We start from the raw sequence: 72,089 nt of genomic DNA, 5'->3' as shown, positions 1-72,089 counted from the left end.
TTTTAGAAGAGCAGTTACTGCCTCGTTGGAAGAACTTGTAACAATAATGTCATCAACATAAATGAGCACAAAGATAGTGATGTGTGACTTATTGTAAATAAACAAGGGAATATCAGACTTGGAGGGAACAAAACCAAGTGTTTGCAGCTTAGAGCTCAAACGAGAATACCAAGCTCGGGGTACCTGTTTCAATCCATACAGAGATTTGTCAAGCCTGCAAATATGGAATGGTTTATTGGGATCTGCAAATCCAGGATGTTGCTTCATATATACTTGCTCTTCCAGAACACCATGAAAAAACGCATTATGCACATCTAGCTGATGATGAAGACTCCATCCTCTGGATACAACAATGGAGAGAACAAGGCGAATGGTAGCAGCTTTAACAACAGGACTAAAGGTGTCCTCATAATCAAGTCCATACCTCTGTTTGAACCCTTTGGCAACAAGCCTTGCTTTGCAGCGATCAATGGTACCATCAGATCATTGCTTGATGCGGAAAACCCACTTGCAATCAATGACATTTGTACCTGGATGTGACAGAACAAGATGCCAAGTGTGATTTTTCTGAAGTGCACAAAATTCCTCATCCATAGCTTGTTTCCACATGGGATCAGCAAGGGCCTCCTACACAGTACGAGGCTCTCCTATAGAAGCAGCAGAAGAAACTAGAACATATTTAGTCTTGTAATTGGTAGGTTGAAGCGTGCCAGTTTGAATACGTGTACGAGGGAGCGAAGCAACGGGCACAGAAGTTCCAGCAGAAGTGCCAGAATCCAGAACAGGAGATCCCGAGGTGACGTGGTCGTCCTGACCCAGCTGACCCACGAGATCATTTGTGGTGAGAGGGCTCGCGGCGGGTGGTGAAGAAGGCGCAGACAATCCAGGCGAGGCAGGCGAAGCCGGCTCGACACACGCGCTAGCCCCTCCTGCCGCGGGAGTGGTGGAGCGCGGGGCCCTCCGGCTGTAGACGCAGGGGATGGACGCGTAGCGCTCGTTGGGGAGCCCCCCTCTGATTGATGCGCCATATCCACACGAGCGGGCTCGCTAGTAGGCCGCCGCGTGGCATGGATCGGGTTGTGCAGAGGCGAATCAGGTTGGCGAGCGCTGGCCGCCTGACGAGGCACAGATCCCGGTGCTGATGCAGTCGGGTCTGACACAACCTGGCGCAGCGATCCCGGAGAGGATTGCACCCGATCTCCCATGTTTGCATTGGCCCCTTCTGTAACATTATGTGCATCAAAAAACATATTGGTTTCACCACCATTTTGACCGCTGTTTCTGCCTGCACAATCAATCTCATGTAGAGCCTTAGGAGGGTCAGTCAAAATTGAGTCATCATAAGTATCATTGGACCCCACAAGATCAACACCGGTTAGATGAGAAGGAAGAAGGAGAATTTCTTTCCTGAGAAGTGCACCAGCATTGGGATGTAATTTGTAGAAAGGAAATTGTGTCTCATCAAAAACCACATCACGTGATATATAAACATGACCTGTAGCAACGTCAAGACATTTTACACCCTTGCGTTGAGCACTGTATCCAACAAAGACACACTGCTTTGAACGGAACATGAGTTTACGGGTATTGTAGGGACGAAGATTGGGCCAACATGCACAACCAAAAACACGAAGATCGGTGTAATCAGGTGTTACATGTAAGAGACGTTCAATGGGTGTTTCATTGGAGATGGTACGACTAGGCCACATGTTGATAAGATGAACGGCTGTGAGAAAGGCTTCATCCCAAAATTTTAGTGGGATGGAAGCAGAAGCTAGGATGGCTAGACCTACTTCAACAATATGTCTGTGTTTGCGTTCGGCAGAACCATTCTGTTGGTGAGCATGTGGACACGAGACATGGTGAGAAATACCAATCTTTTGGAAGAAAGAGTTTAGCTTCTCATACTCACCACCCCAATCAGATTTGATGGTAATGATTTTACTATCAAGTTTGCATTCAACAAGGGCTTGAAAGTTAAGAAAAACTTGAAACACATCAGAACATTTTTTAAAAAGGTAAATCCATGTGTATTTGCTCAAGTCATCAACACAGGTGGGTGCAGGACGCCAAACATCAGAAAAGATAAGTTGCAAAGGTTTTGTTGACACACTAGTGGATACAGGATATGGCAACTGATGACTTTTTGCTCTTTGACAAGAATCACAAATAGTTTCAACGTTTCTCTCACCAACAACGGGGAGATTATTTCTACTAAGAATTTGATGAACTGTAGCAAAAGACGGATGACCTAAGCGATTGTGCCACCTTTCAACAGAAAGCTTGATGGCACCATACACTTGTTTATTGTTTTGGCAATACTTCGGCATCATCGCATACAGTCCTTCAATACACACCCCTCTATGGTGAACTTTGTGTTGGAAATATGCCCTAGAGGCAATAATAAAATGGTTATTATTATATTTCCTTGTTCATGATAATTGTCTATTGTTCATGCTATAATTGTATTAACCGGAAACCGTAATACATGTGTGAATACATAGACCACAACATGTCCCTAGTGAGCCTCAAGTTGACTAGCTCGTTGATCAATAGATGGTTATGGTTTCCTGACCATGGACATTGGATGTCATTGATAACGGGATCACATCATTAGGAGAATGATGTGATGGACAAGACCCAATCCTAAGCATAGCACAAGATCGTGTAGTTCGTTTGCTAAGAGCTTTTCTAATGTCAAGTATCATTTCCTTAGACCATGAGATTGTGCAACTCCCGGATACCGTAGTAATGCTTTGGGTGTACCAAACGTCACAACGTAACTGGGTGGCTATAAACGTGCACTACAGGTATCTCTGAAAGTGTCTGTTGGGTTGGCACGAATCGAGACTGGAATTTGTCACTCCGTATGACGGAGAGGTATCTCTGGGCCCACTCGGTAATGCATCATCATAATGAGCTCAATGTGACTAATTAGTTAGGCATGGGATCATGCAATATGGAACGAGTAAAGTGACTTGCCGGTAATGAGATTGAACGAGGTATTGGGATACCGGCGATCGAATCTCGGGCAAGTAACGTACTGATTGACAAAGGGAATTGTATACGGGATTGCTTGAATCCTTGACATCGTGGTTCATCCGATGAGATCATCGTAGAACATGTGAGAGCCAACATGGGTATCCAGATCCTGCTGTTGGTTATTGGCCAGAGAGCTGTCTCGGTCATGTCTGCATGATTCCCGAACCCGTAGGGTCTACACACTTAAGGTTCGGTGACACTAGAGTTGTTATGGAAATTAGTGTGCAGTTACTGAATGTTGTTCAGAGTCCCGGATGAGATCCCGGACGTCACGAGGAGTTCTGGAATGGTCCGGAGGTAAAGATTTATATATGGGAAGTCCTACTTTGGCCACCGGAAAATGTTCGGGATTTTTCGGTATTGTACCGAGAAGGTTCCGGAGTGGGTACCACCTGCATGGGGGGACCCACATGAACGTGGGTAGTGGGGGCAAGGCCCCACACCCCTGGTCAAGGCGCACCAAGATCTCCCCTTAGAAGGAATAAGATCATATCCCGAAGGGATAAGATCAAGATCCCTAAAAAGGGGGATAACAATCGGTGGGGAAGGAAATGATGGGATTTCTTTCCTCCCACCTTTGCCAACGCCCCAATGGACTTGGAGGGCAAGAAACCAGACCCCTCCACCCCTATATATAGTGGGGAGGCGCATGGGAGCTTCACCCTTGCCCCTGGCGCAGCCCTCCCCCTCTCTAACTCCACCTCCTCCTCGGTAGTGCTTGGTGAAGCCCTGCCGGAGAACTGCAAGCTCCACCACCACGTCGTTGTGCTGCCGGAGCTCTCCCTCAACTTCTCCTCTCCCCTTGCTGGATTAAGAAGGAGGAGACATCCCCGGGCTGTACGTGTGTTGAACACGGAGGCGCCGTCCGTTCGGCGTTAGATCGGATCTTCCGCGATTTGAATCACCGCGAGTACGACTCCCTCATCCGTGTTCTTATAACGCTTCCGCATTGCGATCTTCAAGGGTATGAAGATGCACTCATCCTCTCCCTCTCTTGTTGCTAGAATCTCCATAGATTGATCTTGGTGATGCGTAGAAAATTTTGAATTTCTGCTACGTTCCCCAACAGTGGCATCATGAGCTAGGTCTATTGCGTAGATTATATGCACGAGTAGAACACAAGTAGTTGTGGGTGTTGGTTTGTTCAATATGCTTACCGTTACTAGTCTTATCTTGATTTGGCGGCATCGTGGGATGAAGCGGCCCAGACCGACCTTACACGTATGCTTGAGACAGGTTCCACCGACTGACATGCACTTGTTGCATAAAGGTGGCTAGCGGGTGCCAGTCTCTCCCACTTTAGTCGGATCGGATTCGATGAAAAGGGTCCTTATGAAGGGTAAATAGCAATTGGCATATCACCATTGTGGCTTTGCATAGGTAAGAAACGTTCTTGCTAGAAACCCGTAGCAGCCACGTAAAACATGCAACAACAATTATAGGACGTCTAACTTGTTTTTGCAGGGTATGCTATGTGATGTGATATGGCCCAAAAGAATGTGATGAATGATCTATGTGATGTATGAGATTGATCATGTTCTTGTAATAGGAATCACAACTTGCATGTCGATGAGTATGACAACCGGCAGGAGCCATAGGAGTTGTCTTAATTTATTGTATGACTTGCGTGTCATTGAATAACGCCATGTAATTACTTTACTTTATTGCTAAACTGTTAGCCATAGTAGTAGAAGTAATAGTTGGCGAGACAACTTCATGAAGACACGGTGATGGAGATCATGGTGTCATGCCGGTGACGAAGGTGATCATGTCGTGCCTCAAGATGGAGATCAAAGGCGCAAGATGATATTGGCCATATCATGTCACTCTATCATTTGCATGTGATGTTTGTCATGTCTACATCTTATTTGCTTAGAATGATGGTAGCATAAATAAGATGATCCCTCATTAAAATTTCAAGAAAGTGTTCCCCTAACTGTGCACCATTGCGAAAGTTTGTTGTTTCGAAGCACCACGTGATGATCGGGTGTGATAGATTCTAACATTCACATACAACGGGTGTAAGCCAGATTTACACACGCAAAACACTTAGGTTGACTTAATGAGCCTAGCATGTACAGACATGGCCTCGGAACACAAGAGACCGAAAGGTCGAACATGAGTCGTATAGTAGATACATCAACATGAAGATGTTCACCGATGATGACTAGTCCGTCTCACATGATGATCGGACACGGCCTAGTTGACTCGGATCATGTATCACTTAGATGACTAGAGGGATGTCTATCTAAGTGGGAGTTCATTAAATAATCAGATGAACTTAATTATCATGAACATAGTCAAAAGGTCTTTGCAAATTATGTCGTAGCTTACGCTTTAGTTCTACTGTTTAAGATATGTTCCTAGAGAAATTTTCGTTGAAAGTTGATAGTAGCAATTATGCGGACTGGGTCCGTAAACTGAGGATTATCCTCATTGCTGCGCAGAAGGCTTATGTCCTTAATGCACCGCTCGGTGTGCTGAACCTCGAGCGTCGTCTGTGGATGTTGCGAACATCTGACATACACGTTTTGATGACTACATGATAGTTCAGTACTGTTAAATGGTTTAGAATTGTGGCGCCAAAGACGTTTTTGAAACATCGCGGAACATATGAGATGTTCCAAGGGCTGAAATTGGGATTTCAGGCTCGTGCCCATGTCAAGAGGTATGAGACCACCGACAAGTTTCTTAGCCTACAAACTAAGGGAGAAAAGCTCAATCGTTGAGCATGTGCTCAGATTGTCTGAGTACTACAATCACTTGAATCGAGTGGGAGTTAAACTTCCAGATGAGATAGTGATGTTTCTCCAAAGTCATTGCAACCAAGCTACTAGAGCTTCGTGATGAACTATAACATATCAGGAAGAGATATGATGATCCTTGAGCTATTCGCGACGTTTGACACCGCGAAAGTAGAAATCAAGTAGGAGCATCAATTGTTGATGGTTAGTAAAACCACTAGTTTCAAGAAAGGGCAAGGGCAAGAAGGGATACTTCATGAAACGGCAAATCAGTTGCTGCTCTAGTGAAGAAACCCAGGCACTAGTAGAAAAGGGGCCAATGGTCTAGGCTGGTCCAGCCCATTAGTCCCGGTTCAATCCAGAACCGGGACCAATGGGGGCATTGGACCCGGTTCGTGAGCCCCAGGGGCCGTCCGGGCCACGTGGGCCATTGGTCCCGGTTCGTCTGGACCTATTGGTCCCGGTTGGTGGGACGAACCGGGACCAATGGCCCTCGCTCCTGGCCCACCACCATTGGTCCCGGTTGGTGGGCTGAACCGGGACCAAAGGACGACCATTAGTCCCGGTCCATTCCACCAACCAGGACTAAAGGGTTGGTCCTCGTTGCGGCCAAAGTTTAGTCCCACCTCGCAAACCGGAGGGGAATCAGACCGGTTTATAAGCCCCTCTCTCTCTGCCTTATTGAGCTCCTCTGAAAATGAAAATAGATGCCCTTATATAGGGAATTTAGGCTAAATTCATACGAATTTCTCTTGAAATTTGTTATGAATTTAATTTGAATTTCCTCTATAAGCGCATCTATGCTCATTTCTGAGTAGCTTTTTATATAGTTGTTTTTTCTTTTCTGCTATATTTATTTTTTTCTTTTTATTTCTGAGTTGTAATAAGTCATTAAAAATAAGCATCTATGCTCATTTTTTAGTAAAGTTAATCATAACTTTTTTTCTTCTATTTATTTTTGAATTGTAATAAGTCATTAAAAATAAGCATCTATGCTCATATTTTAGTAAAGTTAATCACAACTATTTTTTCTTCTTTTTATTTCTGAGTTGTAATAAGTCATTAAAAATAAGCATATATGCTCCTTTTTTAGTACAATTAATCACAACTATTTTTTGCTTCAATTCATTTCTGAGTATCATTTTATATAGTTTTTTCTCTTTTCTGCTATATTTATTTTTTTCTTTTTATTTCTGAGTTGTAATAAGTCATTAAAAATAAGCATCTAATGCTCCTTTTTTAGTACAGTTAATCAAACCTTTTTTTTGCTTCAATTCATTTCTGAGTATCTTTTTATATAGTTTTTTTTCTTTTCTGCTATATTTTTTTTTTTCTTTTTATTTCTGAGTTGTAATAAGTCATTAAAAATAAGCATCTATGCTCCTTTTTTAGTACAGTTAATCACAACTATTTTTTGCTTCAATTCATTTCTGAGTAGTTTTCTATATAGTTTTTTTTCTTTTTAGCTATATTTATTTTTTTTTCTTTTTATTTCTTAGTTGTAATAAGTCATTAAAAATAAGCATCTATGCTCATTTTTTAGTAAAGTTAATCACAACTATTTTTTCTTCTTTTTATTTCTGAGTTGTAATAAGTCATTAAAAATAAGCATCTATGCTCATATTTTAGTAAAGTTAATCACAACTATTTTCTTTTTTTTTATTTCTGAGTTGTAATAAGTCATTAAAAATAAGCATCTATGCTCCTTTTTTAGTACAGTTAATCACAACTATTTTTTGCTTCAATTCATTTCTGAGTAGTTTTCTATATAGTTTTTTTCTTTTCAGCTATATTTATTTTTTTTCTTTTTATTTCTCAGTTGTAATAAGTCATTAAAAATAAAAAAGAGGCGCAATGCTTGTTAATTTGCTTCAAGCCTTTCGGAATAGTGTCAACTGCACTGCACATAGCTCTGTGCAGTCTACCGTATTCCTCAAGGCTTGAAGCTAACCAACGTGCAGGAGCATTGAGCCTCTTCGTCATCGTCTCTGCACTCAGGGCTTATAAACAGCTGCAAGTGCCTCTCGCTTGGCGAGGTGGGACTAAAAAAACAGCTGCAGGAAGAATCAAAATAAAATAAATAAATAAAAAAAGTGCCACCTAAAGGGCTACCACGGCCTGAATACGACTAGAAACCCAACAATGGGCCAGGATTCAGGCCCGCAATAGGCCCAATAGGCCCACAGGCACATAGAGTGTGTTTAGGCCCGTAAGCCTGCATTTGAGAGGAGCTCGAGAGGGCAGCGGGACTGGGGCTTATAAACCACTCTCGAGCTCCCTCAGCTAGCGAGGTGGGACTAAACTTTCGTGCCGCGACGCGGGCAGCACATGGCCTTTAGTCCCGGTTGGTGGCACCAACCGGAACTAAAGGGGTGCATTGGTACCGGTTCGTGGCACCAACCGGTACCAATGCCCCCCCCCTTTAGTCCCGGTTGGAGCCACCAACCGGGACCAAAGGTCTTCGTTTCCCGCCCTTTGGGCTGCTGAAAAGAGGCCTTTGGTCCTGGTTGGAGCCACCAACCAGGACTAAAGAGGGCATTAGTCCCGGTTGGAGCCACCAACCGGGACCGATGCTCTTGCTATATATACAGGACTTAGCAGTTTTCGATCTCTCCTGCTCCACTCGATCCCGTCGCCGCGCGTCTCCCTGCCGCCACCTCGCCGTCGCCGCCCCACCCCGCCACGCCCCGACGCCGTCGCCGCCCCGCCAGCCCCGCCCCGCACCGTCGCCGCCCGCACGCCCCGCCCAGCCCGCCCGCGCCGCGCCCCGATCGACATCGCGCCGCCCGCCCGCGCCGCCCCGCTCCGCACGTCGCCATCGCCGTCGCCGCCCCGCTCCGCACGTCGGCGTCGCCTTCGCCGTCGCCGTCGCCGGCCGTACGTGAGCACCTCACCTCGCCTTCGCCGGCCGTCACCGTCATTTTTTTGTTAGATTTAATTAGATTTTTTTGTTAGGTTAAATGTGTAGTAATTTAGATATATGTAGTTCATAGATTTTGTTGTTAGATTAGATTTTTTTTGGTTAGATTAGATGTGTAGTAATTAATTTGTTTATATTATGTTAGATTAATTAGATTTTTTTAGATTAGATGTGTGTGGTAACTTAGATATGTAGTTCATAGATTTTTTTGTTAGATTAGATTTTTTTGGTTAGATTAGATGTGTAGTAATTAATTTGTTTATATTATGTTAGATTTTTTTGTTAGATTAATTAGATTTTTTTTGTTAGATTAGATGTGTGTAGTAATTTAGATATGTAGTTCATAGATTTTTTTTGTTAGATTAGATTTTTTTGGTTAGATTAGATGTGTAGTAATTAATTTATTTATATTATGTTAGATTTTTTTGTTAGATTAATTATAATTTTTTTTGTTAGATTAGATGTGTGTAGTAATTTAGATATGTAGTTCATAGTTTTTTTTGTTGGATTAGATTTAATAAACTAATTTATTTTACTATATATAGAAATAGTTTGTTTTTAATAAGTACTACTTATTTATTTATAGTAAGTGCTTAGTAGTTGAACTAGATAGTTGATTTAATTAATAAAACTACTTTTATTTAACTATATATAGAAGTAATTGCCGCATCGACGTCGGCGATGCCTATCCCACATCCTCGTCGTCGTTGACTCGGCGGTGGAGGTCTGCTTGATCAGGGCCATGTTCGGGACTGGGCTCCGCCGGGCTGGTATTGGTAGGTGCTACCTTCCGGGGGACGTAGGTTGGTGAGGAGGCAGCCGTTGTTGACCCGATCCTTGTTTGGTGGCGGTCGCGTGGGCCAGTGACGGTGGTGAGGCATCCGGACACCACGGAGGTGGTACGTCACCGTGTCAGCGAGGAGGACGAGCACGTCCGTCGCTACATGGTTGCATTGGAGGGCAGATTCGACAATACCTGGCAGGTTCTTCAGGGATCTCACTGGAGCTATGATCCTGTGATGGTTCCTTATCTTTGGGTGTCCACCGCTCGCGTCGATACCCGTCGGGCGCTACGGTTCTAGTTGTATTAGTGATAATATTCGACGATGTACGGACACCAAGAGATGATGTACTTTTGCTTATAATTATTGAATGCATGCTAATTTGAATACTATACTTTATTTTATGATTTGGTTTTGCTTATTTTATGATTTGGTTTTGCTTATTGAATGCTCATATTGGATAAGTTCTCCTTCATTCCCGTGTGCTAGACAATTTGATATAATAATGCATTCGGGAATGAAAGGAGGAGCTACGTACATCGATCATCGATAGTCAACCCGTGATTAATAATAATGATCTAGTTTAATATTTGAATTATGAACGTAGGCCGGAAATGTCGTACTCATCGGACGACGAAAACCGCCCGGGGGAGTGCGACTGGTGCCACGACGACCGAGGTATCTGCGACAGGTTCATTGTGCTGGACGAAGATCGTCGCTTCAGCATTAAGCTCGAGGAGACCTTCGATGTTCATACGGTACGCAACCGACGATAATAGTTTTTTTTCGTAATTACTCATGACTTCAACTATTTTAATCATGACAATATTTTTCATCTTTTCCAATTCGACTAGCTTATCCCATGCTTTGCAAGACGCTATGTCTTGGAGAGGATGGGTTTTGAAGACCATGAAAGTTTCGAAACCAAAAAAATTATCCTAAGTACCCATCATGGTGTGGATTTTCAAGTAAAGTTGTACAATGCTCAGAGTGTAACCCATTTTGGTTGCAAAAATTGGGAAGCACTTTGCAAGATGTATGGTTTTGATGAGGGTATGCTTGTTACCATGGATCTTGGTGATCCTACAATCGAGCAAGAGAGACCTACGATTTTCGTCCTTGTGGATACACCTCCAATTCTTCCCCCATGTGAGCTTAACATAGTTATTAAGTAATTTATATTGTTTATTTCAAAATAGTTGACAACTTATTCTCCATTGACAGCTTATTTTCATTCTTCAAAGAATGTGCGGAAGATGGTAGACAGAACCTACTACACCGAAGGCTCCGAACTAACTTATCAGGAGAAAAATCATCTGGTCGCATTTTGTACTGATCTTGAGAATTACAATGTCTACAATCAAACTCCTCAACATTATGGTCAATACGTGCCACTAGTGCACGTGTTGAACTACGGTAACTACCATGGAGATACCCTGGTAAGATTTTTGTACTATTACAACATTCGTGCATCTTTTTGCACACTTCTAAAACTAGTACATCATATCATTGCTAACTACGAAGTTATTACTATGTTTTTCAACAGATAATCCCGAATGATTGTGTGCCTCATCTGATGTATACACACGGTAGCCTTCATGTTTTGAACATACAACCAGGTCGTCCTACGAATCTCAACTGTCCATACCGGGTTTCTAAAATAAGTGGAGACATGAGAATCAAAGAATGGAAAAAATGTATGGACAGTCATAAGGAGCTTCTTGGAAGCAACATTCAGCAAAGGGCAAAAATTGAAGACAGGATGATCGCCATTCTTCATAATGGAGAGTCAGGGTCTATATTGTTTTATGCTATTTTACCTTAAGGGTGTTTAGGTCCTACCTGATACTGATGATCATGTGTTAAGAACAATTATGTAGGGTTGGGTTCGATGACTATGAGGATGATGATCGTATGACTTATTATTAATAACGAGTAGAAGTTGTATGATGATGCATGATTAGTAGGACGAGTACTTGTTATTATATATGCTGATGTATGCGAGCATGCATGAGTTATTATATCAGCGGGTAAAATGAACATATATAGCAGCAGCGTTGGTAAACCAAGGACGAAGATATAAGAGAGGACACTTCTCTCTATTAGCTAGCTAATATAACAACCTAAAAATAACCCCCAAAACCCCTAAAGCAGCCAATTTCCAAAAAAAAACATGGACTTTTGGTCCCGGTTGGTGCCACCAACCGGGACCAAAGGCCCCCTGACTGGGCTCGGCGCACAGAGCCACGTGGAGGCACATTAGTCCCGGTTCTAGTTTGAACTGGGACTAATGGGTGGAGGTATTAGTAACGGCCCATTAGTCCCGGTTCATGAACCAGGACTAAAGGCCCTCACGAACCGGGACTATTAGGTGTTTTTCTACTAGTGAGGGTTGAACCCAAACCTGAGACTAAGTGCTTCTGTAATGAGGGGAACGGTCACTGAAGCAGAACTACCCTAGATACTTGGTAGATAAGAAGGCTGGCAAGGTCGACAGAAGTATATTGGATATACATTATATTAATGTGTACTTTACTAGTACTCCTAGTAGCACCAGGGTATTAGATACCGGTTCGGTTGCTAAGTGTTAGTAACTCGAAATAAAAGCCGCGGAATAAACTGAGACTAGCTAAAGGTGAGATGACGATATGTGTTGGAAGTGTTTCCAAGGTTGATGTGATCAAGCATCGCATACTCCCTCTACCATCGAGATTGGTGTTAAACCTAAATAATTGTTATTTGCGTTGAGCATAGACATGATTGGATTATGTTTATCGCAATACAATTATTCATTTAAGGAGAATAATGGTTACTCTGTTTATTTGAATAATACCTTCAATGGTCTTGCACATAAAATGAATGGTTTATTGAATCTCGATCGTGGTGATACACATGTTTGTGCCAAAAGATATAAGATAGTAATGATAGTACCACATACTTGTGGCACTGCCACTTGAGTCATATTGGTATAAAATGCATGAAGAAGCTCCATATTGATGGATCTTTGGACTCACTCATTTTTTAAAAGATTGAGACATGCGAACCACGTCTATTGGTATATACGCATGAAGAAACTCCATGCAGATGGATCGTTTGGACTCACCTGATTTTGAATCACTTGAGACATGCAAATCGTACCACATGGGCAAGATGACTGAAAGGCCTCATTTTCAGTGAGATGGAACAAGAAAGCAACTTGTTGGAAGTAATACATTTTGATGCGTGCAGTCCAATGAGTGCTGAGGCACGCAGTGGATATCGTTATGTTCTTACTTCACATATGATTTGAGTAGATGCTAAGTATATTTACTTCATGAAACACAAGTCTGAATTATTGAAAGGTTCAAGTAATTTCAGAGTGAAGTTGAAGATCGTCGTGACAAGAGGATAAAATATCTATGATATGATCATGGAGATGAATATCTGAGTTACGAGTTTGGCACACAATTAAGACATTGTGGAAATTGTTTCACAACTAATACCGCCTGGAACACCATAGTGTGATGGTGTGTCCGAACATCATAACTGCACCCTATTGGATATGGTGCATACCATGATGTCTCTTATCGAATTAACACTATCGTTTATGGGTTAGGCATTAGATACAACCGCATTCACTTTAATAGCGCACCACACAATTCCATTGAGATGACACCGTATGAATTGTGGTTTAGAGAAACCTAAGCTGTCATTTTTTAAAAGGTTTGGGGCTGCGACGCTTATGTGAAAAAGGTATTAGCCTGATAAGCTCGAACCCAAAGCGGATAAATGCATTTTCATAGGACACCCAAAACAGTTGGGTATACCTCCTATTTCAGATCCGGAAGCAAAAGTGATTGTTTCTAAAAACGGGTCCTTTCTCGAGGAAAATTTTCTCTCGAAAGAATTGAGTGGGACGATGGTGGAGACTTGATGAGGTTATTAAACCGTCACTTCAAATAGTGTGTAGCAGGGCGCAGGAAGTTGTTCCTGTAGCGCCTACACCAATTGAAGTGGAAGCTGATGATATTGATCATTAAACTTCGGATCAAGTCACTACTAAAACTTGTAGGTCGACAAGGATACGTACTACTCCAAAGTGGTACGTAATCCTGTCTTGGAGGTCATGTTGCTAGACAACAATGAACCTACGAGCTATGGAGAAGCGATGGTGGGCCCGGATTCTGACGAATGGCTCGAGGCCATAAAATCCGAGAGAGGATCTATGTATGAAAACAAAGTATAGACTTTGGAAGAACTACTTGATGGTCGTAAGGCTGTGGGGTACAGATGGATTTTAAAAGGAAGACGGACAATGATGGTAAGTATCACCATTAAGAAAGCTCGACTTGTTGTTAAGAAGTTTTCTAACAAGTTCAAGGAGTTGACTGCGATGAGACTTTCTCATTCGTAGTGATGCTAAGAGTCTGTTGGAATTATATTAGCAGTTACTGCATTATTTATGAAATCTTGCAGATAGGATGTCAAAACATTGTTTCCTCGATGATTTTTGTGAGGAAAGGTTGTATGTGATACAACCAGAAGGTTTTGACAATCCTGAAAGATGCTAACAAGTATGCAAAGCTCCAGCAATCCTTCTAAGGACTCGAGTAAGCATCTTGGAGTTGGAATATATGCTTTATGAGATGATCAAAGATTTTGGGTTTATACAAAGTTTATGAGAAACATGTATTTCCAAAGAAGTGAGTGGGAGCACTATAGAATTTTTGATGAGTATATGTTGTTGACATATTGTTGATCAGAAATGATGTAGATTTTCTGGAAAGCATATAGGGTTATTTGAAAAGTGTTTTTCAATGGAAAACCTGGATTAAGATACTTGAACATTGAGCATCAAGATCTATAAGGATAGATCAAAATCACTTAATAGTACTTTCAAACGAACACATACCGTGACAAGATTTTGAAGGAGTTCAAAATAGATCAGCAAAGAAGGAGTTCTTGGCTGTGTTAGTATTGAGTAAGACTCAAGACCTGGCCACGGCAGAAGAGAGAGAAAGGACGAAGGTTGTCCCCAATGCTTTAGACGTAGGCTCTAAAGTATGCTATGCTGTGTACCGCACCTGAAGTGTGCCTTGCCATGAGTTAGTCAAGGGGTACAAGTGTGATCCAGGAATGGATCACATGACAGTGGTCAAACTTATCCTTAGTAACTAGTTGACTAAGGATTTTTCTCGATTATGGAGGTGATAAAAGAGTTCGTCGTAAAGGGTTACGTCGATGCAAACTTTGACACTAATCCGGATGACTCTGAGTAGTAAACCGGATTCGTATAGTAGAGCAGTTGTTTGGAATAGCTCCAAGTAGCGCGTGGAAGACTAATAAACCTCTCTCACAAGCGAGATATGATCAAACACCATGGGTGTTGGATTCATTACAATCACATAATGATGTGAACTAGATTATTGACTCAAGTGCAAGTGGGAGACTGTTGGAAATATGCCCTAGAGGCAATAATAAAATGGTTATTATTATATTTCCTTGTTCATGATAATTGTCTATTGTTCATGCTATAATTGTATTAATCGGAAACCGTAATACATGTGTGAATACATAGACCACAACATGTCCCTAGTGAGCCTCTAGTTGACTAGCTCGTTGATCAATAGATGGTTATGGTTTCCTGACGATGGACATTGGATGTCATTGATAACGGGATCACATCATTAGGAGAATGATGTGATGGACAAGACCCAGTCCTAAGCATAGCACAAGATCGTGTAGTTCGTTTGCTAAGAGCTTTTCTAATGTCAAGTATCATTTCCTTAGACCATGAGATTGTGAAACTCCTGGATACCGTAGTAATGCTTTGGGTGTACCAAACGTCACAACGTAACTGGGTGTCTATAAAGGTGCACTACAGGTATCTCCTAAAGTGTCTGTTGGGTTGGCACAAATCGAGACTGGGATTTGTCACTCCATATGACAGAGAGGTATCTCTGGGCCCACTCGGTAATGCATCATCATAATGAGCTCAATGTGACTAAGTAGTTAGTCACGGGATCATGCATTATGGAACGAGTAAAGTGACTTGCCGGTAACGAGATTGAACGAGGTATTGGGATACCGGCGATCGAATCTCGGGCAAGTAACGTACCGATTGACAAAGGGAATTGTATACGGGATTGCTTGAATCCTTGACATCGTGGTTCATCCGATGAGATCATCGTGGAACATGTGGGAGCCAACATGGGTATCCAGATCCCGTTGTTAGTTATTGGCCAGAGAGCTGTCTCGGTCATGTCTGCATGATTCCCGAATCCATAGGGTCTACACACTTAAGGTTCGGTGATGCTAGAGTTGTTATGGGAATTAGTGTGCAGTTACCGAATGTTGTTCGGAGTCCCGGATGAGATCCAGGACGTCATGAGGAGTTCCGGAATGGTCCTGAGGTAAAGATTTATATATGGGAAGTCCTATTTTCGCCACCGGAAAATGTTCGAGATTTTTCGGTATTGTACCGGGAAGGTTCTAGAAGGTTCTGGAGTGGGGCCCACCTGCATGGGGGGACCCACATGAATGTGGGTAGTGGGGGCATGGCCCCCCACCCCTGGTCAAGGCGCACCAAGATCCCCCCTTAGAAGGAATAAGCTCATATCCCGAAGGGATAAGATCAAGATCCCTAAAAAGGGGGATAACAATCGATGGGGAAGGAAATGATGGGATTTCTTTCCTCCCACCTTTGCCAATGCCCCAATGGACTTGGAGGGCAAGAAACCAGCCCCCTCCACCCCTATATATAGTGGGGAGGTGCATGGGAGCTTCACCCTTGCCCCTGGCGCAGCCCTCCCCCTCTCTAACTCCACCTCCTCCTCGGTAGTGCTTGGTGAAGCCCTGCCGGAGAATTGCAAGCTCCACCACCATGCCGTCGTGCAGCCGGAGCTCTCCCTCAACTTCTCCTCTCCCCTTTCTGGATCAAGAAGTAGGAGACATCCTCGGGCTGTACGTGTGTTGAACGCGGAGGCGCCGTCCGTTCGGCGTTAGATCGGATCTTCCGCGATTTGAATCACCGCGAGTACGACTCCCTCATCCGCGTTCTTGTAACGCTTCTGCATCGCGATCTTCAAGGGTATGAAGATGCACTCATCCTCTCCCTCTCTTGTTTCTAGAATCTCCATAGATTGATCTTGGTGACGCATAGAAAATTTTGAATTTCTGCTACGTTCCCCAACACTTTGTTCGTGGCCTGATCCTTGATCAAAAAGAAGAAAGGGTGAAATTCTAGGAAAACATTGTTGTCAGAGGCAATGTGATGAACAGACAATAATGTTTTAGATGCATTAGGCACATGTAAGATGTCATTGAGCTCAAGGTTTTTGTGTGGGGTTTTGATAAATGAGTGACTAATATGACTGATCTCCATACCTGCACCATTTGCTGCCATGTAGACTTGGTCATAGCCACGATATTTCTCGTGCATAGTTAGCTTCTCCAGCTCTCCGGTGATGTGGTTGGTGGCACATGTGTCCATATACCAATTGGTATCGACACCATATGATGCGTCGGCTGCAACTACAAGTTTCTTTTTTGGGGAATTGTCATCGGCATAACGCCAATCACAATCTTTTGCAATATGATTGGTTTTCTTACATATTTGGCACTTGCCTTCGTAGCCCTAATACCCCTGAAAATTGCGCCCCCTGTTGTTGTTGTTGGAGGGGGGTCGCCGCTAGTTGTTGCTGCCGCTGGAATTGGGGTGATGATAGCCGCCGCCACCACCACCCCCTTGGTATCCGCCACCATGATTCTGTTGGTAGCCGCCGCCACCAGCGCCGGTGTAGTCGCCGCCACCGCCTTGGTAGCCGCTGCCACAGGCACCGTTGTAGCCGCCGTTGTGAGCTCCGCCACCACCACCTTTCTGGTTTCGGTTGTAGCCGCCCTTGTTGCCTCCCTGCCGGCCTCTGGCAGCGGCGTTCGCCGACGACTTGAAGCCACCATTACCATTGCCATGGAACATCTCCACCCGCTAATCAAAATTGGCCACGAGGGAGAAGAGAAGATCAACTGTGATGGGGTCGGTGCGGACGTCCAGCGCGCTGATGATGGGCTGGTACTCCATATCGAGGCCAGCGATGATGAAGGAGATCAATTTTGGTTCGCCGATCGGCTTGCCCGCAGCCGCGAGCTGATCGGCGAATGACCTCATATGGCCAAAGTACACCGATGCTGATTGAGACCCATTCTGCACGTTGGTCAGGGCAGCCCTGATGTTGTTCGCATGGGACAGAAACACGGAGGAAAACATGTTTCCCAACGCGCTCCAGATCGCATGCGATTTCTCAAGCGACGCGACTTGGACGAGGACTTCCTTGGACAAGTTTCTGAGAAGATAAGCAACTATTTGTTGATCTTGAATCAACAATGGGACATAGGCAGGGTTTGCAACGACCTGATCCTTGCCATCCGTGGTCTTGGTGGTGATGGTTTTGGGGGTTTCTTCGACGGTCTGGTCGAGATATCCATACAGACCTGCACCATGATCTGTGATCGGGCTTGGGCACGCCATAGGATTTAGTTTGTGCGAGTGAGAGGCTCGGAGATATTGTTGTTGAGGCTGGAGTTGAGGGTGGAGGTGGAGGACGACGTGTTGCTGGCAATATTGATGGAGGGGGCGACAGATTGATGAGAGGGCGTGGAGGGTGGGTGGATGCGAGCTTGGGAAGACGATGGAGCGAGCTAGATGAATTGGAAGAGTCCTGCTCTAATTACCATGTCAAACTTGATGAAGCGTCTCAATCCCCTCACATGGGGACCCGCATAGATATATATTGACTGTGTCGTGAGATACAAGGAGCCTTGATTGCATAGCTAACCGAAGGAGAGAGGATTACATAGGTTGTTACAGATAGAGAGATAGAGAGAATAAACTAACTACCTAACAACCTATGCGTGTACATCAAGTTACCAGGGGGCCAATCTAGCTACGCTACATTGACCATAGATGGTTACAGGGGTGTTAGCATTCCTGGTTGGCTTCTGTATCTCCCTAATCTTTTGGGCTTACATTTGTTGAATTTGCCAAAGTGCAAAAAGCTACCACCACTTGGCCAACTACCAAACCTGCAACGGCTGAGTCTCAGCTATATGGACGGCTTGGAAGATTGGAACACAGAATACAGCAGTGGCGAGGAAGGTGCAAATGAGCTCATTTTTTTCAAAAAGGGGGGACTCCCCGGCCTCTGCACCAGGACGATGCATACGGTCACATTTATACATAAAATAGGTTCAACAAGGTCTTAAAGTCTGGAAACAAAAAGAAAGGCTAGCTCACAGAGAGCCTCAACGCCAAAGACAAAAAGGCCATAGAGCCACAACCGGCTGGCAAAACAAAGATAGGAAAACTAATCGTCTATCCTATTACATGACCGCCATCCAAACCGGTTGAAGATATCCCGCGCTACCATCTCCCACTGAACAGATCCAGTAACCAAACGCTCCCTAGCCTCTGTCGGAGTGAGTAAGGACCACATACGGATCAGCGCCGTAGCTCGGAATAAAACCTGCAAAAAATGAATAGTTGTTGTTCTGTTAAAAGCCAAATCATTTCTGCAGTTCCAAATTGCCCATAACAATGCACATACTCCTACACGAATGTGTCTAGCTGTATCGGACTCTATCCCAACAAGCCATGTTCCAAATAACGTACCGACCGAATTCGGAGGAGTAATGTTAAAGGAAATTTGCATGGTGCGCCACAAAACTCTCGCCAGCAGGAACTCAAAGAAGAGGTGCTTAATGGTCTCGTCCCGATCACAGAAACCACACCTAGTAGATCATGTCCAATTGCGCTTAACCAAGTTGTCCTTTGTTAAAATGACTTGTTTATGTACAAACCACATAAACACTTTAATCTTCAAAGGAACTTTTACTTTCCAAACATGTTTGAAACTAGGAATAACACTAGAGTTAATGACATCGATATACATCGACTTAACCGTAAATTCTCCAGACCTAGTAAGTTTCCAACACAACTAATCGGGCTGATGAGCTAGCTGAACCTCCATCAGTCTACTCACCAAATGAAGCCATGCTTCCCACCTATCCCCAACAAGCACCCTCCGAAACTAGATATTGAGGGGAATGGACTGCCTAATGGTTGCAACTAGCGCATCACGTCGTTGAACAATACGATACAAGGACGGGTACTGGAGCACTAATGGCATATCACCAAGCCAAGTATCCTCCCAGAAACGGGTACTGTTACCATTACCGACTATAAACTTTGTTCTATTAAAGAAGGCTGCCTTAACTCTGATAAGCCCCTTCCAGAACGGCGAATCAGTTTGTAACGCCCTCGATGCGGCTATATCTCCCACGTGTCGAAGCACGACTTAGAGGCATAACCGCATTGAAAGCAATGTCGCAAGTGAGGTAATCTTCACACAACCCATGTAATACATAAGGGAAAGAGATACATAGTTGGCTTACAATCGCCACTTCACACAATTACATGAATAAAGCATTACATCATCCAGATACAATCAAGGTCCGACTACGGAACCAAAATAAAAGAAGAACCCCAAATGCGACAAAGGTCCCCGATCGACCCCAACTGGGCTCCACTACTGATCAACTAGAACGAAACAACACAAAGGGCAAGATCTTCATCAAGCTCCTCCTTGAGCTTGGTTGCGTCATCTGCACGGTAACATAGGCACCTGCAAACTGGTTTTGGAAGTATCTGTGAGCCACGGGGACTCGGCAATCTCGCACCCGCGAGATCAAGACTATTTAAGCTTATAGGAAGGATGGAGTAATGAGGTGGAGCTGCAGCAAGCGACTAGCATATATGGTGGCTAACATACGCAAATGAGAGCGAGAAGAGAAGGAAAAGCACGGTCGATAAAAGTATGATCAAGAAGTGATCCTATAGCAACCTACGTCAAGCATAACTCCAACACCGTGTTCACTTCCCGGACTCCGCCGGAAAGAGACCATCACGGTTACACACACGGTTGATGTATTTTAATTAAGGTCAACTTCGGGTTTTCTACAACCGGACGTTAACAAATTCCCATCTGCCCATAACCGCGGGCACGGCTTTCGAAAGTTCAATCCCTGCAGGGGTGTCCCAACTTAGCCCATGACAAGCTCTCACGGTCAACGAAGGAATAGACCTCCACCCGAGACGTTCCGATCAGACTCGGTATCCCGGTACAACAAGACATTTCGACAGGGTAAAACTAAACCAGCAACACCGCCCGAATGTGCCGACAAATCCCGATAGGAGCTGCACATATCTCTTTCTCAGGGCACACTCAGATAGGTCAAGCTACGAGTAAAACCAACCCTCAAGTTTCCCCGAGGTGGCCCCGCAGGCTGCCCAGTTCGGACCAACACTCAGAGGAGCACTGGCCCAGGGGGGTAAATAAGATGACCCTTGAGTCTGCAGAACCCAAGGGAAAGAAAAGGCTAGGTGGCAAATGGTAAAACCAAGGTTGGGCATTGCTGGAAGAGCTTTACTTAAGGCGAACTGTCAAGGGGTTCCCATTATAGCCCAACCGTGTAAGGAACGCAAAATCCGGGAACATAACACCGATATGACGGAAACTAGGGCGGCAAGAGTGGAACAAAACACCAGGCATAAGGCCGAGCCTTCCACCCTTTACCAAGTATATAGATGCATTAATTAAATAAGATATATTGTGATATCCCAACAAGTAAACATGTTCCAACAAGGAACAACATCTCCATGTTCCAACAAGGAACAAACTTCAATCTTCACCTGCAACTAACAACGCTATAAGAGGGGCTGAGCAAAGCGGTAACATAGCCAATCAACGGTTTGCTAGGACATGGTGGGTTAGAGGTTTGACTTGGCAATTTGGGAGGCTGACAAGCAAATGGTAGGCATCGTAGCATTGGCATAGCAAGAGCGAGCAAACTAGCATAGCAAAGATAGTAGTGATTTCGAGGGTATGATCATCTTGCCTGAGATCCCGCAAGGAAGAAGAACGAATCCAAGAAGAAGACAAACGGACATAGACGAACGGATCCTCACAACCGCAACGTTGTCGGAAACAACCCGAAGAAGCACACCGGAAAGAAGCAAACAACATAGTAAACAACAAACACATCAACATGGCATGAAGCACAAACGAGTATGATGCATGTCCGGTTTAATGAGGCATGGCATGGCAAAGTGCACAAGCAGTTCTACACATTAAGTGGAGATCAATATGCAACGAGTTGCATATTGACGAAACACCACAACAAGTTATTTAGTTTGATCTCGTTTATGTACTCAACAATATTAAATGTTGGTTAACATGGCAAGAGGGTGAAGCACAACGAAACTACCTATCTAGTCAAGTTTAAATGAGGCCGGAAGCAACAAACAACAATTCCGGTAAATCCCCATAGCATATTTTAGATTTGGTACTGTTCTGCCCTAAACAATATTTTAGAGTTGTTAAACATGCAAGATGAGTGCACCACGTTAAACTAGACATTTTTCTACCCCATTTACATATAAAGTTTATTTAATTCGGAGCTACGGTTATTTAGTTATGAAATAAAGCATTTTAGCATGGCATAGGAGAAAAATAATGCAAACATCATTTTAAACATTTCAAACATAGATGAAAGTTGGATATTATTAATCTACACAAAATTCTGAGCAAGTTTCATATACAAAGTTTTTACAAAGGATGCACCGTTGATTAGTTATTAAATGCATGAAGCTAGGGGGTTATTCTGCAAAACTGCAATCTCTGGAATATTAGACAAAATCGCAGGACGAGAAAAAAAACATGATCGGGCTGAAACTGGGCAAGCCCAACAGAGAAAAAAAATAGAGGAGGGGGCGCTGGGGGTCGGCTCACCCCTGGGCTGCGGCCCGGCTTGTGGAGAGGAGGCTGGGCCTTGGGGAGGCGCTGGCCCACGCTGGGATGAAGCAGGACGCGGTCAACGCGGGGCGCGGGCGAGCGGGCGTCTTCCTCTGCTCGAAGAAGACCGGGCGTTGACGGCGCACAGGAAGAAGACGACGAGGAGGAGCAGCGGGGATGGGGCTCTGGCGACGGGATCCGGAGGGGAACGCCGGTGAATGGACGGAGGACCTCGGGCCCGGTCGAACCTAGCGGCGCCGGCGCTCCAGAGCTCCTGGCGAAGGGGACGGGCCAGCGTGCGAAGCAGAGGGGGCGAGCGGTCGAGGCGGAGGCGCGGTCCTGAAGCAGAGGAGGTGACGGGGTCGAGCTCGGGACCTGCTGCGAGGACGAGGGCGAGGACGGCTCCTGGCGGGGTCGAGGAGGAGGCATAGGGCGAGGTGCTGTCCTGTCGTTCGAAGCAGAGGCAAGGCCGATGGCTGGCAACGGTGATGGACCGGCGGGGAAGCGGACTTGCAGGTGAAGCAGAGGAACTCGGCGTCGAGGGATGAAGGGGCTGGACGAGTCCGAGGCTCTTCGGCGCGGATCGGCCGGGAACCACGCCGGCGCAACAAGCGGGAGCTACGGGAGGCCATCCATGGTGGTGCTGCGAAGACAACAGAGAGAGAGAGAGCAGGGTGAGAGAGAGAAAACAGAAGCAGGAGGGGAAAGGGAGCAGGGTTGTCGAGCACGGGCCTGGGGCTGGTGATGCTCGTCGGCGGAGGGAGCTCCGGTGGAGGCTGGCTGCAGCGGGGAACGCAGGCAGCGGCGCGATGCAGATCGGGCACCGGGCGAGACAGGGAGGAGATAGGAAGCAGGGCATGGCGCTGGTGCGGTGGTTGGTTGGGTGGCGCTGAAATTGAGGACGATGGTCGGAGGCAGGATGGGATGGATGGATTGGGGCGCTGCGAGGTTGGTGGATCTGGATCGAGGGGGGATCCCGAGGGGAGCGACCAAGCGGTGGCGGCGGGCGGAATGGGTGGATGGGACAGCTAGGGGCTAGGGTTAGGTTGAATATATAGCGAGTGGGTAGGCTTAGGGTCATCTGGTCCCTTCGATAAAAATCGGACGGTCGCGAATAAAATAGTTAGAGAGCCCAAATAACAAAACGGAGACGTTTTGTAGACGTTTGGGGATGATCCGGACACAACGGTGGCGACAGTCCGGGTTGGGTTCGGGAAAACTTTCGGACGCGCGCGAGGAGGGCGGCGGGCTGACGAGAGAGGTTAGGTTGGACCTGGCGGTAGGTAGTGAGCTGTGCAGACGGTCTCGGGCTGAGAGAAGAGAAGAGAGGGAGGCCCGGCAACTGTTTCCGGAGACCGAAAACGTCCGACGTTAGACCGGCTATAATGCCGCTATAGTTTAACGGTTGGGCTATCAAACGAACTCCGAACGCGATGAAACTTGGCAGGCGGTCTACCTACACTATAATAAGACCACACGTCAAATCTCATCCCATTCCGAGAACATTTTCCGGCCACTTATAAAATACTATTCCGGACATGCCACGGGCGCGTGCAAGTGTGTCTGGGCTCAGAACGGACAACGGAAGGAACGAGGAGACCGGGACGGATGCAAGTTTTGAAAACATGATGATGCAATGCACATGATGACATGATGAAATGCAACACGCAAGCCAATGACAAGACAACAACAACGAATAACTGAACGACACCTGGCACATCGGTCTCGGGGCGTCACACAGTTGGTCTCACTGTTACCTGTGACAAAGTCTTGGACTGCATATACTTGTTACGGAGAATCTGCGCCCACGTTGTGTCAGTCTCAACTGATAACTTATACAGCCACTTACTTAGAAGGCATCTGTTCTTGAGCCTCAAGATTCTCAATACCCAGACCCCCTTGGTCCTTTGGTCTACAGATGATATCCCATTTGGCGAGTCGGTACTTTCTCTTTAGTTCATCACTCTGCCAAAAAAATCTTGATCGGTAGAAGTCCAGCCTTTTCCTAACCCCAACTGGAACTTCAAAGAAAGATAAGAGAAACATTGGCATACTCGTGAGTACCGAATTGATAAGAATCAACCGGCCTCCATAAGACATAAGTTTGCCCTTCCAGCAACTAAGTTTCTTCTCAAACCGATCTTTGATGCATTTCCACTCTCTGTTTGTTAGCTTACGATGGTGAATGGGTATACCTAGGTAAGTAAAAGATAAAGGCCCTAATTCACATCCAAACAATTGCCTATAAGCCTCTTGTTCCTCCTTGGTCTACCAAAGCAGAACAACTCGCTTTTATGAAAGTTAATCTTTAATCCGGTCAATTGTTCAAATAAGCATAACACCAGCTTCATATTTCTCGCTTTTGCCAAGTCATGCTCCATAAAGATGATTGTATCATCAGCGTACTGCAGAATGGACACACCACCATCAACTAGACGAGGCACCAAGCCACCCACCTGACCGGCCTCCTTTGCCCTTCCTATGAGAATTGCCAACATGTCAACCACAATGTTGAACAAAATAGGAGATATTGGATCACCTTGCCTTGGGCCTTTGTGTGTCTGGAAATAATGACCTATATCGTCATTCACTTTAATTCCAACACTCCCTTTTTGTGTGAAAGATTCTACCTGGCGTCGCCAAGCTTCATCAAAACCCTTCATGCGTAAGGCCTATTGAAGGAAGATCCATTTGACTTTGTCGTACGCTTTCTCGAAATCCACTTTGAAAACAACCCCATCTAGCTTTTTCGTGTGGATCTCATGGAGCGTTTCATGAAGGACCACAACCCCTTCAAGGATGTTCCTGTCCGGCATGAAAGCAGTTTGGGTAGGCTGCACCACAGCATGCGCGATCTGTGTGAGCCTATTAGTCCCGACCTTGGTAAAGATTTTGAAACTTACATTAAGAAGACAAATGGGCCTGAATTGCTCAATTCTCATAGCATCTGTTTTCTTAGGAAGAAGGGTTATCGTTCCAAAATTCAGCTGAAAAGCTGAAGCTGCCTAGAGAAGAGATCATTGAACAAAGGCAACAGATCCCCTTTAATAATATGCAAGCACTTTTTATAAAACTCAGCTGGAAATCCATCGGGGCCCGACGCCTTGTTATTTTTCATTTGCGATATGGCCTCAAACACCTCTTTCTCAGAAAAAGGAGCCGCTAGAATATCATTCTCCACCGCTGTGAGTTGAGGAATATCCTCAACCATGGACTCATCCAGAGACACACAGTTATCCTCTGGAGGACCAAACAGCTGCTTGTAATACTTAGTAATGTACAGTTTTAGGTTTTCCTGTCCTAAAATTGTTCCTTCATCTTGCTCAAGCTGAAAGATCCTCTTCTTTCTATGTTTACCATTAGCGATCATGTGAAAGAATTGAGTGTTCGCATCCCCCTGGACTACTCGCCGGACCTTGGCCCTCAACGCCCACTTCAATTCCTCTTCTCGAAGAAGTTCTTTCAGCCTCATCTTCGCGTCAAGCTTGGCATGAAGCTCCACGGCCGGCAGCATCGTGGTTTCTGCTTTTACATCTAGGGCCTGAATAAGGGAAAGGAGCCTTTCCTTTTCGACCTTATAAATCCCGCTAAGATGCTTAGCCCACCCACGCAAGAAGCTTCTCAAATGCCCAATCTTATTCTGCCAGCGCTGAAGCGCAGTCTTCCCTCCTGAATCCTTAGTCCACTCTCTAGCTACGAGATCAAAGAAACCTTCTTGTTCAAACCAAGCCAGCTCAAAGGAGAATGAGTTTTTGTTTCCCAGGTGGGTGGCCTCACCAGAGTCCACAAATAACGTCGTGTGATCAGAAATTCCACGGGACAAAGCCTGAATTGTTACTAACGGAAACTTCTGTTCCCAATCGACACTAGCCAACACTCGATCCAACTTCTCATACGTCGGATTTGGCAGCACGTTAGCCCACGTGAATTTTCTACCCGAGAGCTCAGTCTCTCTCAGGTCAAGACTTCCAATGATAGTATTAAACATGAACGACCATCTGCCGTCAAAGTTATCATTGTTCTTATCCACACGCCTTCTAATGATATTGAAATCACCCCCCCACTAGGATAGGAAGCTGCTCGGAGCAGCAAATCCTAACGAGATTAGCCAAGAACTCGGGCTTGAGTTCGGGCTATGCGGCACCATATACCGTAACCAAAGCCCAATTAAACCCATCGTCCTTTGAACGCACCCGAAACATGACTGCAAAGTCACCCATAACCACACTTTGAACCTCGAGCGCTTCGCATCGAACGCCGATTAAGATTCCACCCGATCTTCCTCTCGGTGGCAGGAAATGCCAATCAAAATCAATACCTCCTGACAAAGTATTTAGAAATTGTGGCGCAAAATTATCTCTACCGGTCTCCGATAGAGCGATAAAATCTAATCGATGCTCGACAGACACCTCAGCCAGAAACCTTCTTTTAGACAAGTCCTTTAGACCTCTGCTATTCTAAAAGATTCCTTTCATAGTTCATCATGAAATTTTTTAGCCGTACGAATCCTAGCACTCCTACGCACTGCGGACACCGGGTACACCTTCCGTTTCCACTTGCGTTTAGATACATTTTGACTCTGCAACCAATCCTCACAACTAGTCTCAGAAGGTCTAGCCATAACCATCTCAGAAGTATCATCCTCCTCTTCCGCCTCAGGTATGGGAGGAATAAGATCCGCACAAAAATTATCGAGCACCCTGACCCCCAACGCATCAACCTCAGAATCACTCATGGGCTTAACCGCCGCAATATTACGAATCATCTCTAAGGCCCGCTCAGCCTCTAGATCCAAAAGGTCATTAACAGAATTAGAGATTTCAGTAACATTACTACCTAGAGAAACTCCTAATTGATTTGCATTTTCAACAATCTCATCATTAGAAAAATGCAGAATGGAATTAGAAGTATTAACCAACATACCAGTAGTGACCTCAACGTCACGGAGCTTGGCCGCCCTCATGGTGCACCGCTGCTGAATGTCGTCCACATCCGACTGAGTCTGGAGACGGCCACTCACCCGTCGCCCCTCAAACATCGGATCCTGAATCCCTCCAAACGCTATAACCTCCTCCCGAGAGATCCTGGTCGAGGTAGGGCCTCCTGCCTCACCCCAACCGCTAGGCCGGTCCGCCTGCATGAACTCCCCAGCAGACTCGCCAGGAAGTGGATAGGCACTCACCATGGCCTCAGACATCTGGCGCGCCCCACAGGGCGGAGCCGGCGGCGAACGGGGGGAAGGGAGTGCATGGGCCACCTACCCGAACTCCCCACCCAGCACCGGATAGGCTGCCACCATAGGCACCTCAGGAGAAGAGGGCTCCGAGGCCACCTGCCCCGAGTCCCCTCCAGATCGCACAATCGCCACCAGCAGAGAGGTAGACGCGACGGGAGAGGAGGTATCCGAGGCCACCTGCCCCAGACCCCCTCCCAACATAGAGAAGGACACGGGAGCCAGCTGCCCCGAATCCCCTACCTCGGTAGGAGAAGAGCAACCCGAGGCCGCCTGCCCTGGGACCCCTCTCGATGAACCAGCCACAAACACCGGCGCCACGTCCTGAGGAGGGACAACGAGCTGAGCACGAGAGCGAGTGGCCACCTGCCGACTCACCTCCTCCTCCCCCAGACCAAGACCGAGGAAGCCCCAGGAACCCCAGGAATAGTACACACATTATCCTCAAAAACCAAAGCAGGCAACACGAGCTCAAAAGCCTCCTCGGACTCCACCCGATCACTCCACAGCATCGGGGGTGCAGAAGCTGGTTCCAAGGACCCAAATCTCAGAGTCGTCGTAGGCACTGAGGAGGGTGGAGCCGCCCCATCCCGGTCGTCGCGGACTCGGACCCCGGTCCCTTGGACAGCTATCATCCAGAGTCATCGTCCGACGACTCCTTTGCTCCCGCGCTGCCATCACCCTCGTGCATATCCACGTCAGACCCGTGAGCCGCCACAGCCAATAGGCTCTCATCCTCAAACTCAATAACCAGATTATAAATCCTGCCTTGATAAGCCCACTTAACAACCTCCGGCGCATACTCAATGTTCATAATACAGAACCCGAGCAATCCCGTGAGCTCTGGTGAACGCCATATCCACTCGCTCAGGCTTCCCCACCAAAATGCCCAAGCTGGCCACAACCCGAGCATCCTGCAACGGCTTGGAGGGGGCCCCGGAGAAACGCAACCACGCCTGAGTAAGCGGCTTACCCTGAGGCTCTACATGCTTCCACTCATGAAACTCAAGGATGCAATCAGTTCCCGGCGCTTTACACATCCCAAAACTCAGCAACCTCTGCAGATCCTCCACCGAAGGAAACTCAACTCTGAATATCTTATCAGCGAGACTGACGAGGTCCCACTGGAAATCCCCAGGGGCCATCTCCCAAAGCCTCTGCACGATCTGTGTCTAGAGACCTCCCCTCTGGTGACCTTGACAATCCCCGTAGTCATGCTCGGGGTCTCATCAGTAACCTCTCACTCATTCGGAGACTCAAAAAACGTGAGCTCAGCATAGTAAACTCCATACATCATAAGCAACGGTGCCTGATCTCGCAGAATCGGACAGTCCCCAGAGTCGTGTGCCGGCTTACCACAGGTATCACATAACAGAGCCACACACTCCGCTATGAAATAGCCCTTGTCGCCACAATGATAATAAAGCATCTTTTCTTTCTTGCGCGCCCATTTGGATGCCCTATCAGACTCAGCCCTATCCGTCATCTCCACGGACACATCAACCATAGCCTCGTTCTCAGGAACCTAAATAGTAGCAAGAGCCGTCACCACCTCCATAGCGTGACCGGTCAACACTGGCTCCTCAGCACCCCCGTTATCTGTTGTCTGCTCGACAACAACAGGTGGGGGCGGTTGTCGTGGACGGTACCGGCCCCCTCGACCTCCCCGACCACCATGATGGCCACGGAAACCTCCCCGTTGCCGATTACCCGGACCAGATGGCCCCTCAACAAAGCCACCAGAAGGACCCAAGAACGGCCTCTCAGCCGAACGGTCGCTTTGCCATGCATAACCACGACCTCCACCCGTGGATGAAGAACCACGGTGCTGGCCATCCCCATAGGCATCGAAGCCATCATCCCCCCGTTGACCCCGGGGCGCAGCCACAGTACCACCAACATTGGACTGCGACGGCGGAGACGGGCGAGCAACGATGTGGGGTGGAGGGGCCGGCCTAGGCTGCGGACCCGAAGACACCCCGTGGCTCGCCGGCACAGGCGGCCTTGGTGGCGCAGCCCCCCGGCCCGCAGCGGCGACCGCAGCACCACCGGATGCCACCGGCCGAGGACTGGAGACCGGCCCGCCTCGCCCGCCGGACGGCAAGACCGGTGCCGGCGGCCTTCCAGCGGTGCAAATGAGCTCATGTTCCAAGTCCTATACCTTGTGGAGTTGAGGATAGAGCAGTGTGCCAAGTTGAGAATAAAACCATGTCAGCCTAGAGCTATGTTTTTGGACATAGTAGATTGTGATAATGTGCTATCATCATGGGGACAGAGCTTCTCACACAAGAGTGCTTCCTCCACTTCTCCAACAACTCATCTGAGTGTTAGTTACAGCAAGGTACCCATGCATCAGTGGAGGTTGCTTCAACACCTCCCTGCCCTTCGTTGTTTAACCATCGACAGTTGCTGTGATTTGACCACCTCACCTGAGAATGAGATTATCCAACACGTCCCCTCACTGAAATCATTGCACCTCCGATCATTGTCTCTCGACCAGGCAGAACTCCCAGTTTGGTTGGTTGCTCTGACATCACTACAGGAACTAAGTCTATCTGGGTGTGGAAGCTTGACATCTCTACCGGAGTGGTTAGGAGAACTCACCTCTCTCGAGAAACTTGAAATTTTACACAGTATTGCTTTTATTCTCGCACCGCCTGATCTTTCTTTATCAGCAAATATACACACACACATGTACGTAGCTGTGTATTTTTTTTGTCTATTTGACGCCTGTCATGCGTCTATATTACTGTGTAAAATACCCGACGCTTGAACAATAATTCATCTATGCATGCTCTGTTCTGATTATTCCGTTTCTGTTGTTCAGTTCATCCCAACATCAGACGGCTCTTTAATTTGGGTGAAACCATCGGATGACTCGGAGGAAGAAGACAGGGGAATCCCGGATCTGCACAGTGATATGATGAATGTTCCTGGTTTCTTCATAGACTCAGATGAAGGAGAGACAATGATTCCGGATGTGCACAGTGCTATGATGAGCGTTCCTGGCTTCTTCACAGAATCAGATGAAGAAGACACAAAAATGGTGGATCTGCAGAGTGCTATGAGAAGCGTTCCTGACTGCTTCACAGACGCAGAGGAAGAAGACACAGAAATTCCGGATCTGCACAGTGATATGATGAGCGTTCCCGGCTTCTTCACAGAGGAGGCTCTGCAGTTATCTAATCCGTAGCGTCAGGTGGTTCATGTTGGTGCTATGATACTAATCTGTAATTCCGTATAAGAATTTTGACGTGCATGTTCCCTAACTAATGCTTGTTTTGGTACGTATGTACTTGCTGGGAGCGAAAGCTAAGCTAGGTTCTCTCACTGCTTGCTTGCTTTCTGTCGTCGGAGCTGGCTCGCCGTTTGAACTCCTGAAGGCCTTATTCGGTTACACCCCTCCACAAGAGGATTGAAGGGGATTTAGGGAGGTTTTGACTTGTAGAGGATTAAATCCACTTCAATCCCTGCCAAATCCCTCTCAACCGAACACAGCCGAAGGGGGGGCAATGGCGCCTTAGTTGCTCCGCCTGGAAGGGGATGGGATGCATTGTGGTGCTCGAGCACCCCTCCACTAGCCCGTGTGAGCAAGTGGGGAGTTCTGCTTTGAGATTACCTGAAGCTGTATTGACCGGTGGTCATTTTTGTGTGCTGTAAGCTCTGGAGGGGGAACACGATCTCTCTGGGGTTGATCTAGAGCAGGAGGAGTGCAGTCCTCAGACTGTTACATTTGGGGACGCCTTGGGTTGCGCGAAGAAAAAGTCTGGGAAAAGGCAACCGAAGAAGGGCAGATCCAAGATGGACATTCTTGCTAGTTGTCTAAAGCGCAAGTGTGCTCAATCTCGGTTGGGAGATTTGATTTCACAGAACTTCAGGTATGTCGTTTGCCAGATTCAGTTCTATATTCGTTCTCTGTTTCTGCGAATAGCTCCAGTAATTGGTTTCAAATTGTTAGAGGTAGTAAGCCAGTGAATGTGGAGAAGACTAAATTCTGGGAAGATAGATGGTTAGGCAATGATAGTGTTAGATGCAATATTGGTTAGATGTGTATAGCCCTTTTCGGTTTATCCCCATTGTATAAGGGGTCTCTTGCACTTTACCACACACCTGTATATGTATTGGCCTTTGGCCCTCCAGAGAATACAGTTGCTCATTATCCAACATGGTATCAGATGCTAGGTTAGTTTCGCTCTCTCGCACGATGCAACTCCGTGCTCCCTGCTCCTAGCCTCGATTCCGGCCACCCCGGCTCGATTCCGGCCACTCCGGCTCGATTCCGGCCGCTTCTGGCCGTCCTCTCCTCTGTCCAACCGGATCCGCTCCCCTGCTGTCAGGCTCCGTTCTCGCCTCCCTCTCTTCGGCCGCTCTGCCGTCCCTGGTCGGTCGGGAAGCTGCTGCTCTCGTCCCGACTAGCTTCCGCCATGCCCGGCTGCTTCTCTGCTCCGGTTCCTGCGTGAGATCCCCCAGCCTGGCCGCGCTTCCTCCCTCCGCTTGAGCGCTCCCTTGTTCTGCTCCTGCTGCTTGTCCGACCGGTCGGCTCTGGCCGCTGGTGACAAGCCCAAGCCCGACTGGGCTCTTGCTTGATCCGGATCGAGCACCCCTTCTCTTCCCCCCCTCCGGATCGAGCGCCCCTCCCTGCCTCGCTCGACCCGATCCGGATCGAGCGCCCCTCCCTGCCTCGCTCTCCCCGATCCAGGGCTGCCTAGGTCCGTTGACTCATTATCCAAAAAAAAAGAGTGAGAGAGAGAGAGAGAGATAATCAGCATGTCTTCGTCTGGCTATGTGGCTGTTCCTCGGTGCTCGGTGATCTTCGATGACACAAATTATGCTGAGTTTGTGGGATTCATGCGTATTCATATGCGCGGGCTCCTTCTGTGGGGTGTTCTCTCTGGTGAGGTACCCTGTCCGCCCTGCCCTGTTGCTCCGGGGGCTCCTGTTCCGCCGATACCACCGGTACTTGCTCCTGATGCTTCTCAGGCTGATCGGGATGCAGCCAAGGCCCTTGATGATGCTGCAGTTGATGCCTATGATCAGCAGGTATCCGCTTATTCTGATGCCCTTTCAGTCTACCGGGATGATCTGTCTTCTTACACTCAGTGGTGCAATGATGATGCTCGAGCTGCTGCTGTTCTTACTGCGAGTGTCCTCCCTCAGTTTGCTTCAGAGTTCATGGGCCTTGGCACGGTTGCAGCGATGTGGTCCTATCTTTGTCAGCGCTATCAGCCCTCTGGCGATGCTTTATACCTCTCTGTGGTGCGTCAGGAGCATGCTCTTCAGCAGGGTGACTCATCTGTTGATGAGTTCTATTCACAATGCTCTGCCATCCGGCGTCAGCTTGACTCACTGCGGACAGTTGTTTGTGGCACTTGCCGTTGCTGTCAGACTACACGGTCTGATTTGGAGTCTCAGAGGGTTCATGAGTTCTTATCCCGTCTCCGCTCTGAGTTTGAGCCCCGACGTGCTCACTTGCTTGCTCGTGGTCGTGCTCCTATCTTGGAGGTGCTTGCCGAGCTTCGTGCTGAGGAGACCCGCCTTCGCTCTGCTGGATTGCTGGTGGTCCCGTCTGTGTTGGCTGCTCATGCTCCTGTGTCGTCTGCTCGGCTCACCGCTCCACCGCTCCTCCCCACACCTTCAGGGGGGGTGAGTTGACCAGCTTACACTGAGAGGGTTCGGTCGCGCCGTGACACCTTCTGTAGCTACTGCTCTTGGCCAGGTCACCCAGAGTCTGATTGCCGTGAGAAGAATCGAGACCAGCGGCGCTCCTCTTCCAGTGGGACTACTGGATCTTCCTCGACTCCATCACTCACTGACCAGGACATTGTGAGGCTCAAACGTCTCTTGGCCTCCTCAGGCTCTTCATCGACTGGTTCAGCTGCTGTTGTGACTGCAGCCACTTCTCCACCACCGCAGGCCTCTACACAGTCAGGTACATCTTCGTGGGTTTTGGATTCTGGAGCCTCCTTCCATATGTCTTCTGATTCTTCTGTATTGTCTTCTCTTCGACCTCTTGATTCTCCTATTAATGTTCTTACTGCCGATGGCACATCTCTTCCTGTTGCTAGTCGTGGTATTCTTTCCACTCCGTCCTTCTCTGTTCCGAGTGTTTCACATGTTTCTCGTCTTACCTTGAATCTTTTTCTGCTGCTCAACTTACTGATTCTGGTTGTCGTGTCATTCTTGATACCGACTCTTGCTCCATTCAGGATCGTCACACCAAGGTTTTGGTTGGAGCTGGCCCTCGGCGCCGTGAGCGAGAGGGCCTTTGGGAGGTTGACTGGCTCTGTGTTCCTTCCGCTGCCACCACTTCTGCCAGCTCCCATGCTCTTACTGCCTCTTCGTCTGTGTCCTTCCAGCAGTGGCATCATCGTCTTGGTCACATTTGTGGCTCTCGCTTGTCTTCTTTAGTTTGTCAGGGCCTCTTAGGGTCTGTATCTGGAGATGTCTCCTTACATTGTAATGGTTGCAGACTTGGCAAACAGACTCAATTACCTTATCCTACTAGTGAGTCACTATCTCAGCATCCGTTTGACTTAGTTCATTCCGATGTCTGGGGCCCTACTCCCTTTGATTCGAAAGGTGGCCATCGCTACTATGTTTTGTTTATTGATGATTTCTCTCGCTACACTTGGCTCTACTTCATGAAATCTCGTAGTGAGGTTCTCTCTATATACAAACATTTTGCTGCCATGGTTCACACTCAGTTTGCCACGTCCATTCGTACTTTTCATGCTGACTCCGCTGGGGAGTATATCTCTCACCTGTTGCGTGGTTTTCTAGCGGAACAGGGTACTCTTGCCCAGTTCTCATTTCCTGGGGCTCATGCTCAGAATGGCGTTGCCGAACGCAAGCATCGTCATTTGCTTGAGACGACTCGTGCGCTAATGATTGTTGCTTCCCTTCCACCCCATTTTGGGGCTGAGGCTGTTTCCGCATCCACCTATCTCATCAACATTCAGCCATCGACTGCTCTTAAGGGTGGTATTCCTATGGAGTGTCTCACTGGTCGCTCTCCTGACTACTCAGCTCTTCGTATGTTTGGATGTGTGTGCTATGTTCTTCTTGCCCCCCGAGAACGCACCAAACTCACTGCTCAGTCGGTTGAGTGTGTCTTCCTTGGCTATAGCGATGAGCACAAGGGCTATCGATGTTGGGATCCTGTAGGTCGTCGCTTGCGCATCTCGTGTGATGTGACTTTTGACGATTCTCGTTCTTACTACCCACGTTCTTCTTCCTCGAGTTTCTCTGTCGATGACCTTTCGTTCCTTCTCCTTCCCGATACACCCCGCTATGTGCCTCCTATGTCACCTCTTCCTCCGACACCTCTCATTCCTCCTCATTCACCACCGACCCCGTCTTCTCCATCCTCCTCCTTCACCTCTCCACCATCATCTCCAGTCCGTCGTCCTCTCTCCCCGTTTCCTCTCCACTATACTCATCGATCTCGTACTGAGGATGTCTCCTCCGACGAGCCCTCCACCTCTGCTGCACCTATCACGCCTCCCCCGGTTCACAATCTCCATGCTCGGCCTCGCCCTCCACCTGATCGCTACTCCCCTGATCGGTACGGTCTCTCTGTTCTTGCTGAGCCCACTTCCTATCGGACTGCCATGCCTCAGCCTGAATGGAAACTTGCGATGGCCGAAGAGCTTGCTGCTCTTGAGCACTCTGGCACCTGGGATCTGGTTCCCCTTCCTTCCGGTGTCCGTCCCATCACCTGCAAGTGGGTCTACAGGATTAAGACTCGCTCCGACAGTTCTCTTGAGCGCTACAAAGCTCGTCTTGTGGCACGTAGTTTTCAATAGGAGCAGGGGCGCGATTATGATGAGACATTCGCTCCTGTGGCCCACATGACCACTGTCCACACTCTTCTTGTTGTGGCTTCTGTTCGTCAGTGGTCCATCTCTCAACTTGATGTTCAGAACGCTTTTCTCAATGATGAGTTGCGTGAGGAGGTTTATATGCAGCCACCACCGGGGTACTATGCTCCTGATGGTATGGTCTGTAGACTTCGCCGCTCCCTATATGGTCTCAAACAGGCCCCTCGCGCCTGGTTTGAGCGGTTTGCCTCTGTGGTGACTGCCGCTGGTTTCTTGCCCAGTAATCATGATCCAGCGTTGTTTGTTCACACATCTCCTTGGGGTTGGACTCTTCTCCTTCTCTATGTTGATGACATGATCATCACTGGTGACGACTCTGATTACATTGCCTTTGTTAAGGCTCATCTTCGCGACCAGTTTCTCATGACTGATCTTGGTCCACTTCGCTATTTTCTTGGGATTGAGATCTTCTTGACCTCTGATGGCTTCTACATCTCCCAAGAAAAATATATTCAGGATCTTCTTGCTCGCGGTGCTCTCGGTGATGAGCGCACTGTTGTCACTCCCATGGAGCTCAACGTTCAGCTTCGTGCCTCTAATGGTGACCCTCTTCCTAATCCCACTCGCTATCGTCACCTTGTTGGCAGTCTTGTCTATCTTGCTGTTACGCGTCCTGACATCTCCTATCCTGTCCACATTCTGAGTTAGTTCGTTTCAGCCCCCACCTCTGTCCACTATAGTCATCTACTCCGTGTTCTACGATATCTTCGTAGCACGATCTCTCAGCGCCTTTTCTTTCCTCGCTCCAGCTCTCTTGAGCTCCAGGCCTATTCTGATGCTACCTGGGCTAGTGATCTCTCTGATCGACACTCCCTGTCTGCTTATTGTGTCTTTCTTGGTGGCTCTCTTATTGCCTGGAAGACAAAGAAACAGACCGCAGTTTCTCGCTCGAGTACAAAGGCTGAGTTGCGAGCCATGGCTATGCTGACGGCTGAGGTGATCTGGTTACGATGGCTACTTGAGGATTTTGGTGTGTCTGCTACTACATCGACTCCTTTATTGTCAGACAGTACTGGTGTTATCAGCATTGCGCGTGACCCGGTGAAGCATGAGCTCACCAAGCACATCGGTGTGGATGCCCACTTTGTGCGTGCTGCTGTGCAGGATCAGACTCTCGCTCTTCACTATGTGCCCTCTGAGTTACAGTTGGCAGACTTCTTCACGAAGGCACAAACTCGAGCGCAGCATAGTTTTCTTCTCTCAAAACTCAGTGTTGTTGACCCACCATGAGTTTGAGGGGGGTGTTAGATGTGTATAGCCCTTTTCGGTTTATCCCCATTGTATAAGGGGTCTCTTGCACTTTACCACACACCTGTATATGTATTGGCCTTTGGCTCTCCTGAGAATACAGTTGCTCATTATCCAACAGATAGTTTATCCCTGTCCTTCCCTAGATTATACGTCGTCTCTCTTGATTACAACATTACAGTGCATGATTCTCTTTCTGATAATCTCTCCAATCTAAAGTTCAGAAGAGCTTTAGTGGGAGAAAAAGCAGAGCAGTACGTGGGTCAAATTGATTGAGCTCTTTGCTAATGTTTCCTTGTATGTTTCCGAGGATAAACTATCATGGACGCTTGCTAATTGTGGTGTTCTTGGTGCTAAATCTTTTTATACAGCTATATGCAGGTGGTCTGTAAGGTTCCTTTTATGTTTTTGTGGAAAGTAAAAAAATCCTCTCAGAGTTGGGACGTTTAATTCTCTAGTTAGTTTTTGAAACAGAGTATTCTAATTAGAGATGTCCTCCATAGAGGTGGGAGTTGTGAGCCTGGTTGCCTGTTCTCTCGCAAAAAATGAATCGATTAACCATCTTTTTTTCCAGGAATGTCCTTTATACACTAAATGATACTCCGCTCCTGTTTGCAAAGGAGAATCTACAGGTATCAGAGAGAGTTTTGATATAAGAAAGTCTTTTGCTCCGCAATATAGCAAAATAAACAGGGAGAGGTCCACATTTGTGTTCTCCATGCGTCGTCTTGGAAACGAAGAATCTATCTGCAAGGGTAGACGGTTCTCCACGGCAAATCTAGCTCCCTGTGATGCTGCCATAATCTTAGCATGAAGGGCCAGCAAAGGCTGATGAGTTTCCCTACCATTTTCACCTTTCATAAACTGCACCCCATCCACCAGGCCAGCTCGATTATATTTGGATTGTACTCTATGTTGGATGAATAGCAACTGAACTTTACTGACGGCCAAAGGCCATTACATATACATGTGAGGTAAAGTGCATGAAACCCCTTATACAATGGGGATATACCGAAAAAAAACTATACACATCTAACATCCCCCCTCAAACTCATGGTGGATCAACAACACTGAGTTTGGAGAGGAAAAAGCCATGCTGCGCTCGAGTCTGCGCCTTCATGAAGAAGTCAGCCAACTGTAACTCAGAGGGCACATAGTGAAGAGCAAGAGTCTGACCCTGCACAGCAGCACGCACAAAGTGGGCAGCCACACCGATGTGCTTGGTGAGCTCATGCTTCACCGGGTCACGCGCAATACTGATAGCACCGGTACTGTCTGCCAGTAGGGGAGTCGAGGTAGTAGCACACACACCAAAGTCCTCAAGTAACCACCGTATCCAGATCACCTCAGCCGTCAATATAGTCATGCCTCACAACTCAGCCTCTGTACTCAGGCGAGAAACTGCAGTCTATTTCTTTGTCTTCCAGGCAATAAGAGAGCCACCAAAAAAGACACAGTAAGCAGACAGCGAGCGTCGATCAGAGGGATCACTAGCCCAGGTAGCATCAGAGTAGGCCTGGAGCTCAAGAGAGCTGGAGCGGGAAAAGAAAAGGCGCTGAGAGATCGTGCCACGAAGATATCGTAGAATACGGAGGAGGTGACTATAGTGCACAGAGGTGGGGGCTGAAACAAACTGACTCGGGATGTGGACAGGATAGGAGATGTCAGGACGCGTAACAGCAAGATAGACAAGGCTGCCAACAAGATGATGATAGCGAGTGGGATTAGGAAGAGGGTCACCATCAGAGGCACGAAGCTGAGCATTGAGCTCCATACTAGTCACAACTGTGCGCTCATCACCGAGAGCAGCACGAGCAAGAAGATCCTGAATATATTTTTCCTTGGAGATGTAGAAGCCATCAGAGGTCGAGGAGATCTCAATTCCAAGAAAATATCAAAGTGGACCAAGATCGGTCATGAGGAACTGGTCTCGAAGGCGAGCCTTAACAAAGGCAATGTACTTAGAATCATCACCAGTGATGATCATGTCATCAACATAGAGAAGGAGAAGAGTCCGACCGCGAGGAGACGTGTGGACAAACAACGCGGGATCATGATCACTGGGCAAGAAACCAACGGCAGTCACCATAGAGGCAAAGCGCTCAAACCAGGCGTGAGGGGCCTGTTTAAGACCATAGAGGGAGCGACGAAGTCTACAGACCATACCGTCAGGAGCATAGTACCCCGGTGGTGGCTGCATATAAACCTCCTCACGTAACTCGCCATTGAGAAAGGCGTTCTAGAAATCAAGTTGAGAGATGGACCAATGACAAAACGAAGCCACAGCAAGAAGAGTGCGGACAGTGGTCATGTGGGCCACAGGACCGAATGTCTCATCATAATCGCGTCCCTGCTCCTGCTGAAAACCACGGGCCACAAGACGAGCTTTGTAACGCTCAAGAGAACCATCAGAGCGAGTCTTGATCTTGTAGACTCACTTGTAGGTGATGGGACGAACACCAGAAGGGAGGGGAAACCAGATCCCATGTGCCAGAACGCTCAAGGGCAGCAAGCTCTTCGGCCATCGTAAGCTGACATTCAGGCTGAGTCATGACAGTCCGATAGGAAGTGGGCTCAGCAATAACAAAGAGACCGTACCGATTAGGAGAATGGATATCAGGTGGAGGGAGAGGCCGAGCATGGAGGTTATGAACCGGGGTAGGCGTGAACGGAGGGGCGCTAGAGGTGGAAGGCGCGTCAGGCACGTCAGGGGAAGCATCCTCAGTACGAGGGAACGAGTATAGTGGATAGGAAACGGTGAGAGAGGGCGACGGACTGGAGATGATGGTGTAGAGGTGGTGGAGGAGGATGGAGAAGATGGTGTCGGTGGTGAATGAGAATGAATAAGAGGTGTAGGAGGAAGAGGTGAAACATGAGGCACATAGCAAGGTGTATCAGGAAGGAGAAGAAAAGAAATATCGTCCACAGAGAAGCTCGAGGAAGAAGGACGTGGGTAGTAAGAGCGAGACTCATCAAAGGTCACATCATGCAAGATGCGCAAGCAATGACCAACAGGGTCCCAACAGCGATAGCCCTTGTGCTCATCACTGTAGCCAAGGAAAACACACTCAACCGACTGAGAAGTCAGTTTGGTGCGCTCGTGCGGGGCAAGAAGGACGTAGCACACACATCCAAACATACGAAGAGCTGAGTAGTCAGGAGAGCGACCAGAGAGACACTCCATAGGAATACCACCCTGCAGAGCAGTCGATGGCTGAATGTTCATGAGATAGGTGGATGCAAAAAGAGCCTCAGCCCAAAAATGGGGTGGAAGAGAGGCGGCAATCATCAGCGCACGAGTCGTCTCAAGCAGATGACGATGCTTGCGTTCGGCAACTCCATTGTGAGCATGAGCACCAGGACAGGAGAACTGGGCAAGGATACCCCGTTCTGCAAGAAAGCCACGCAACAGCTGGGAGATATACTCTCCAGCGAAGTCAGCACAAAAAGTACGAATAGGCGTGGAAAACTGAATGTGAACTATGGCAGCAAATCGTTTGTATGTAGAGAGAACCTCGCTACGAGATTTCATGAAGTAGAGCCAAGTGTAGCGAGAGAAATCATCAACAAACAAAACATAGTAGCAATGACCACCTTTCAAATCAAAGGGGGCTGGACCCCAGACATCAGAATTAACTAAGTCAAAAGGATGCTGAGATACCGACTAACTGGTAGGATAAGGTAACTGGGTCTGTTTGCCAAGTCTACAACCATTACAATGTAAAGAAACATCTCCAGGTACATACTCTAATAGGCCCTGATGCACTAAGGAAGACAAGCGAGAGCCACAGATGTAGGCGATGATGCCACTGCTGGAAGGACGTAAACGAGGAGGCAGCAAGAGCATGAGAGCTGACTAAAGTGGTGGCAGCGGAAGGAACACAAAGCCAGTCAACTTCCCAAAGCCCCTCGGACTCACGACACCGGGGGCCAGCACCAACCAAAACCTTGGTGCGACGGTCCTGAATGGAGCAAGAATCAGTATCAGAATGACCCGACAACCAGAATCAGTAAGTTGGGCAGTGGAAAAAAGATTCATGGTAAGGCGAGGAACATGTGAAACACTAGGAACAGAAAAAGATGGAGTCAAAATAATACCACGAATAGCAACAGGAAGAGATGTGCCATCAGCAGTAAGAACATTAATAGGAGAATTAAGAGGGCGAAGAGAAGACAACGCTGAAGAATCAAAGGACATATGAAAGGAAGCTCCAGAGTCCAGAACCCACGAAGATGTACCTGACGGTGTAGATGCCGGCGGTGATGAAGTAGTGGAAGCAGTCACAACAGCAGCAGAACTTGTCGGTGAAGAACCAGAGTTAGCCAGAAGGCGTTTAAGCCGAACAATGTCTTGGTCAGTGAGTGACGGAGTCAAGGAAGATCCAGGAGTCCTACTGGAAGAGGAGTGCCTCTGGTCTCGCTTCTTCTCATGGCAATCAGACTCTGGGTGACCTGGCCGAGAGAAGTAGCCACAAAAGGTGTGACGGCACGACCGGCCCTTCTCATCATAAGGAGGGCGATCCACCCTCCCTGAAGGTGTAGGTAGGAGCGGTGGAGCAGTGGAGCAGTGGGCCGAGCAGACTACACTGGAGCTCGGGCGGCCAACACTGAAGGAACCACAAGTAACCCAGCAAAGCGAAGGCTGGTCTCCTCAGCACGAAGCTCAGCAAGCACTTCCGAGATAGGAACATGACCACGAGCCAGGAAGTGAGCACGTCGGGGCTCAAACTCAGGGCGGAGACGAGATAAGAACTCATGTACCCTCTGAAACTCCAAGTCAGACCGCGTAGTCTGACAGCAATGGCAAGTGCCACAAACAACGGTCCGCAGTGAGTCAAGCTGATGCCAGATGGCAGAGTGTGAATAGAACTCATCAACAGACAAGTCACCCTGCTGAAGAGCATGCTCCCGACGCACCACAGAAAGGTATAGAGCATCACCAAGGGCTGATAGCGCTGACAAAGATAGGACCACATCGCTGTAACAGTGCCGAGACCCATGAACTCCAAAGCAAACTGAGGGAGAACACTCGCAGTGAGAACAACAGCAGCTCGAGCATCATCATTGCACAACTAAGTGTAAGCAGAAAGATCATCCCGGTAGACAGAGAGAGCATCAGAATATGCGGATACCTGCTGATCATAAGCATCAACTACAACATCATCAAGAGTCTTAGCTGCATCCCGATCAGCCTGAGAAGCATCAGCAGCAAGCACCGGCGGTACCGGCGGCACAAGAGCAACAGGGCAGCACTGACAGGGTACCTCGCCAGAGAGAACGCCCTATATAGCAGAAGGCCGCGCATATGGATACGCATGAAGCCCACAAACTCAGCATAGTTGGTGCCATCAAAGATCACCGAGCAGCGAAGAACAGCCACATAGCCCGAAGATGACATACTAAGATATCCCTCTGTTTTTTTGGTCAACAAAGACAGAAGACCCGATCTCGATCTGGATCAATCTAGGCCAGAGCGCTCAGGAGCTCACGTGCCCGAGGAGGAGTAGTAACAGGCCCTCACGCTCAGAGGAGCAAGTTGGGACGAGGAGTGGCGCTAGCCTGGAAGAGGAGCGGCAGAGGGCCGTGTCCAAGCGTGAGCGGCCGTCCAGGCGGGGGCAGCCGGGGCGACGTCCAGGCGGGCGTCGGGGGCGGCCGGGGCAACGTCCAGGCGGGGGCAGCTGGGACGACGTCCAGGCGGGCGTCGGGGGCGGCGTCCAGGCGGGAGAGGTCGTCCAGGCGGGCGTCGGGGGCGGCGTCCAGGCGGGCGTCGGGGGCGGCAGCCACACGGTGGCAGCGGATCCAGGCGGAGACGGGTAGAGGGAGACCAGCAGTGGGCGGATCCGAGCTGAAAGCGGCCAGAGAGAGTGGACCTAGCAGGGGCGGCAGCTGGGATGGAGAGCACGCGGAGTTGCATTGTGCGAGAGAGAGGGGGAACCTAACATCTGATACCATGTTGGATGAATAGCAACTGAACTTTACTGAGGGCCAAAGGCCATTGCATATACATGTGAGGTAAAGTGCATGAAACCCCTTATACAATGAGGATATACCGAAAAGAGACTATACACATCTAACACTCTACACCATCTACATTGATCTTGAGACTGCACCAGGGCTAGGCTTTCTCCATCTTGTTTGGGTGGGTGGGCACTTTCGTTACCTTCTCCTTCCTCCCTGATCTTGATGCTCTTCGTACGTCTGTCGGTGATTTCTGGGGACCATTTCTCCGGTCAGGTTGCTACTGCTTTTTGTTGCTAATTTGAGATTTTGAGGGAGAACTGCATGCCGCGTGAGAGAAAATGATAGAGATTGGTAGGAGTAGTATTCTGTTTGCTTGTTGCTAACTAATGAATGCTGCTCTGTATCAGTTCAGTTCACTCTCTGTGCTGCTCGGAATCGGATTTACTGCGACTTTGGTTTGACTTGTTCACACGCTGTTGACTTGGCCTTAATTTTATGAAAAAGGGTTTCCCCCGCTTTATATTATAAAGCATCGAACCAAGCATCCAACACAGAGTACAGGGTACAATCAAGTCACAAAGTCACGTTGGGGGCACAGCCAGACAAGTCACAAATAAAGCAAAAGCAGAAACTAATCCGGCTCGGAAGGAGGCGGTGGTAGTGGCGCAGGCGGAGCAAAAGCCGATGCCGAAGAGCGAAGACCAGCTATGATGTTGTTGATGACTTCCCGGTCTCGCCGCTTGCTAAGCGGTCTCCAAAGCTGTAAGAAGCCACACATTTTGTAGATCACATCAGTCACACGGCATGGAATCACGCGCTCTATGACTAGTTTATTACGGTTACACCAGAGGGTCCACGCAAGCGTGCCCAGGGCCACCCAGGTGTTGGGGGGGGGGGCTATAGCCGGGGAGTCTAAGAACCTCCCCAAATAGGTCTGGGAGGTTGTCGTGGCACTGGTTGCCACCCACCATCTCCCGAAGGCAGCTCCAAAGGAACTGCGCCACAGGGCATCGGAAGAAGATGTGATTGCAGTCTTCCGGAACCAAACAGATGGGGCATAGGCCATCCCCGGGGCCGTTACGTTTGCGGACCTCCGTACCCGAAGGTAGGCGGCCGCGGACCCATTGCCAGAGGATAATGCGAATTTTCAAGGGGAGTTTGATCTCCCAAAGGACCGCTAGTTCCACTGGGCCCGGAGTGGGAGCAATCGCCCGATAGAGGGATCTAGTCGAGAATCTGCCACTTGACTCGAGGTGCTAAGATAGCGAGTCAGGCTCCAGGGAGGAGGGGTGCAAGGTAATACACTCGAGCAATTCATTCCATTGCTCGAGTGTGCGGCGGAAGGCAATAGCGCCCAAATCCGCTAAGGCCATGGCCAGAGATAGCTGTGGGCGGGCGCAAATCGTGAAGAGCGCATTAAAGCGGATCGCAAAGGGATGGGTCCCTAACCATCGATCTAGCCAGAACAGGGTGCCAGCTCCGGTACCAATTTTAATGGAGGTCCCAATGCGTACGACCGGCATCAGACGGATCACCGATTGCCATAATTGGGAACCACCAGATCTAGGGGCGAAAGCCAGTGGCTGCCCGCGAAGGTACTTCGCGCGGATAATCTCAAGCCACAGGCCGCCCTTATCGGTCTGAATCCGCCAAAGCCACTTGGATAGGAGGGCAATATTCATCCGCTTGGAAGAAATGACCCCAAGGCCTCCCTGGTGTTTAGGCTTACAGATCTCAGACCACTTTACCATGTGATATTTTTGTTTATTGTTCTCTCCAGCCCAGAAGAATCTGGAGAGAAGTTTGGTGACCTCCTGATGAAAGGATTCATGAAGACTATAGAATCCCATGATATACATCAAGAGGCTAATAAGGGAGGAGTTCATCAGAATCACTCGAGCGGCTTCAGATAGCCATCTCCCCTGCCAGGGCTCCATCCTAGGCTGGCGCTTGGCGACTATTGGACGGAAGTCCTTCTCTAGTAGACGTGTGTCACTGAGTGGCATGCCAAGGTAAGAGATCGGGAATGTGCCTAACCGGCAATTCAAGCGGTTGGCAATGCATTGCGCTTCCATCTGGGAGTATCCCAAGACCATCACCTCACTCTTAGCGAAGTTAATTGTGAGTCCCGACATTTTCTGGAAGCACAGGAGGAGGAACTTGAGGTTCTGAATATCCTCATCCGATCCTTCCACCATCATAATGGTGTCGTCCGCATATTGGAGGTGGGTCAGACCTCCATTGGCCACAAGATGGGGGCAAATCCCCCTGATGTGGCCGGCGCGCTTAGCCAAGTCAAGGATCAAGGCGAGGGCGTCAACCACAAGGTTGAATAGAAATGGGGATATCGGGTCTCCGTGTCGGACCCCTTGGCCCATCGAGAAATAAGGATCGACTTCCCCATTTATGTTTACCGCCGTCCGACCGCTCGTTACGAACTGCATCACACGGGCAACCCAGTGGTGGTCAAATCCACGTTTAAGCATCACCTCCCGAAGGAAGGACCAATGGACGGTGTCATAGGCTTTATGAAAGTCGATCTTGAAGAACACCGCGCGAAGGTTTTTGCTCTTGACCTCATGGATCATCTAATGTAGAACGAGGATCCTGTCAAGAATATATCTGCCTTTCGTGAAGGCCGACTGGTTCGGATGATGAATCCGAGGAGCGATTAAGGCCGCCCTAGTGGCGTACCCTTTAGCCAGAATCCGAAATATCACATTAAGAACCGTGATAGGGCGGAACTGCCTAATATCCGCTGCACCCGGAACCTTGGGGATCAGGGATATGATCCCGTAATTAAGCCAGGACATATCCAAGGTTCCCCTAGAAAACTCGCGGAATAGATCAAGGATAATCTCCTTGACCATCGGCCAAAACGCCTGAAAGAAGCGAACAGGCAGTCCATCGGGGCCTGGTGCCGAGGCCGGATTCATGGCTTTGACGAAGGCCTCGACTTCCTTGGCGTCAAAGGGGGCGAGTAAGGCTGCATTTTCCTCAGAGGAAATCTGTTGTTCAAGAGACCAAATATGGTCAGCAAGAGCAATGCCGCTCCGAGGGCACCCCTAAAATAACACTAATAAAAGTCATCAACCAACAGGCAGATAGCTTGGGGGTCCTGAAACAGCTGTCCTCCCTCCCATAAGAGGAGAATGGAGCAGCACCTCCTACGACCATTCGCGATGACCTCATGGACCATCTCATGTAGAACGAGACTTGGCCTTAATGCCATGTCTAATTTACACGCCTGTCCCCCCTCCTCCCCCTCCTCCCCCCGCGTCGCCTCCCCGAGCGGGGCGACCGGGGGCTCTTCCCCCTCCTCCCCCTCCCAGCCCCCCTCCCCCTCCTCCCCTTCCGCCGCCGTCGGCCTGGGCCATCGGGCCTTGCCCGCGTGGTGCCGGCGACGGCGGCCCCGGCCTTCCCCCCCCCCCCGCTTGGCGCCTCGGCTCGGGCGGACGGCGGCCGATGGGGGTGCTCCTCGGCGACAATGGATCCGGCGGCGGCGCAGCTCCCTCGGCGGCGTAGTGCTGGGTGGCGTGCAGGCGGTGGCGCGGCCGCTTGGCGGCGGGGCGACGCGGTGGCTAGCAGCGGGCCTTCCCGGCCCAGACCTAGGACCTTTTGGGCTCGATCTGGGTCTGGGCGGGCCTGGCCTGGTCTGCTTATGGCGTCTTCGGCGGGTCGGGGGCGTGACTCGTGCGGGGGGTGGTGGCGCCGGTGGCTCGCGTTCTGCAGCGCAGCGACGGGGGCTTCGCGAGCCCGTTTCGGGCTCGGCTGGGCCAGGGGTGGCCCGGTTTGCCCCTGTGCTGCGTCCGGCCGGATCCCGCCGGGGGCGGTGGAGGTCCCCTCCCGCGAGGCTGCTGATGTTGCCGCTCCTGGTTCCCGGTTGCGTCGTCTTGTTTCCGTCGGTCCCGTTTCGTTTGCCATGGTGAGATGGCGATGGAGACTGCTCGACCGTGGTGGCGCAAGTTGGTGGGCGGTGTGTTTGGTGGCGCGGGATGGATTGTCTGGGGTCGTGGCTGGTTGGTGGTCGGGAGAAATCCTTGTCGGCCGGGCCGGCACCGACGCGGTGACGCTCGTGGGCGCCGCCGTGCCTTCCTGAAGGGCGTCGGGCATACCCCGTCCACCTCACCCCTCGCGTACCGGGGGAAACCCTAGGACATGTCCGGGCAACATCGTCGTCATCGTCGCGATCCTTCTTGAGGGTGTTGTTTGGTATGCGGCGGTCTGGAATGCTAGGAGCGTGGTGGTACTTTCCGGTGGGCGCGGCGGTTGTGGGTCTTCATCGTTTTCGTTGATCCACCGTTGTTGGCATTATTTTCTCTTCAGTTCCTTTTTTTGTTTCTTTTGGGCTTGCGTGTGCTGTGGCCCCAGCATTTGTATCGTGTGGTCGTTGCTTTATAATATAAAGCGGGGGGCAACCCTTTTTCGGTAATGCCATGTCTCTGCTATGCTCAACCCATGCTCTTCCTATGAGAGGCGTTCTTGGCCGGCATGGTCGAGTCGTCGCCGTGGAAACCAACTTGGGATCCAGCTCCGTTTCTAACCACGGGAGAATCAAGGCGCAACTGTTCCTTTCCGTGAAAATTTGTTCCTTGAGCTCATCCACCAGATTCCCAAAGTATCAGTCTTCGTTGGGCAACCAACATTGATCTGTAGGTCATCGAAGCATCTACGCCAGGTCCCCCGTGACACGATGCACTCAAGAACAATGTAGTCCACTGTATCCTCACCTTGGAGACAAAGGAAGGTTGCGCTTGCACGCCCAAGTTTGATGTCGCAGCCCTTCTGTCACAAGTCCAGAGCCTGTATTGTAAGGTATAGGTTACAAAAAGGGCAGCAGGAAAACCAACACTGCCTTCCAAATTTCAGACCTTGTCAAGACTCTGCTTCTGTAGGGTGCTCAGGCACTTCGGCGCATATAACACTCTACTTTGCAAGGTGAGACAAGAAACCAGCCTTTACACATAACACTCTACTCTGCCTGGCAGGACACCACATAGAAATTGTTTCATGATTGTGAATCTGTAACTAGTACATTACAGTTTACATACACATGTTGGAGCCACAGCTCGCACGCAGAAACAGACTAGAACTTATAATCAACAATATATTAGAGGTTATTAAAAACAACTTAAACATGTGATGACCAAAGGCAAATGACTTTGAATTCTGCAGTTGGCTGAAGAAATGTAGTAAAAAGATTCATGCATTGGATTTTTCATTAGGTGGTGAGAGGACACTCATCTGATGGAACACATATAGCATGGACAAGAGAAAGCCTAGGTCTGTAGCCAGTATTTCCTGTGACATTCCTCGAATCTATCCGACTGTCAGCGAGAAATCAAAAGGTGCAGATAGACACATAACTTGAAGCATATATATAATACTAGTAGAAACCAATGTATCTTCGAGATAAATTCCAGCCTCTGACCCTGCCACCTCAGGTCATGGATTAATGTTAGTTCTCTGCCAAGTACTTACGAATATCATATCGGTTACACTCTCTTTTTACCAAAATGCATCAGTGCAGCAAAGAATCAGAAGAACTGTACAAGCACTTGATTACCAGAGAAAACCCAATCGCTGAGACCAATAGATGCATAAATTTGTTTCTGCAAATGGTAAGAGGAAAACTTCATCCAAGTACCATGAACAAGCATAAAACATAAGACACGGTACAAGAAGTCTGAATGCTCCACACAACCGATTAGAAAGCAGCATGTCAGGACAAAATGCAGTTCTAAACATCATCATGTGCATTGTACTCTTGAGAAAGGGAGTACATAGCAGAGTACAGGATTATAAACTGAAGTTTTGCAAGAGTTTCCGTGATAGATTTACTCCAGATGAAGAACCTGTTGGAATTAAACACGACAAGACGTGTCCGTGTCCGGCAGTGCGTGCACGTATGTGTCCGTGTTGGTTTTCCTATCCTTCACCGAGTAGGATAAGATTAGTTGGCAGGTTAGCTAGCTAATATAAATACTCATGTACCGTGGCAATCCACATCGATTCTTTTGTGCCGTGCTGTGTACGTGAGCTAGCTTAGATCAAGTTGAGTGATTACAGCTAGAAGTGCTCGTGCGTACTACTAGTATACGTAAAGGCAAGGATCGATCAGGAACTAGCTAGTTGAGGCTAGCTTGTACTGCGGTGCAACTCGGCGTAAAGCACTTCGTCGAGTTTGTCAGTGTTGGTTCGCTTCGTCGTCGTTCGTCGTCGGTCGTTGCCGTCACCGGAAAGTACTCGGTGTCGGGTCTGGGCCAACAGAACTCATTGCAACAACAACACAAATAATTTAACTCACCCCTGATCGCAGAAACGAGTTCAAAATATTCAGCAAAAGACGTCATGATTGCAGTCCAGAAAAATAGTAAAGTCTTACATGTATCAGGATATTTGAACAACACATAAGTCTTGCATATACCGCAATAATTATACAAGAATGATGTCATAAATTTCAGAACAACTAACATCTTCATCTTTATTTATAGGTATAAACAAGGCACACGATAAAAACATATGGTGCTGAAGATCTTCCTCACTCTGGTTAATTAATAGTCCAGAGCTCCGTTCAATGGGTTGCAGCATAGACATTGACCCCTTCAGAGGAAAAATAATGCTTATTCTGTAGCTGTGTTCTTTGCGAAGCTTGCCCACTTCACAAGCACAAATACATAGACTTGATCGTACGCCTCGTCAAAGAACCGGAAGAAAGAAATTCTCCATGTCCTCTTGAACAACAGTGCACAAAACACCACCCAAAGCCCCACCATAAGTCCCAGCACGAGACCAAAATGAAAGGTCAGTGGATCAAACTGTTGCTTACTGCTTTCAAGATCGCCATGGATGATGGAAGAATCATTTCCTGGACAATTCTTTTTGAGAGGAGGCCCACAGAGTCCACTGTTGCCGATGTACATAATTGACGGGTTGTCCGAATTGAGGGTGTCAAGTTGGCGGCCAGAGGGTATCCTTCCAGATAAATTGTTGCAAGACAAGTTCAAGGCCTCCAACAATGTCAGATTTGACAAGCTCAACGGGATTTCACCAGAGAGCTTGTTCTCAGAGAAGTCGAGAGATACCAGTGACTGCATGGCCCCAATCATGTTTGGAATTGGTCCACTCAATTTGTTTGATGATAAATTCAAGTTCATCAGTGCAGCAAGGGAAGTGATGTCTGTAGGGATTTCACCGGTCAAAGAGTTACCTGATAAATCAATGCTCACAAAATATGCAAGTGTAGGAACTCTACCGGTAAATAAGATACCAGAGAGGTTAATATATTTCAAATTCTCCATGGACCCCAAGAACTGAGGAATATGACCAGTTGGCCCTAGCAAACAGTTCATGCTAAGATCCATATGCTCTAGATGCTTCAAGGAAAGCAGAGAGGAACTTATCTCGCCGAACAATGACTTAGCATAAGCGCACCAATCATAGTAATCGCCGTCATCAGGGTTCAGAACTGTACTGCGACGAAGGTGTAGCTTGATGACATGGCCTGTTTGGTTGCTGCAACCGACGCCCCTCCAGCGGCAGCAATCCTGCCCGTGCCACGAGGTGAGGGCATGCGCACCGTCAGTTGTGATGCCCTTCTTGAAGGAGAGCAAGGCGGCCCTCTCGGCTGGGATGCAGCCGCCACCATGGGCATGCACAAGCTGGGGTTGGAGTGCTAGTGCATGCACCACTTGTGAAAAAGAAGCGATGCATATGATGATGAGGTTGGTTGTGGAACTGGAGACTGGTTGTGCGATGCATGATGGAAGAACAAGGGCTGGGTAGCTGGGGAAGCATCAAACGCACCCAGAGACTGGTTATGCTACAGGCTGAGTGTTACTAGTATTTAGCTACGTAGCAGAGCCATACTACCAGAGATGTTTGGCCATACCACGGAGTAAACGGTCAAACTCCCGGTCCTTCAGGATTTCAAGGAGGCCCATTCAATCAAGTCTGGTTCATACAACTCTGTGGCCAGCTATGATGGAAGTTACCAGCCACTAGACTAGTAGCCTGCCTGCAACGACACGGTACTGTCAAAGTCATCACTCAGTTCTGCTGGATGTGGACGGTGCAATCTGGATTGAGGCACGCTTAAACATTCCAGCAGGCTGAAACCCTCTAGAGTTTTCAGACTTCGAACAAACATATGACAATGCGGTCCTCGCGTCGTGTCGCGTCGGCAGACTACCGGAGTTGCAGGGGCGAACTGCTCCATACAACGTCCAACATCCGTCCTGCCTGGACTGAAACTTCAGAAAAAATAAGAACAACACCGCTATGTTTTTGGCACTAATGACAGACAAAACAAACTAGTCCAGTAGTACTTGACCATCCTGAATGCACTCTGAAATTTTGACGCTACTACTAATGCTCAATGCATCGGTATATTTCTGGATTCAGGGTGAGCAAGATCTCCAGCCTATCCGCGACAAGCTCCCTGTTTGGCTGGAGACCGCCGCTGAGGGCATAGATGCCAACTGTCAAGGGGGAATTCAGTCACTCATGTTGCTCACCATGTTTTTGCTTCTTTTGCCTTCTCTTTTCGGTTGCTTTTGGCTTGGCTAGCTTAGTTTTTTTTCTTTGCCTTCCTCTGGTTTGCCAGGGTTCTTTTTCAGTATGTGCGGACTATGTTTTAAAAATAGTTTTCATTTCAAATAGAAGCAACATTGAAATTTAATTGAAAAAATAGAAGTAGATTTAATTGGAAAGGGATATTAGTAATTAGTATCGACCAGAAAAGTATGCACCATTAATAATGGCAATAATTGTGAAGATAGAAAGCGAAAGATCAGCATTACTTGGTCTCAGACAGAAAAAAAAAGCAAAAGGAAAAGGGCGATCCATCTTCTGGAACAAAAGTTTCATAAGACTATTTTTGTAATTATGAAAATAAGCGATAGTTTGTTCAGGGACCCTGGAAGGTCTCTCTGAATTAAAACTGAAGCAATATTCCTATAAGTGCTTCATTCTTCGATGCAGTACGTTGTCACAGAGGAAACCCGTTCAATCAAGTCTTGTTCATACGATTTTGTGGCCAGACTATGATGGGAGTCACTAGGCATAGGACTAGTTACCTGCCTGTGATGACACGGTAATGTCGAAGTCACTCAGTTATAAACATTCCAGCATAGTACTACACCAGATTCTTTTTCTACAACGTCGCTGAAACTTTGTACTAGAGTTTTCAACTTCAGAAAACAACATATGACAGGAAACGTAAGAGATTGAAAAGAGCATATGAAGCAGCACAAAACAACATACCTTGTAGCATAAGGTGGACTATGATCCTCCAAAATCGATTTAGCAGATAGAGGCCAAAAGAACAGGCTCCAGCGCACAGATGGTTCGTACGATCCTCTATCAATTGACATCGTCCATCCTAATTTACTGCACATGGTCTAGGACTGGACCGATCCCTCGACATCGTCTATGGAGCAACTGCCAGTCTCTGCCCGAGTTTAGGTGTCGGTTTGGTTGATGGTCACCGAGTCTCCGTCGTCCTCCCTTTCACGGCGGGTGGACTCAGCTGGGAAGATGATTCTCGCACGACCTGGCGCAGGCAAATCAACGAACAGGTGGTGAGCAGAGTAGGGGACACACACACACACACACACACACACACACACATGCCTTGCCTTGTATACAGGGGCATGGCCCAGATTATTACAACCCAAATAATCCTACCATTGGTGGAGCAAAACAAGGTTAACAAGGCGGCCGTCGGTAGGGGAGGCGACGTTGGTGAATGGGCGGGGCGATGGGGAGAAGGAGCAGGGCATCAGGACGGCGGGCGGCATCCAACGTCCCCTTTAGTATCCTATATACAATGGCTAGGTGGAATGAAACTTCAGAGAAAGTTAACAGAATGGAGCTGATACGCACTAAACGAGGCTGGAAAAACAAGCAAGGAAGCGTGCTCCTCGCAGTATGGAAGGCTCAGACACGACTGAGCAACACGGACGACGGATGAAACAACCGCAGCTACTTAACCAGACCGAGTGAACTCCGGAAATTTGACGCTAAAAACTCTGACCAAGCCTCACTGACTCTGTGCAATGAAGAAACTAGTAGTACTGTACTCCCTCTGTAAACTACAGTAATATAAGAGCGTTTAGATCACTAAAGTAGTGATCTAAACACTTTTATATTAGTTTACAGAGGGAGTAGCTTTTTTCTGCACAAAACAACTGAAAAAACGTACTACTACTTACCACAAGGGCTCCAGGCATGTATTCCTGAATTCATGCTGACCAGAATATATCTTCAGCCAATAGCAGGCCGGCGACGAGGAGGCGACACGACAACTATGTGTCACGTTCCAACACGGGCGCGTGAAGATTGTACACCTTGGATTTGTACTCTTCAGAAAGTAAGGGAGTAGTACACCACAGACTCACATGTAGTACAAGACTATAAACTGAAGTTTTGCAGGAATATCCACGATTGATTTCCTCCAGATGACAAACCTATCATGCAACAAAGGGAACTAACTCACTGCGATTGCAGAAACAAGTTGATGTTCAGCGAAAGGCACTCATGATTACAATCCAGAATAATAGTAATGTACGAAAGATACTGATGATTACAATCCAGAATAATAGTAAAGTACTCCCTCCGTAAACTGATATAAGAGCGTTTGGATCACTACTTTAGTGATCCAAACGCTCTTATATTAGTTTACAGAGGGGGTATTACATTACATGTATTGGGATAGTTAAACAATACTAAGGTCTTGCATGCACGCACAGTACTTGAGTGTTAGACAATAGTAATGTCATAAATGTATGAGAAGAACTAAACATCTTCATCTTAATTTAGAGGTCTAAACAAGGCACACAATATAACAAATGTTGCTTCAGATCTTCCACACCCTGGTTAATGTTCCAGAGCTCTCCAATGGGTTGCAGCACACACACTGGCTCCTTCAGAACAATAATGCTTATTCTGCAGTTGTGTTCTTTGCAAACCTTGCCCACTTCACAACCACAAATACATAGACTTGATCATACGCCTCGTCAAAGAACGAGAAGAAAGCAATTCTCCATGTCCTCTTGAACAACAGTGCACAAAACACTATCCAGAGCCCCGACACAAGTCCCAGCACAAGACCAAAATGAAAGGTCAGTGGATCAAACTCTTGCTTGCTGCTTCCAAGATCACCATGGATAGAAGTCTCATTTCCTGAACAATTGTTGTCGAGAGGAGGCCCACAGAGTCCACTATTGCCGATGTACATAATTGACGGGTTGTCCGAATTGAGGGTGTCAAGTTGGCGGCCAGAGGGTATCCTTCCAGATAAATTGTTGTAGGACAGGTTCAAGGCTTCCAAAGATGTTAGATTTGACAAGCTTAATGGGATTCCACCTGAGAGCTTGTTCGCAGATAGGTCGAGAGATACCAATGACTGCATGGCCCCAATCATGTTTGGAATTTGTCCACTCAATTTGTTCGATGATAAATTCAGATTCATCAGTGCAGCAAGGGAAGTGATGTCTGTAGGGATTTCACCTGTCAAGCAGTTACTTGATAAATCAATGCTCACAAAATATACAAGTGTTGTACCATATAGAAGTTGTTGTCCTTTTGTAACTACTGACAATATTTCTCCGAGGTGACCAGCCCCCATATCGATCGGGCCGTCAACCTCTGTGGCTCCAATATACCCATCATCCGTATCCATGAATTCCTTTTGTACGTTTGTCATAATTGTTAGGTTTGATAGGTGCCAAGGTATTACACCTGAGAAATTGTTGCATGATAGATCCAAGTATTGAAGGGACCTAGGTCTTGTTATGTCAGCCGGAATATTATCAGAAAACGCATTGTGACCCAGAAGCACAAAACGTAATCTCCCCAGATCTCCTATCCATGTAGGCAAGCTTCCAGACAACTTGTTCCATGCAAGATCTAAGAACACCATATCTGTCTTATTCTGCAAAAATAGTGGGAATTTTCCTGATAAACTGTTGTTACTGAGGAGAAGAAATTGTATTTTTTGGATGTCAAAACATTGAGGAATTTCACCCTCTAATAAGTTGTTCGACAAATCCAGATACAACAGCTGTTGCAATTTGCAAATAGATTCTGGAATGTGCCCATCAAGTCGATTTGAATAGATAATCAACATCTGAAGTCGGGAGGCTTCAAAATTTGATGGTATTACTCCTGAAAAGTTATTGTTGGAGATGTCAAACAGAGTGATATTTGTCAGCAACGAAGGTATTGAGCAGGTGAGCCGGTTTGAACTTAGGTAGAATTCTTCCAAAGCCATGCCATCCAAATGGGCCGGCAAGCGACCACTTATTTGATTGTTGGATATGTTGAGATATGTTGCCCGTGAAAATTTATACCAAAACCAATCTGGAAACTTGTCCTCTAAACCGGTGCTCGAAATGTCGAGTGAATCAACTCCCTGCAGCTGCTGAAGCCAAGCTGGAAAGAGAGGACCGATTTGGCATGATGCAAAATCTGCACCTTGTAGCTTAAAGGGAGAATGCCAATCTGAATCCAGTACAATCTTCAAATTATTGGAAGACAAGTCTATGATCTTTAAACTTTTTAGGTCTGCAATGTGTTCTTCTGTGATCACACCACTAAGGTTGTTGTTGCTCAGGTACAGATAAGAAAGATTCTTCAAAGAACCTAATTCAGTAGGTACACTTCCATTGAGATGATTACTGGAGAGGCCTAGTAAGGTTAAGCTAGTTGAATGCATAACCTCTGGTGGTATAGGTCCAGTAATTTTGTTCTCTGCAAGATTAAGGTAAGCCAAACGCTTCAATTTTCCAAGCTCGGCTGGTATAATTCCAGTCAAGTTGTTGCAGCTTGTGTCCAAATAAGTCAGAGCAGTAAGGTCACCAATTTCAATTGGAATATTACCGTTGAGTAGATTCAAGTTGAGATCAAGAAAGGTTAAAGTCCCGGTGCTTCAGGGTTTCAAGGAGGCCCACTGAATCAAGTCGATCTGGTCCATACAATTGTGTGGCCAGGCGAGTGAATTGCAGAAAACATCGACAATGAAGGATAGGGTTGCAGAAACCACAATTCTACAGTTTTGTGCGAAAAACCACTAATTGAGCCTAATTTTTTGCAAAAAATACTAGTTATCGGCTTTGGCCCTTTCAACATCAAATGGATCAAAGCCGCCAACTAGTGTTTTTTGCAAAAAATTAGGCTCAGAATTAGTGTTTTTTGGCACAAAACTGTAGAATTGTGATTTCTGCAACCCTAGCCTTCAATGTCGATGTTTTTCGCAATTCACTCTGGCCAGGCTGATGGGAGTTGCCAGCCACTGGACTAGACGACTAGTAGCCTGCCTGTAACGATAGGGTACTGTCAAAGTCATCATCACTCAGCTCTGCTTAACCATTCCAGCCATCTGAAACTCTCTAGACTTTTCAACTTCGAACTACATCTGACAGGCGGCCCTCGTGTGGCGTCGCGTCGGCTTACCATCCACCGTCCAACAGCATCCAACGTCCCTCTTTGCCTGGACTGGAAGTTCAGAGGAAAAGAGAAGGACGACGCTATGATTTTCAGCACTTAACATTCTGCTCTAGTGCTTAACCTTCCTGAATGCACTCTGAAAGGAAACTTCAGAGGAAAAGAGAACAGACAGATGAAACAAACTATTCTGTGGCACTTAACCGTCCTCAGTGCACTCTGAAATTTTGATGCTAAAAACCCTGACGAAGTCTCCAGCATTCCTCAACAGCTCAATGCAACGAACAAACACGTGTAGAATTTTTCCAAACGAGGCAACTTAAGAAAGGATGTATTTATGGATTCATGGTGGCCAATAGAAGGTCAGCGACAAGCTCCCTGTTTTGCTGGAGACCGCCGCTGAGGACATAGATGCCAACTGCCATGGTGGAATTCAGTCGCTCATGTTGCTCACCTCATGCAACATGAGGCAATCGCTTCCCGGACGCCGGCGGCGGCCGCGCCGGCATTGCCGGCTGGGGATCCGATAGCGATCTCTGAGGTGCGGGCGCACCGTTTGAATTGCCTCCTGGGCCGCGAGCTGGGTGTGCGAGGGGTTGGGCCGGTTCTGAGTGAGCCGGGCCAGGGTGTAGATGGGCCGGGGTTAGCTGGGTATGTGGCCCAGTCTAACCCGATCCCTATACCGACTCGCTGTGTCGCCCCATGCACGATCGGTCCTCGTGTGGTTCTGCCGTCATCTCGGGCTAGGGTTCTTCGACGCAGCCGGCCAGGGTTTCGTGAACATGGTGTTGTGCGTGCTAGGCGTATCCCTCCCCTCGTGGTCATGGCTGGCCGAGGGGCTGCTGCGTCGTCTGGGAAAAGTCCCGCGGCGGGTGGTGCTGGCCGCGGTGGGATCGCGCCGCCGCCGGGAGCTGGACGCGGTGGGAACGGTCCGCTGCCGGGAACTGGCCGCGGTGGGACTGCCCCGCTGCCGGGCACAGGTGCCGGCCGGGCTGCCCCGGAGTTGACCGGCCCTAGGCCGCATGCGGGTGGCGGGGCGCCGCATGGCGCGGTTGGGCGCGGTGGTGGTATCCCGGGCGCTCGGCCTCCGGTGCCGGTTGTGGTGCCGCAGCCGGCGGCGGCTCGGGGTGGAGTGAACGTCGCTCCTCGTCCACCGGTGCCGAACTCGGCCGCGATTGCTGCTGTGGGCAGGGGTCGTATGGCGCATGGACCGAGGCCGCCGCCCCCGGCGATCAGCCTGCAGCCTCGACCGGCGGCGCCTCAGTACGGCGCGAGGCCGCCTCACTTTGTCGTCCGGCCGTCGCAGAATCGGGCTGCGCCGGTGCTGATGCAGGCACCGCCGCCGCAAACTTTGGCTGTTGGAAATGCTACGGGTGCGCCCCGGGGTCAATGGGGCGATGACGGTTATAATGCATATGGAGATGGTCAACATCGGGGCTCCTCGTCCACGGGTGGTGGTCGGGGATAAGCTTGGCAGAGTGATGGTTCGGCAGAGAGGCCTTTTATGGGTCCTACGGGTGGTTTCGTTGAGGGGGCGTCTGGCCCAGGATATCAACACCGGGGTGGTTTCCGCGGTCATCGTGGTGGTCGAGGCGGTCGAGGTGGCCGGTATTCATCCACGACAGCCTCCTCCGACCGTTGTTGTCGAGCAGACGGCCATTGGCGGGGCTACCAAGGAACTGGGGTTGTCCAGTCAGGCTATGAAGGTGGTGAAGGCACTCGCTGATGTTGAGGTACCTGGGAATGAGACCATGGGGTCTGTGTCTGTGGAGGCGTCAGACAAGGCTGATTCGGATAGGGCGTCCAAGTGGGCGCGCAAGAAGGAAAAAAAATGTTATGCTATCGTTGTGGCGAGAAGGGTCATTTTATTGCTGAGTGTGTGTGGTGGAATTATGTGATACTTGTGGCAAAGCGGCACATGACTCAGGGGTTTGTCCGCTTTTGCGGGATCAGGCACCGTCTCTTATGATGTATGGAGTGTACTGTGCTGAACTCACGTTCTTTGAGTCTCTGAATGAGAGGGAGGTTCCTGATGAGGCTCAGAGCATGACCACTGGTATTGTCAAAGTGACCAGAGGAGAGGTCTGTGAGACCCAGATAGTGCAGCGGCTCCGGGAGTTAGCTCCAGGGGACTTCCATTGGGAGCTTGTCAGTCCCGAGGCAAAGTTGTTTAGGGTTGAGTTCCCTTTGGTGGAGGATTTGCAGAGACTTCTGAGTTTTGGGATGTGCAAAGTGTTGGGTACAGATGGTATCCTCGAGTTCCATGAGTGGAAGCTGGTTGAGCCCCAGGGTAAGCCTCTTACTCAGGCTTGGCTGCGTTTTTCCAGGGCTCCCTCGAAGCCTATGCAGGATACTAGGGTCATGGCTAGCTTGGGCATTATGGTGGGGAAAACTAAGCGAGTGGATATGGCTTTTACCAAAGCTCACGGGGTAGCTCGTCTACTGGTTAGTATTTTGGACATTGAGTTCATGCCCGATGTGGTCAAGTGGTCATATCGAGGCCAGATTTACAACCTAGTGATTGAGTTTGAGGATGAGAGCCTGTTTGCCAAAGCGGCTACCAGGACTGATGTTGATATGCACGAGGGAGATGACAGCGCGGGAGCTAAGGAGACACCGGTCGATGATCCTGGACGAGAGTTGTCCAAGGGACCGGGGTCCGTTTCTCAGACGACCGGTGATGGGACGGTTCCACCCTCCTCGGTGCCTACGACTTCTCTGAGATTTGGGTCTGTCGAGCCTGCCTCTGCACCTCCGTGGAGTGAGCGGGTAGAGTCTGTCGAGGTTTTTGAGCACATGTTACCTGCTTTGGATTTTGAGGATGCTGTGAGTCCCGTCCTTGGGGCTTTGTTGATCTTGGTCAAGGGAGAGGAGGAGGAGGCTCCTTCCCATGTTGTTGATTCTTCTCAGATCGAGGGTCCGGCGGTGGAGGTCTTTCCCTCGGGAGGGGGATCCGGGGCTGGTGGTCTCGGTTCCCTCTTCTTCTGTCGCGATGACGGAGCTGCAGGTGGTAGTTCTGATTTATGAAGAGGGCTCGGGGCAGGTGGCCTCGGCGCCCTCTTCTCCTATCGCGGTGGACAAGGACTCGGTGATGGAGGCTTTATCTTCGGGAGGGGGTCCGGGGCAGGTGGCCTCGGCACCCTCTTCTCCTCTCGCGAGGCCGGAGCTGCAGGCGGCAGTTCCGCATTTTGGAGGGGCTCGGGGCAGGTGGCCTCGGGGCCCTCTTCTCCTGCAGGTGGCCCATGCTCCCCCCTCCACCGGCTTGGAGCCATCTCTCTGCCGTTGGGCGCCAGCGTCGGCAGTGCCATTGAGAGCCCCACCGTTTTTCGATGGGCCAGCTGGTTCGTCGATGGAGGCTGACCGGCTGCATGTTCGGGGTGAGGCAGGAGGCCCCGCCCCAGGCAGGATCACTCGGGAGGAGGTGATTGCGTTCGGCGGGATTCCAGACCCAATTTCTGAGGGGCGACGGTTGAGCTGCCATCTCCAGGACCATCCGGAGGTTGACGACATACAGCAGTGGTGCGCCATGAGGGCGGCCAAGCTTCATGACGTTGAGGTCACTACTGGTATGTTGGTTAATACCTCTAATTCTATCTTGCATTTTACTAATGATGAGATTGTTAATAATGCAAACCATTTAGGAATTTCACTAGGTAGTAATGATAGTGAAATTTCAAATTCCGTTAATGATATCCTGGATTTAGAGGCAGAGCGGGCTTTAGAGATGATTCGTAATTTAGCAGCGGTTAAACCCATGAATGATTCCGATATTGATGCTTTGGGGTCAGGGTGCTTGATAATTTTTGTGCGGATCTTGCTACTACCCTCCCTGATCCTGAGGAGGAGGATGAGAGTTTTGAGAATATTGTAGTAAGACCTCCTGAGCCTGGTTGTGAGGACCGGTTGGAGAGTGAGGCTATTCCTAAACACAAATGGAAGCGGAAGACCTACTCGACTTCCGTAGTGCGTAGGAGTGCTAGGATCCGCACGGCTAAAAAATTCCATGACGAGATAAGAAAGGAATCTTTTGGAATAGCAGAGGTCTCAAAGAGTTGGCTAAAAGAAGGTTTCTTGCAGAGGCGTCTATCAAGTATAGGTTGGACTTTATTGCATTGTCGGAAACTGGTAGAGATAATTTTTCGCCACAATTTCTCAATACTTTATCGGGTGGTATTGATTTTGACTGGCATTGTCTGCCACCGCGAGGAAGATCGGGTGGGATCTTACTCGGAGTTAGATGCGATTCACTCGAAGTCCGAAGTGTGGTCATGGGAGATTTTGCCGTTAAGTTTAGGGTGCGGTCGAAGGCTGATGGGTTTAATTGGGCTCTGGTGGCGGTATATGGTGCCGCACAGCCCGAACTCAAACCTGCTGTCTTGGCTGATCTAGTTAGGATTTGTGGCTCTGAGCAGCTTCCAATCCTGATGGGGGGGTGATTTTAACATCATTAGAAGGCGTGATGAGAAGAATAATGATAACTTTGACGGCAGATGGTCGTTCATGTTTAACACTATCATTGAAAGCTTGGATCTGAGAGAGATAGAGCTTTCGGGAAGAAAGTTCACCTGGGCTAACGCGATGCCAAACCCAACGTTTGAAAAGTTGGACCGTGTACTGGCTAGTGTCGAATGGCAACAGAAATTTCCCTTTGTAACAGTTCAGGCACTTTCTCGTGGTATTTCTGACCACACGCCTTTATTTCTTGACTCTGGTGAGGCCACCCACCTGGGAAACAAAATTTTATTTTCGTTCGAGCTCACTTGCTCTGAAAGAGAAGGCTTCTTTGATCTCGTAGCGAGAGAGTGGGCTAAGGATGTAGGAGGTAGGACTGCGCTTGAGCGTTGGCAGAATAAGATTAGGCACCTAAGAAGTTTCCTACGTGGGTGGGGTAAGCATCTTAGCGGGATTTATAAGGTCGAAAAGAAACGGCTCCTTACCCTTATTCAGTCCCTAGATGTAAAAGCAGAAACCACGATTCTGCCAGCCTCCGAGCTTCATGCCAAGCTTGATCCAGAGATGAGGCTAAAAGAGCTTCTTCGTGAAGAAGAATTAAAGTGGGCACTAGGGGCCAAGGTCCGAAGAGTAGTCCAGGGGGACGTGAACACTCAATTCTTCCACATGATAGCCAATGGCAAACACAGGAAGAAGAGGATCTTTCAGCTTGAACAAGATGAAGAAACGATTCTTGGTCAGGAGAACCTAAAATTATATATTACTGAGTATTACAAGCAGTTGTTTGGGCCTCCAGAGGATAACTGTGTGTCTCTGGATGAGTCTAGGATTGAGGATGTGCCTCAACTTACTGCTGTTGAGAATAATATTTTAGCTGCTCCATTTTCTGAGAAAGGGGTGTTTGAGGCCATATCGCAGATGAAAAATAATAAGGCTCCCGGCCCGGATGGATTCCCGGCTGAGTTTTATAAGAAGTGCTGGCATATTATTAAAGGGGATCTGTTGCCGTTGTTCCATGATTTATTCTTTGGACAGCTTCAGCTTTTTCAACTGCATTTTGGAACGATAACCCTGCTTCCTAAGAAAACAGAGGCTATGAGAATCTAGCAATTCAGGCCCATCTGTCTTCTTAATGTTAGTTTCAAAAAATTTACCAAGGTCGGGACGATTAGGTTCACACAGATTGCACATGCTATGGTGCAGCCTACTCAAACTGCTTTCAAGCCGGACAGGAACACCCTCGAAGGGGTTGTGGTCCTTCATGAAACGCTCCATGAGATTCACACGAAAAAACTAGATGGAGTTGTTTTCAAGGTGGATTTCAAGAAAGCGTACGATGAAGTCAAATGGCCTTTCCTTCAACAGGCCTTACGCATGAAGGGTTTTGATGAAGCTTGGCGACGCTAGGTAGAATATTTCACGCAAAGAGGGAGTGTTGGAATTAAAGTGAATGATGACATAGGTCATTATTTCCAGACACACAAGGGCCTAAGACAAGGTGATCCAATGTCTCCTATTCTGTTCAACATTGTGGTTGACATGTTGGCAATCCTGATAGGTAGGGCAAAGGAGGCCGGTCAGGTGGGTGGCTTGGTGCCTCATCTAGTTGATGGTGGTGTGTCCATCCTATAGTACGCTGATGATACAATCATCTTTATGGAGCACGACTTGGCAAAAGCGAGAAATATGAAGCTGGTGTTATGCTTATTTGAACAATTGACCGGATTGAAGATTAACTTTCATAAAAGCGAGTTGTTCTGTTTTGGTAGAGCTAATGAGGAACAAGAGGCTTATAGGCAATTGTTTGGATGTGAATTGGGGGCATACCTTTCACGTACCTAGGTATACCCATTCACCATCGTAAGCTGACAAACAGAGAATGGGAGTGCATCGAGGATCGGTTTGAGAAGAAACTGAGTTGCTGGAAGGGCAAACTCATGTCATATGGAGGCCGATTGATTCTTATTAATTCGGTTCTCACGAGTATGCCTATGTTTCTCTTATCTTTCTTCGAAGTCCCAGTTGGGGTTAGGATAAGGCTAGACTTCTATCGATCCCGATTCTTCTGGCAGAGTGATGAGCTAAAGAGAAAATACCGACTCGCCAAATGGGATATCATCTGTCGACCAAAGGACTAGGGAGGGCCTTGGTATTGAGAATCTTGAAGTCAAGAACAGATGTCTTCTCAGTAAGTGGCTGTATATGTTATTAGTTGATACCGAGGCAACGTGGGCGCAGATTCTCCGTAGTAAGTATCTGCAGTCTAAGACTTTGTCCCAGGCGACAGTGAGACCGACTGACTAGCCGTTTTGGAAGGGGCTTATGAGAGTTAAAGCTGCCTTCTTTAATAGAACAAAGTTTATTGTCGGTAATGACAACACCACTCGCTTCTAGGAGGATACTTGGCTTGGTGAAACGCCGTTGGCACTTCAGTATCCGTCCCTGTATCGTATTGTGCAACGGCGTGATGCTCTTGTTGCAATGATTATGCAGTCCATTCCCCTTAATATTCAGTTTAGGAGGGTGCTTGTTGGCGACCGGTGGGAAGCATGGCTTCATTTGGTGAGTAGACTGATGGAGGTTCAGCTAGCTCATTAGCCCGATCAGTTGTGTTGGAAGCTTACTAGGTCTGGAGAGTTCACAGTCAAGTCGATGTATATCGATGTCATTAACTCTAGTGTTATTCCTAGTTCCAAACATGTTTGGAAAGTTAAAGTTCCTTTGAAAATTAAAGTGTTTATGTGGTTTGTACATAAACAAGTCATTTTAACAAAGGATAATTTGGTTAAGCGCAACTGGACATGATCTACTAGGTGTAGTTTTTGTGATCGGGACGAAACTATCAAGCACCTCTTCTTTGATTGCCCGTTGGCGAGAGTTTTGTGGCACACGGTGCAAATTGCCTTTAACATTACTCCTTCGAATTCGGTCAGTACGTTATTTGGAACATGGCTTGTTGGGATAGAGTCCGAAACAGCTAGACACATTCGCGTTGGAGTATGTGCGTTGTTATGGGCAATTTAGAACTGCAGAAATGATTTGGCTTTTAACAGAACAACAACTATTCATTTTTTGCAGGGTTTTTTTCGAGCTACTGCGCTGATCCGTATATGGTCCTTACTCACTCCGACGGAGGCCAGGGAGCGTTTGGTTACTGGATCTGTCTGGTGGGAGATGGTAGCGCGGGATATCTTCAACTAGTTTGGATGGCGGTCATGTAATAGGATAGGCGATTAGTTTACCTATCTTTGTTATGCCAGCCGGTAGTGGCTTTTGGGCCTTGAGTTTTTGGCATTGTGACTCTTTGTGAGCTTGCTGTTTTTTTGTTTTTAGACTATAAGACCTTGTTGAACCTCTTTATTTATCTATAAATGTGGTCGTATGCATCGTTCTGATGCAGAGGCCGGGGAGTCCCCCTTTTCGAAAAAAAATGTTGCTCACCTCACCATGTTTTAGCTTCTTTTCTCTTATCTTTTCTGTTGCTTTCGGCTTGGCTAGCTTAGTTTTTTGTTATCTTTGCCTTCCTTTTGTTTGTCAGGCTTCTTTTTCCATATGTGCAGATTATGTTTTAAAGATAGTTTTGCTTTTAAATAGAAGCAACATTGGAGTTTTCACCAAATTGTGTTGCAGATTGTTTATTTTTGGGCAGAAGGGAGGGGGAGGTAATTGGCCCCGTCAGGTTCACTCAATTATTTAGAGATTAGTTATAGTACACATTACTAAACAGTAAAACTGAGCTAGTTAGGAGCATCCACAGTGATTTAAACTCCTTAGCCGTTAGATGATGCTGGTGAACGTATTGGATTCATCTGCAGCCCCGGACAGCGTTTTTACCATCATTCATTGCCGTCACACATGGCACTAGATGGCCAGCCCAACTTAGCAGGGCTGCTGCTCTGCTGATTCATCCAGGTGCGTTCTGATGAACTGGGCCAACAAAGGAGCAACGTGACCCGGCCCAGCAAGCCTTCCCAATGATTCTGCCAGCCCACCGCCAACAAATGTGTTTTTCGGTCGAGTCTGCTTACATGACCACGTTTGTCGAGTTGCCGTTTCACGCTGAACTGATTTCTTTTCATTTGTTTGCTTGCTTGCAATTGTAGTGGACAAGTCAAGTCTAATTAGTGTATTATGGGAAGTATAACAACTTGCATCATGGGATGCGTCCACCCGCCCCTAACTTCTCTGGATAGTACGTACATATATCCTACAGAATAGTACGTATATCCTAGAGAAAAGGAGAAATAAAATCTACTCCTCTAGATATTCAAAATGACGTTTGTACTCACATGCTCTTGGGTAAAACGTAAATTCGCAACAAATAATTTGAAATAAAAATATCCTTACTATTTTGGTGTGTTGATGCTTAACACATTGTTTCAGACATAACATTATGAAACATGATTTAAACATTTATTCTTTTCACGCCCCATTGGTCACCCCTCTCCCTGTCTTTCTCCTTAATCCAAAAAACATTCCGTGTTTCAGTTTAGACCGATTCGTATTACTCTTATTGCATGAACACTGAATATATGGGTAGAGCATATTTGATCCAAATTCTAGGTTAACTAAAATTTGTCAAATACTTATACCATTCTTTCTTCAATGTAGACGGGCGCGGCAACGCGCGCTTTCATGTTCTAGTAAATCTGTAAAATATGGTTGGTTGTACACGGAAGAGCACTTAGTCATACTTTGTGACCAACAAAATATCATCACTATTCTTCTCTTCAAGATATCTACTATACAAGCTGTTCTCCGAGAATTGTTGATTATCATAACATCAGACCGGGTCAAATTCAAGAAAATCAAAAGTAGATTTAATTGGAAAGGGATTTTAGGTAATAGCATCGGCCAGAAAAGTATGCACCATTAATGGCAATAATTGTGCATATAGAAGGTGAAAGATCAGCATTGGCAGGATGAGCCAGTTCCAGGTTTATAAAGATGGAAGTGGGCCTTCTGCTTGTTTGACATTACTGAATCATGGTTTAATTACTTGGTCTTGGAAAGGAAAAATAAAAGGAAAAAGGGTGATTCATCTTATGGAACAAAAGTGTCCTAATTATATGAAAATAATCGATTGTTTGTTTAGACTGATAGTACCTAGACCAAGGTCAATGAAGTCTTGTTCGTACGGTCTTGTGGCCAGACTGTGATGGGAGTCACCAGGCATAGGACGACTAGTTGCCTGCCTCCGATCACACGGCACCGTCCAAGTCACTACTCAATGCTGTTGCATATGCATTGTACACTCTGGACTGGAGCAGGCTTAAACGTTCCAGCCGGCTGCTGGTTAATATTCCGCCAAATTCATTTTCTACAATGTCGTTGAGACTCCCGAGTAGAGTTTTGGACTCGAAACAACATATTACAGCAAAAAGAGACTGAAAAGAGCATTAAGCAGCACAAAACAACATACCTGCATTGTAGCATCTCCAGCAGAAGGTGGATTATGATCCTTCAAAGTTGATTTAGACATCGTCTATGGAGCAACTGGTGGCAGTCTCTGTCCGCGTTGGGGTGAGACGAAGACCACCTCGGCCTTATCTAATTTATTTCTGGGCAGATGGGAGCCGGAGGCACCGGGTTGGTCGGTGGACTAAGGCCAACTCCATCGCGAGACCCCATCTTGTCCGGGCACGTCCGTTTGGGGTAAAATGAACAAACCGGGCGGCCCAGCGTGCGGGAGCAAACGGACTTTTGTCCGTTTTGTGTCCGCTTTCGACCCATCCGCGGCTCAAGTTTGCGCCGTTTTTGGAGTGAAACGGACACCACGCGGACGCGTCGGCCGTCTGCGCGTGTCCTCCCCTGGCCCGCCCGTCGGTGACACAGGACGGGCCTTTTTCTATCCGGCCCCCTCCCTTCCTCCGACCGCATCCCACTCCACTCTCCCCCACTCTTCCCCTCGCCGCCGCCGCTGCCATTGCGGCCATGCAACTCGGACGCACGCTCGCCCAGCCCCTTCCCCTCGTCGCCGCGGGGCTACCCAACTACGGCCACCTGGTTTGCGCACCCACCGGCCAGATTTGGGGCGGATCCGGTCGGTCTTGAGCTTGCCCGGCTGTGGGAGGCCGGGCCGCGCCATGGACTGGCCAGGCACCTCGCCGGAAGGCCCTGGCAGGGCCGCAAGGCCACATGCAGGCAGTGGCTCGTCCTCTAGCCGCTCGGATCTACACCGTCGGTGGTCCGCCGGCAGATACGCGAATGGTGGCCGTCCGGGCTTGGTGCTTGCCCAAAAGCTCGTCGGCGCACCGTTGCCCCTCAGCAAGTGCGACCACTGCCCAAGGATGGTCGTGCGCCGCGTGTCTACAATGCCGGAGCATCCCAGATGGGTGTTCATCAGGTGCTTAAACGATGGGGTATGTGCTCTTTTTAGCTTCGGTTTGTGCTCTCGGATTAGACTAGTTGTGCTAATTTTAAGTTTTATTGTGTAGAATGGATGCAAGTTTTGGTATTGCGAAGAAGAGTACATCGATATATTGATAGAGCGAAATCTAGTACATGTTCGTGCACTTTTAGCTAGCCTAGAGGCTTTAGATGAGATAAGTGCACTTGTTGCTAGATTAGAGGCTAGGCACGATACTACGTGTGAGGAAGCAACGTCGACTTCTGGCTTGAAGAAGAAAGGAGGGTGCAACGTCGAGCCTCCTCCATAGATCAACAATGAGTGCACCGAGAAGGCCCTAACCCAACTCAAGGGAGCAGTTATGGAAGTTGGGTATCTTCTCAAATGTATTCTTGTGGTTCTTGTTTTCTTTGGTCTTGCTTTACTAGTCAAAATGTGATGATGTATTGTCATGTATCAAAAATGAATGATGAAAAAAGTTTAAAGACTTGCAAAGAAAAGTGCATGCGGACAAGATGCGGCCGGGATGTGTCCGCACGCTGGACGCACGGCCACCGCATCCCGAAAACTGTCCGGACATGACTCCATTGCCCTACCCAAACGGACAGAATCCAGACAAAACGGACGTTCATTTGGGGTCGCGCGTGGAGTTGGCCTAAGCTGGGAACTCAGTTCTCACATGACCTGCTACAAGCAAATCAACGAACAGGTGGTGACCATAGCACTACGCCGCATGCCTTTTTGGTATGGGTTAAGCCTCTCCCCAGCTGCCTTCAAGAAGAAAACAGAGGAGACGCTCACCAGGACGAGCGCCATGCCTGTTCTGTTGGGGAACGCAGTAATTTCAAAAAAAATTCCTACGATCACACAAGATCTATCTAAGAGATGGATAGCAACGAGAGGGGAGAGTGTTTTCTACATACCCTCGTAGACCGAAAGCGGAAGCGTTATGACAACGCGATTGATGTAGTTATACGTCTTCACGATCCGCCCGATCCTAGCACCGAAGATACGGCACCTCCGTGATCTGCACACGTTCAGCTCGGTGACGTCCCACAAACTCTAGATTCAGTTGAGGTTTTTGAACAGTAGCGCGCCTAGCAGTAGCAGTAGCGCGCTACAGATAAAGTCCTAGCAGTAGCGCGCCTAGTTCTGAACACGCTACTACTAAAATTCCCATGGCTTAGCCGATAGGCTACACATAGTAGTAGCGATTTATATAGAACCGCGCTACGGCTACTTGCTTTGTAGCAGCGCATTTACGCTGAAACGCACTACTGCTAAAGGATGTAAAATTAAATGAAAAGCAAATAGAAAAGTAAATGAAAATAAAAGAAATAGAAGAAGGTGAAAGGAAAAAAATAAATTGTAAAGAAAAATAAATGAAAAGGGGGAAAAGAGAAAGGAGTAGCAGTAGCGCGTATCGCAGAACTCGTTGTAGCTAACGTGTCAGTAGCGCGCTTTCTAGAACGCGCTACTGCTACTTCTGACTTAACCACGCGGTTCGTTCTTCCCCACGGTCACTTCCCCCAAATCCAACTCCTCCGCTCTTGCCGCCGCCGTCGCCCGTTGGCCGCCGCGCGCTCTCCGCACACCCTCGACGCCGCCCCCGACCCCGGATTCGACGCCGCCCCCGACCCCGACCTCGAGGTCGCCCCGGACGCCGCCCCCGACCCCGACCTCGACGCCGCCCTCCGCCACGCGCCTGAGCCCCGACCTCGGCCTCGACGCTGCCTGCCCCTCCCTCGCCGCAGGCACCCGAGGTGAGCACGCCTGCTCCTCCCTCTCCCCTACATCTGCCTAGGGTTCTTCAAAATTTAGTTGCATCAAATTAGTTAGGGTTCATGTAAGGGTGGAAACGAATCGGATGCGAATGCGGCTCAAATTAGTTAGGGTTCATGTAAGAGTGAAAACGAATCAAATTTCTAAGATGAATCATAAAACGAGTAAAATTTGACCACTTATTTCACTTTTAAGTTGGATAATTGGAATATCCGCTACCACTTATTTCACTAGGTACTAATTAGGTACTAGTTTATTTTTTTATTAAGTTTATTTTTAGTAAGAACTAGTTGAATTAATAGAACTAGTTGAAGATGTCACATTTTTTTTTATTTTTTTAGTTAAAGCAATTTTTCCCGCATCGACGTCGACGATGCCTATCCCGCATTCTCGTCATCGACTCGGTGGAGGACGCCTGCTTGACCAGATGGGCCATGTCTAGGACTAGGCTCCGCAGTGCTGGTACTGGGAGACGCTACCTATCGGGGGCGCAGCTTGGTGAGGAGTCGGCCCGTCGTTGATCCGGACCTTCTTTGGTGGCGGTCGCGTGGGCAAGTGATGGTCAAGAGGCTTGAGGACCCTGCGGAGTTGGTACGTCACCGTGTCAGTGAGGAGGACGCGCACGTCCGTCGCTACTTGTTTGCGCAGGAGCACAGGTTCTCCAATACCTGGCAGGTTCTCCAGGGATCTCACTGGAGCTATGATTCCTGTGATGGTTCCTTCTCTTTGGGTGTCCACCGCCCCCGTCGATACCCGTCGTTCGCTAGGGTTTTAGTTGTATTAGTGATGTTATATATATGATACTATTCGGGATGTATTAGTGATAATATTTGACGATGTACGGACGCAAGAGATGATTTACTTTTGCTTATTGAATGCATGCTAATTTGAATACTTATTTATTTTATGATTTGGTTTTACTTATTGAATGCTCATGTCAATATGAGTCCTATAAGATATTTTGAAATGTATATCTTGTGTTGCTCAAATAGGATATGTGCTTGCCCAAGTGGCCGGTCATGTTTGCAGGTTACACCTCCGAGTGACCTATGTTTTGTCGGAGTGTAGATTAATTTCCGTTCCGGTAAATTTCAGGCGCTCGATATGTCCTATTTTAGCAAAGATCATGCCAGATTTTTCCGTGAATTTTTGCATGACTTGTGCCAGAATATGTAGGAAATATCGAGTGCCCCAGATTTGTGTGTTGAGTATCCTGATAGTTGTCTTCGATCGATTTTCAATTAATATTTCAACTATGAACATCGGAAATGACTGACGACAAAAAGGTTTTTCGGTATTTGCAAATACTGTAAAGACAAGCGCGGCCTGTGCGACATAATCTTCCTAGATGATGATAGGCGCTTCAGCATCAAGCTGGACAAGAACTTCGAAGTGGATACAGTAAGTCACAATGACAAGTCTTTTTTCGTAATTAAGCATGACATCTGCTTCATTTGCTTCAACTTATAATTTATTTATTTTTACTATTTTACTAGCATATCCCCTGCCATGCAAGAGTTTTTGTTTTGGATAAGATAGGTTTCAGTCCTATGAAAACTACTATGATGGTAAAGAGAGTTTACTTGAAGACCGAGCATGGTTGTATTTTCCACGCAAAATTATACGACGCAGACACCTACACCTATTTTGGATGCAAAACTTGGCAAGCACTATGCAGGACTCATGCATTTGAGTCTGATATGGTTATCACTTTCGATATTCGTCCGAAAGATGATATTGAAGGTAATATCGACATCTGGGTCGATATGCAGACGCCTTCAGTTATACCATCATGTGAGTTTCTCAACCATATTTATGTCTTTGATATTGTTTATTCAAAAATAGTTGACAACTAACTTCTATTGACAGCTTATATCCAATTAAGCAAACATGTTCGGCGCTTGGTAGACATGACCTACTACTGTCCCGGGGCTGAACTAAACTGCGAGGAGATAAGTCATTATGTTTCATGGCTTGAGGATCTTCATACTGTCAAGACAAATTATGTTTTTGGACTTGAAAATCTTAGTACTCAAAACGTGTGACCAATAGTGTCCGTACTTAACTACGGTCACATCTATTTAGGAAAGATGGTAAGATTTTTACTATTTGTCCTGAATGCATCTTTTGCATACATTATTTTTAAGCTAAACTTCATTGCTAAGTATGTTACTATACGATGTTTTTCAATAGGGACTCCCAATGAATTTTGTGCCTCATTGGATGGAGACTAAAGGTCGCATGAGAATTGTTAGCTTACGGCCAAGATATCCTACAATGCACTTTGGTGCATACAAGATTTCTAATAGCGAGGAATGCTTAATAGTGAAAGACTGAAGCAAAATTGTGAATGATCGTAGAGAAGTACTAGGGGCAGCAATCAGAATTGCAGCCCATGATTAGGAAATAGGTTCATCTGCATGCTCCAACTTGATGAAGCAGGAGAGCTACACATGTTTGATGTTATTTTACCTGAGAGAGAGCAGCAGGAGTGATTAATTAGCTAGCTAGAAATGAGTTTGAAGATGATGATGTGATACACTATGACTATGATGATTACATAGCTAGTGTTGGTGGTAATAACTATGATGATTATTATTAGCTAGTGTTGGTGGTGATTAGATAGCTACCGCAGCTAGTGTTGGTGGTGATTAGCTAGCTATAATGAGTTTGAAGATGATGATGTGCTACACTATGACTATGATGATTAAATAACTACTGTTGATGGTAATGACTATGATGATGATTACATAGCTTGTGCTGGCGGATTAGATTCAAGTGGAGGCAACATGTGGTGCACATCGAAAGTACTACTAGTCCAAACTAGATCAAGTTTGGATTAGTAGTATACTTTTGACATGCACTACATATTGCCTCCACTTGAACCTAATCCACATTTATTTGACACACTGTTATGGACATAATGATATAAACCTCATAATTGGTATTGTACCAAAATTTGTATAACGGCGTATAAATACACTCAAAAAAAGAATACTAGTAGCGATGGACAGGAAACACGTTGCTACTAGCTAGATTAGCAGCAGCGCGTTATAGAACAAACGTCACGGCTATGAGTCTTAGCAGTAGCGCACGTCGTACGCGCTACTGCTAAGTAATAGCTATAGCGCCTTATTAGTAGCGTGATTACCCGCGCTACTAGTGGGCACTAAACCTGCGCTACTACTAGGGTTTTCCCTAGTAGTGCCCCTTTCCTATTCCAACAAGGAGAAGGGGGAAGGAGGAGGTGGAGAGAAGGAAGGAGAGGGGGGCCGCCGCCCCTTCCTCTTGTCCAATTCGAACTAGGGCAAGGGGGGCCGCGTGCCACCTCCTAGCTGCCCTCTCTCTTCTCCACTAAGTCCCATGAGGCCCAATAGCTTCCCGAGGGGGGGGGGGGTTCCGGTAACCCCGGTACTCCGGTTT

The 72,089-nt window shown here is 47.8% G+C and overlaps 1 protein-coding gene and 1 pseudogene across 1 annotated transcript; both read right to left on the bottom strand.

Annotated features, from left to right (window-relative positions):
• Positions 1-49,036: 49,036 nt before the first annotated feature.
• On the bottom strand, positions 49,037-50,747 carry LOC123110163 (receptor-like protein EIX2). The gene has a single exon (XM_044530629.1). It carries the CDS (start codon positions 49,999-50,001, stop codon positions 49,261-49,263), a length of 741 nt encoding a protein of 246 aa, XP_044386564.1. The 5' UTR covers positions 50,002-50,747; the 3' UTR covers positions 49,037-49,260.
• A 2,870-nt stretch (positions 50,748-53,617) lies between these two features.
• LOC123114566 (receptor-like protein EIX2) lies at positions 53,618-54,266 on the bottom strand (annotated as a pseudogene).
• Positions 54,267-72,089: the final 17,823 nt, after the last annotated feature.

This window comes from Triticum aestivum, chromosome 5B (assembly GCF_018294505.1).
Source record: "Triticum aestivum cultivar Chinese Spring chromosome 5B, IWGSC CS RefSeq v2.1, whole genome shotgun sequence".
NCBI lineage: Eukaryota > Viridiplantae > Streptophyta > Magnoliopsida > Poales > Poaceae > Triticum > Triticum aestivum.
Note: the sequence above shows the minus strand (reverse complement) of the source record. Positions and strands in the feature narration are given on the sequence as shown.

What these genes read in the sequence shown, in the direction of transcription:
- LOC123110163 (XM_044530629.1), bottom strand. Translation starts at nt 50,001, where the DNA reads ATGGATCTTAGCATGAACTGTTTGCTAGGGCCAACTGGTCATATTCCT.